Source organism: Passer montanus, unplaced genomic scaffold (genome assembly GCF_014805655.1).
Source record: "Passer montanus isolate IOZ18808 unplaced genomic scaffold, ASM1480565v1 scaffold178, whole genome shotgun sequence".
Taxonomy (NCBI): domain Eukaryota; kingdom Metazoa; phylum Chordata; class Aves; order Passeriformes; family Passeridae; genus Passer; species Passer montanus.
Genome location: NW_024365159.1, coordinates 42 through 60,989, shown reverse-complemented (window position 1 = coordinate 60,989; position 60,948 = coordinate 42). Strand labels below are relative to the sequence as shown.

Here is a 60,948-nt window from a genome sequence, read left to right as displayed (position 1 = left end):
CAAAAAGCAGAGAAAACCTGAAAGCACAGGAGAAATGAAGCACTCTTGCCACCGGGCTAATCCCAGGGAAAGGTGCTGGCCAGGAAGCAATCCCTGCCAGCCTGGGAATGAGGAGACACTGGACAGCTCCTGTCCCACTCCCACCCCTTTCCTTCTAGACCCACTCAGTCCCCTGTTTGTTATCAAAGCTCTCTGCTGAACTTTGGGGTTTGTTTAGGAGAGTGGGATAGAGCTGGGGTGCCATAGTTTTGTCCTGGATGCAAGAAAACACTTTCAGTTTAATGTAAGAAAAGGGACAGGTCCTGTTACGCCCTGGCCATGCAGGATCTGCTGTCCTTCCCAGGGAAAGGAAATTCCTGTTGTTTGTGCATCTATTTGGGCTGGATCTGTTATTTCAGGTACTTTCATAGTTTCTCCTTTTCCTTCTCTGCCTGGGCCCACTGCCTCCTGCTCCTCACTAGCCAAAAAATGCCCAAAAGGGGAAGACAGCTGTGAGGACAAAGCCCACCTTGCACGTCCCCCCAGACCTGAACACGCCCAGCCGGGAGCCCCAGTGACCCAGCCAGCACCTGAGCAGGAGTGACCTGGAAAAAGCAGCCAAACCCATCCATCCCTGCCCACTCCTGGGCACACAACAAAGCCAAGCCTGTGGGAGCCAGCAGGGCATAAAACAAGGCTGACCCGAGCAACCTCTGCCTCGCAAGCCATAAATCTTGGGGGGAATTCCTCTCCCTTTTCTCCTGGGAAGCATTTCCCTACTGTGGCTGCCACCAGCTCATGGATTTGGGTAGGAGGGGGTGGGAGCTAATCCTTTTTTCATCATGTTAAATTAAACTATAAACCATAGCTCTTAATTCCTTTTAATTAAATTTCTCCCTGGAAAACGGAAATGTTATTTTGCCATGTTTTTTCACAAAACAGGGCACAGAAGAGACGAACCCTTGGTGTTGCAGGGAGTTTTCCAGGGAGTTGTGGGGGGTGCCTGGGGCTCTCCAGGAGCTGGAGGGGACTCCATGGCTTGGAGATCTCAAATGCATCCCTTGTGCTAGACTGGCTCCCCTCCATGAAGGTAGATCTGGGAGGAGGGAAGAGCACAAATTCACCTGAGGCAGAGTTCAGTCATTTCAGGTAAGTGAAGTCTTAGTGCCAGCCCATCCCTTTGGATTCTCCTGCTGGAGAAGGACACATCTCCAAAAATTCCTGAAACACTTCTACACAGCCACAGTGCTGCCTTTCTCTGCTACACCATCCCTCTGTGGTGGTTGCTTCCCCAGTGGATGGACCTGAGAGGAATGAGGGATTTGTCTTTACAAACCAGCTGTTGGTCTGCTGGGAGATAGAACCAGCACTGGGAGATCAAAGAAACAATGGGAAGGATTCCACTGATTGATGAATGGAAAAATATTTTTACTTTTACAAATCGACTTTAGGTTTTCTGATAAATGAAATTGGACATTGAAAGATGAAAGAAACAATGGGGGAGAAAAACACCTAAATTCCATAAGAATTAAAAATTAAAAGGGAGGGTTCTATATTAGAGGGAAATCTCTGGTATCAGGCAGAAGGTTTCAGGAAGTCTGTACCTCTCAAGTACCTCAGCCAATGGGGAAAGAGAGAAGGGCAATGAGGCTGGGAAACTGGGATAAAAAGGAGGCTGCATCCTCCAAAAATCAGAGAGACCCCAGGGGAATGCCCCATGGCCTCTCCCTTTATTCGAATAAAGTGAAAGGACTTCTCTGTCTCCTTTTTGGACATAAACCTCTGGTGTTTGTGGATCAATTTTCCTAACGAATCCAAGGTGCTTTGGGGAAAAAAAAGATTAAAAAACGAGTGAGAAACCCAGCCTGGACTCGGGGACATCACAGCTGAGTTTGAGATGGGACGTTCCACACATTGTGCCCACTCCTTTTCAAATGCCCTATATAAGCAAGGACTTGTGAAATAAAAGCTCTCTGTTGGCACATGAACATTGGGGTTCTTGTAGTTTGAATTTTTTGATTCCTTGTTAAGTGGTTTGTTCTGTTGTACCCCCATGTTCTCCCCAAGCTGGTTTACCCCTGGGTTTTACCCTCCCTCAAAGCTGTCCCTCATGCCATTCCCTGCCCTTTGTTCCAGCTCTCTCCCTGCCTGTCAAGGCAACCCAGCCCTTGATTCCCGAACCTTTCCTGCCACTTAAATCCCTGACTGCACTACCCCTTTGGAATTCCCCTCCTCCTGGAAGCCCCACTGGCCCCTGTGACCCATCCTCTCCACCCTCCTACCCCAACTGGCCCCAGACACTCGATGGAATCCCCTCACTCATCCCCTGAGGATTCCCTGTTGGTTCATTGTTTGTGTCCACCCCGTGACTTGTATCTGTACAAAGCCCCTTGGACAATACAGCTGGGGGCTTTTTGGCTGCTCCCTTCACCTGGAATAAACTGTTCCTTGTGGAACCTCAAGATGGAGAGCCTTGTCCTTTCTCCTCTGCCTGGTCCCTGTCGTGGCTTGTGTCTGGCACATGAAAGCAAGTGGCTCTAAAAGTTCTGCCTCTGCTAAATCCCCATCCCCAGGCAGTTCCCCACTCCTGGCGCGGCACCGGAGTTCTAAGCGCCAGCCCGGGTTCCAGCAGCCACTTCAGGGGAGAAAAACCTTTTAAATATCCCACCAGAGCCTGCCCTGACACAGCTCCAGCCGCTCCCTCAGGTCGTGGTGCTCAAGAAATCAGCAGGATGTGGACGCAGCTCAGATCGCCAGGGTGGCTGGGCAGGGGACACCGGGCACTGGCGTGGGTCAGAGGGTCTCTCACAACCCCAGCTGGACCCTCCTGTGCCTGATTTCCATCCAAATCTCCTGCCACACATCTCAGCTCCAGCCTTCCCTTCCCTGAGACCTCTGCCATTCCCGCCCTCGGGAACAGCCTCCCGCACCCAGAGCCCTCACAGACTCAGATCCAGCCGAGACCTCTGAGCTCATCCCACGTCCCTTCCTTCCTTCCAGCCTCTGTCCCTCAGTGCTCCTGGCCTGGGGAGGTCCTGTCACCCCCGTGTCCCTCCCTGCCCCAAACCACACGCTTTGGGATCCTGCACCTTTGCAGCTGAGGAACATTCCCGGAGGCCTCGGGGCTGGCAGCCCCTGCGACCTGCACGGCGCAGGAATGTCAGGCACGTCGTGAAACGCAAATCCCGCTTCCCAGAACTGTCAGGCTCCATTAGCGCCGCCGGGGCTGACAATGAGAAGGGCTTGCGATCCCAAACCACCGCTCCGGCGAAGTTTCCTTTGCTAATGAACCACCCACAGGCTGAAACACAACTCCGGGCCCGGGCTGCGCACACACACATCCCCAGCTCCTCCGCCAGGCACAGCTGCGCCCTCGGCTTTCTCGGGGCTGCCTCCTCAACCTGCCTCAGCTCCGAGGCGTTGTTCCATGCCTGGAACACAGAGCAAATCCAGAGAGCCAGGGCGATGTTAAAATGCTGTTAAACCTTAACACCAAGCAGTGTTTGAAGTGATATTTGGTCAGCAAGCGCAAGAAAATGGGCACGTGAGGATGCAAAGATTCATCCCTGAATTTTCCTCTTCCAGGCCTCTGAGCCCGACCTCCCCACCCCGAGAAGGGACAGGCACTTCTGACACAAGGACAGATGGACACAAGGGGCATGTCACCAGGCAAAGGCCACCCAGAGCCCACCAGGAGGGACACGATGCGGGGAGGCTGAAGGGAACTTCATGGGGCAGCTGAGGGAAAGGAAAAACCATGGTTGAAATCCTGCATAAGCCAGAAATCCCTCCACGTCTCTGGAGAACACCTGCTGCTGCTCCCACTGCTTTCCTGCCTATCCCAGGCTCCAGCTGGATTTTATGGATGCAGAGGCCATAGGAGGGGACCATGGGGTCACAAAGGTTGGGGGATAAGTGACAAATACCCTTTAGGGGTGGCTTAGAGCAGTGGGAAGCTCATGGGACAAGAGCAATCCCAGCAAACCCCGTACTGTACCATCCGAGTGTTTGAAGGGAAAAGTGACACACAGGCTTTCACCAGCGGTTCTGGGGGTGTTCCTGGACATCCTGAACCCCTTTTCCTTCATGCAATGAGACCCAGGATGCAGCTGAGGTATTGGAAAAGAGCCATGCAAACACAAAGAGCTCAGTGTCGCAGGCAGTTGTTGCAAGAGATCAAAAAATTTCTCCTCTTCCTTCCCAAGCCCCCAAATGCTTCTCCACCCCCTCCAAAACCCCACAGAGCAAAGCCTCCCACCCTTCCAAATGTCTGTATTTAACACCCTAAAATTCACATTATAATGATGATCATTTGGTAGGTTTTTAGGTCCAGACACCAGTTAAAGAAACCACGAAGGGAAAAAAAACCCAAACAACCCGAAAAAACATAGATACACCAGTCAAAGAAGGAAAAACAAGGCCACTAACACTTCATCCACGGCCCAAACAACATCATAAAAACCTTGGCAACAGCCTTGCAGGGGACTAAATCCTCTGCACCCAGCACAGAGTCACACAGTTGTGTCTGCACTGATACTCTTTGCAGATTTAGGAATCACTGACGCTGGACTCTCATGGGCAGAACACTCCAGGGGTCATTAGGAAAATCCAGACATCTGCAGTTCACTAAAGAAAAATCAGTGGAATTATTCCCGTAGAAAAAGCTACAAGGACGTGCATTGGGGAGGAAACAGGTACTTAAATTAATCCTTTCCAAATGAACATATGCAATAAAAATGGAATTAACACCTGTGCAGATAAAACACTTCAGCTCCCTTACGTGGTGATGCTTGAATTGCATTTTCACTTGGTCCTAATCAGATTCCTGATAGCTCTGAACAGGATTCAGGAACCTTCTGACCTGCAGGAGTTTGGAACATTTAAGGGGGAAAAAGAATTCTTTAATACCCACTTACCAGGACAGTGTGTTCAGAGGGAATTTCAGGGGAGATAAGGAGAGGAAAGGAGATGTGGCCAGGGAGGCAAAGGGGGCTCTGGAAGTGAGAAACAGCAGCTCACAGTTAAACAAATAAAGTTCTTTTAATAGCTCTGCAACTTTAGCATTCAAGTGAATATCATTTTATCTTGCATAATATCAACATCTAAAAGTCAATGCAAATAACAGAGTTTTTCATAACATTTTCAGGGTTTTGGTCCCTAAACATTCTATATCTGAGCAAGGCATATCTGCTATTTGGGTTTTGGTTTTTTGGTAGCAATGTCAGTCAGTGAGTCCCAAGGCTCTTTAATTTCTTTTCCCTCTTCTTCACCTTCTTGAAGACACGTTTATGCTCAGAATCATCCTCTGGATTTTTTCGTCATTCCTTAAGTTATTTGCTTTTGCAGCACAGATCTTGTCTTGCTGGTCTTTCATCAGCTGCTCCAGTTCAGCCAGCTCAGCCTTCAGTGGTTCCAGAGTGCTGTCTGTGATGCTGGAAGAGACACAGGGAACGTGATGTTGTTGGAAACTTTCAAACTGCTTCAGGTTATTTGATCCTCCAAGAAAATACATTTCAATACCTGAAAGGCTGCAAAGCATTCCATGGAATCACAGAATTTGGGTTGGAAGGGACCTTAAAGCCCACCCAGTCCCAGCCCCTGCCATGGGCAGGGACACCTTCCACTATCCCAGGGTGCTCCGATGGATTCATCGTGTTCTGGTGTGAGACAAGGCCAAAGAAGCTGTTTCACCAGCTGTCCTTCACACCAGAAAAACTGCCATGCTCTGGGTCCAATATTTACATTGTTTGTGAGTTTTAAGGGCCCCTAAAATCTGTCCCCAGAGACAAGCCCAGCTGCCCCTGGCCACGCTCACCTCTGCTCCCTCCGCAAAGCCTCCGCGTGCTCCCTGTTCTCCTGGCGCCACATCAGCAGCTCGTTCCTCATGGCATCCATGTCCTCCTGGATGTAATCCACCATCCTGCCCAGCCTGAAGACGTGCTGGCACACAGTCTGAATGGAGCCCTGGAACTTCTCGATTTCTTTGGCTACCAGGTCTCTCTCCCTCTTCCTGGATGCTTCTGAGACAATTGGCTTCTCCTAAGAGAAGGGACAAACAGGGGAAGCATCAGAATTAGGGAAAAGTGTTGCTGTAAGTGGAATGAAGGATGTTTGGAGACTGAAACAGGGAAGGAGCTGGAGAAGTGTTCATGACAGTTTGAAATGGAAGAGAAGAATCGTGGAATCACAGAATAGTGTGGGTTGGGAGGGATCTTAGAGCTCATCCCATCCCATCCCCTGCTCTTGTCTAAGCTGAGACCCCTTGTGTGAGGACAAGAGGCTTGACTCCATTTTCATCAGAAGGCTGATTTATTATGTTATATATCATATTAAAATACTACATTAAAACTATACTAAAAGAACAGAGAGAGAAGAAGGATCAGAAGGCTACAAAGCCAAGAATAGAATAGGAATAGAATGCATAACAAAATCCTGTGCCTGCTCACAGCCTCAGCAGTACATCCTGCCATGGACAGGGACACCTTTGATTATCCCAGGTTGCTCCAAGCCCTGTTCCAGCCTAGAACACTTTCAGGGATGGGGCAGCCACACCTTTCTGGACAAGCTTTGAAAGCAGCATCAAGTTCTGTGGCTGTGTGGGAGCTGCAGGGCACAGCCTCCTCTGAGTTCTCTGCATCAGCCCCTTCAAAATGCTTCTCTCCCTCCACTGCCCGTATCTGGATCTCCAGCTCCTAGTGCTGCTCCTAACAACAGCACTTCAGAGCTGTAAGAGCCGTGCTTACTCCCTGCCTTGCACTCCTGGTCACTGTAAAACCATACAGGCTGCAGGTGTGGCCTCCATAAACCCCACTACTCCAAAGGAATTTGGGCTTGTGCTACTTCCCTCATGTGCAGCCAGCAGTCTCTGTGGTGCAGCTCCTGAGGCCTCTCAGCTCGCTGCAAGTCAAATTCAGAGTTTGCTCCAATGGCAAAGCCAGCAGGAGCAAAAGGATGCTGTAAAAAGAGCAGAGTGATGCCACGCTGCTAATACACTGGAATAATCTTATTCCAGCAAAGCCATTAAGGCAAAGCCCACTGGGATTTTCTCCCCCATGAAGAAAAAACAACCTCGTTTTTCTTTCCTCGTTCTTTTCCAACACTCCTGCAGGTCAAATTCCCAAACCCAGACACACAGAGCTTGAAGTAGAGTTTATTTGAAGTAATTCTGTTCGTTTATTATATGCCAAAAAACTAGAAAGGCCTTTCCCTGCCACCCCAACCAGAGGGCGAGCTGATTCCTAAGCACAATTCCTGCTGAACACAGAGTGGGACAGGGAACCTGTCCCCTCCTGCCCTCCTCCCAAGTGCCTGGCCTCCTTTGCCAGCTGGGGCTGTTTGCTCAGCTGGCTTTGGAGGCTGCAGGGCATCCTGCCAAGCACACTTCAGCAGCCCTGGGCTGGCTGGAGGGCTGGGGACACAGAGAGACGTGTGTGAGGAAAACGCCCTGCCGAAGGTGCGAAGGCTGAGCCCCGCTGGGGCTGCTGCCCATGCTCTGCCACACACGTGGTGCAGGAAATGCTGCATTTCTGACTGCACTGGGGCTTGCTCTTTGCCTGGTTCCAGCAGGAGCTGCGCTGAGGTGACAAATGCTGCTGAAGCTGAGCCCTGTGCTGCCCAAGTCACCTCAGGAGAGCTGGCTGAGCTGTTTAAACAACACAGCCCTGAGTTCCCTCCTGTTCAGGCCATGCCTTCTTTACAGCAGCAGGTGTTCATTACACCACGCCAGCCACAGGATTCAGGGCTTTTCTGGAGCCATCCATGCCTCTGCTGTCCTTTAGGATAGAAGGGTTGTGATCTCACAGCGTTTCAAGAGCTTCTCTCTCTGTCCTGACTCTTTTTGTACTCCTTTTCCTGCTCTGTGCTCCACCCACAGCACTGCATTTTCCACATGGGGCTGGCAAGTGAACTATGCAGACAAGCACCTCCAGTCCATCAGCAGAGTTGTATTGGGTCCAGCAGCTTCCCAGGAAGATCTCCCATTCCTTTGTTTTTCCTCTGCTAAGTGCTCCAAACCCTCACCACTCTCCTCCCCGCCATCCATTATCTGAAGGCTCCGCCAAGAAATAAGGAATTTATTTCACATCCAGCTCTCTCAGAAGGGAGAAGGCTCAGCCAGTCCATTATCTGAGGTTGGTGTGTGAAAACCTGCTTCATTTCTATTTTCCAAATGCCAAGTTCTGGAATGTTTCCCAAGGCATTCTGCTGGAAAAGCTGGCAGTGCATGGTTTGGCTAAGTGCACTCTTCAAGGGATAAAAACTGGCAGATGGCCTGCCCCCGAGAGGGATGGGGAATGGGGCCATGGGTCACCAGTGGGGCTCCCCAGGGCTCAGTACTGGGCCCAGCTCTGTTTAGTATTTTTGTCTCTATCAAGGATCTGGATGAGGGGATGGAAGTTGCAGACAGAGTTGGTGGATGTGGATCTGCTGGAGGGCAGGAAGGCTCTGCAGAGGGATCCATGGGCTGAGGGTCTGCAAGGCCAAGGGCCAGGTCCAGCCCCGTGGGATGCTGCAGGCTCAGGGAGGAGCAGCTGGAAAAGGCCCTGGCAGTGCTGGTGACAGGGCTGAACACGAGGCCAATGGCCCCCAGGCTGTGCCAGCCGTGGTGTGACACAGCCCAGGGCAGGGACTGTCCCTGCTGAGGCCCCTCCAGGGCCATGTCCAGCCCTGGGCCCTCCGGCCAGAGGGACACGGAAGGGGCTGGAGCCCCAGGAGGAGCTGAGGGAGCTGGGAAGGGGCTCAGCCTGGAGAAAAGGAGGCTCAGGGGGCCCTTGTGGCTCTGCACAACTGCTGAGAGGAGGGGACAGCTGGGGGGTCAGGCTGTGCTCCAGGGAACAGGGACAGGAGGAGAGGGAACGGCCTCAGGCTGGGCCAGGGGAGGCTCAGGGTGGACATCAGCAGAAATTTCTCCATGGAAAGGGTGCTCAGGCCTTGGCAGGGGCTGCCCAGGGCAGTCAGGGGTCCCCATCCCAGGAGGTGTCCAAGGAACACTTGGATGTGGCACTGGGTGCCCTGGGCTGGTGACAAGGTGGGCATCAGGCACAGGTTGGATTCAAAGGTCTTGGAGATCTTTTCCAACCCAAATGATTCTGTGATTCTGTTTCTCATCCTTGTAATGCTGGCATGACTTCTCTGATACCAAGACAGACCAAACAGCCTATACTTCCCTCCACAGGGATCAAAATAAAAAATGAAATAGAAAATAAAATCCCACAATTCAGTAAAGAAGCAAGCCAGAACTGGATGCTTTAGATACAGAATATATCCACAAAGAGATCTACACAGGTCTGTAAACACAGGTCCAACTCACAATTTGAAATACTCCAGGCTAAAATACACAGCTGCTTGAAAAGCTCAAGTGAAACAACAAAAAAATTGGAGTATTTTTCATTAATCAGTCCCTTAAAGTGTATTAGTAAATACTGAAAATTAATTATAGTGTCCCTGTAACTCCAGCATGTTCTTTGTGCAATGGAATACTTCAAAAGTGAGATTAAAAGGAGAAAATATCCAAAGTCTGTCATGGAATTACAGGATTATCATGGTTGGAGAAGACCTTTAGGATCATCAAAGCCAACTGGCACTGCAAGAACTGAAACATAACACCACTAAAAAATCTATTAAATACTATTTGAAATAAAAATCTAGTAAATACTATTCATACAGGTTCATCAATAGGCTTGTTTAAAAAAAAATTTAAATTAGTGTCTGAAACACATATGATACTGAAGTAGTGTAAGAACTCCCAAGTTTCAAGAAAAATTTCCTCCCAAGAAAGGTTTCCCAACCACAAAGCACAGCAGCTCAACCCATGAAAATCACCATCCTTTCTTTGTCTCATTAATACTGTGCTAATGATCCCAGAATCCTGGAGTGATTTGGGTGGGAAGGAACCTCAGAGCCCATCCAGTTCCAAGCCACACCATGGGCAGGGACACCTTCCACTATTATCCCAGGCTGCTCCAGGCCCATCCAAGCTGGCCTGGGCCATCCAGGGACGGGAGAGCCACGATTCCATATCCTGCAGCTCAAGGCTCCGAATTGTCACTGTGACACTCCCAAGCTTTGCCAACTCACACAGACTGTAAATAATTAAGGGAAGAGAAATCCATGAGAGCCTGTTCCCAGCTCCACAGTTGCAGCTATGGGTTAAAATCTCTGGAATGATGGCAGATGGTTTCCCCCAGCCGGCGACGTGGGCGGTACGAGCCCCCAGTGCCACCTTTGCACAAACGCGTAACGGGAGATTTTCAGCTGGGAGGAAAACGCCAGAATCCGAATTGTTCCAGGCTTTTTCATCAGAAAATTCAGACCCTACACCTCAAGCAACTCCCCTTTCCCAACAGCCCCAGAACCAATAAATTATCCCCGTGGAAAAGGCTGGATCACTTCTGTAGGCCCAACACGTTTCCTTTCCTTCGCGTTTTTCATAAGGCACCAAGACAAATGTTTGCTTTGGATTCCTGGAAAAAAGGCTGCTTTTCCCATTACCTCCATGTGAGCAGAACGCAACCTGGACTCGGGTGCAGCCACCTGAGAAATCTGAAAGCAGGAATTTTCTTTTTTAATCAAGAAGGTGGAAATTATCAACAAGGCTCCAGAAGCCACCAGAATTTCAAGAAACAGCATTTGCTTACTTTTATACACCTTCAAAGCCCTTTCTTTTTTTTAATTAACAGGCTTTTAAATATCAATCAAATTAGTACAAGCATCCATCAAGCATTTCAATAGTTTCTACAGCCCCTTTTAACACTATTATTACGTCCCACTAGGAAAACAGACCCAAGTAATCACATTTTATTGAGCTCCACCATTTCCCCCCACTTCTTTCTACAGGACAGGGCAGAAACTTCATTTTGTACAAGTAACTGGGATACATCCATTGCAAAACCAACAAGGTGGGGTGCTTTTTTATTGTATAAAATATATTTTTTGATCATAAAGGGTGTTTTCTTTTCCTGGTTTTACAGAGTCTGTGTTTTAAGTAGATTGTAACTATCCACCAGGGATCCCCATAAGAAACTCTTTCACAGAAGCAAGGGGGAAACAGTAAATGTTAAAGCATTTCACATGAACAGGATGCTTTTTCTGCTGATGCCAGGTATGGGGTTCAGGCACAGGCCAAGGAGCTGGAGACACAATGTTCTTTATCACTGCACTTCCCAGAGTCAGTCTGACCTGCTCCTGAGCTGGAAGGCTCCACAAGAAAGTAAAAGAATGGCTCTTTCAAGAGAGCTTTTTCAATCTCTTTTTTTTTTTTTCTGGAGGGTGGTGGTTTTCCATACTAACTGAAGTTCATACTGGATCCTTCCAAAAAGAGCTGGACTTTTCACCTGTCCACGAACACCCACTCCAGCCCACACACCCACCCTGCTTTCCTGGGGAGAAGTCAGTTTCCAAAATCTCTTGTATTTGGGGCAGTATTCAGCACACAAAGCAAAATTATAGAACCATGGAATGGTCTGACTTGGAAGGGACCTCAAAGCCCATCCCACTCCAACCCCCTGCCATGGCAGGGACACCTTTCACTGTCCCAGGCTGCTCCAAGGCCCAGTGTCCAACCTGGCCTTGGGCACTGCCAGGGATCCAGGGGCAGCCCCAGCTGCTCTGGGCACCCTGTGCCAGGGCCTTCCCACCCTCACAGGGAACAATTCCTTCCCAATATCCCATCCAGCCCTGCTCTCTGGCAGTGGGAGCCATTCCCTGTGTCCTGTCCCTCCATCCCTTGTCCCCAGTCCCTCTCCAGCTCTCCTGGAGCCCCTTTAGGCCCTGGAAGGGGCTCTGAGCTCTCCCTGGAGCCTTCTCCTCTCCGCGTGAGCCCCCCAGCTCTCCCAGCCTGGCTCTAGCCCTGTGAATCCTGAGCCAGAGGAGACAAGCCAGGAGATGATTCCAGCTGAAATTAGTGACAGCAGAGCACATTAGCTCACCCAGGATGCCACACTGGTGCCAGTTCTGCCCAGCCTTCCCTTTCTCCTCACACTCCCTGTCCAGAACCTCCTCCTGCTCAAAGAGCAGCCTTCCCTGGTGAAAAAGCACTTGGAATAAACCTGCTCCTTGTACTAAACAACTTCCCTTCCCCCAGGCCGTGCCCCAGCACCTTGAAAGACGTGACAGGCCCTGTGCTGTGTCCTTTACACACTGCACCTCTCCTGGGGGCAACCACAGCTGCCACACCACTTGCACACACCCTTTGTGTCCACAGATCCATCTGCTGTCTCACTTGGATTTATAGTGCACCCAGGACAGGAACTGGGGCACAAAGGAGCCCTGACACCAGGATTATCCCCAGAGTGGCCAGAGCCCTGTTCCTGTGTTCACAGCTTGCAGCATGACTGCGTGGGGGGCACATTTCTGTTCCCTACAGCTGGGAGCAGTGTAAGGACCCTGGAGCACACATCCCTCCATCTGAGCTCCTGTGCTGCTCAGCTGCTGGGTTAAAAACCCTGTTCTGGAGGAACTGTGTGCTTGCACCAGACACTTCCCACTGAACTAGCATCACATCACCATCAAGAGAGATGTGGAAACCCTTCCATGGGTAACTCCTCCTCCATCCCCCTGTCAGCATTCCTGAGGACACCCCAAGCTGGCAGGACGCTGTGGTGGGAGCGATGAGCCTCCCCCAAACACCAAACTGCTGGCATTTCTGACTGCAGCTGCTGAACACAGCACATTCACTGCACGGGCTGGAGGGCACACCCAGATGTGCAGCTGATGGGTTAATGTAAAAATCAGTGACCTGCAGCTCTTCAAACAAACAGAATCAGCACTGATTACATCTGTCCTGAGCTCTGAAGTGCATAATGTACCACACTGGTAATTCAAGTTAATATTGCCCAGGTGCTGAGCTATTCAACACCACTTGTTCCTCCCAGAAGCCTCCAAGCTGCTGCTTTTCTGAAGCCCTTTTGGTAGTGCAAAGATGGGAATTCTGTTATCCCACTTGCCTCAGCTATTTAATAACCTGCCTACGTTTTTCCACACATCAAATAAATGAAGTGGAATACAAAATGGAACATCTGTTTCTTTCTCTGGTTGACATTAGAGGCTTAGACTCTAAACAAATACATTTAGGAAGTTTTTTTAGGAATTTGTTAGGCTGAACACAGCTAATCAAGGCAGCAAAAATCTTGTGTATTTTCAGAATGACCCCTTTGTTTGACCTCAAAATTGTGTATATTATTTTAAGTTTCTGCACATGCAAAACCTAGATGATGAAAGTCCTAGTTTTCTTTCCTTCTCCCCAGTTCTCCTTTATTAAAACTCCTTAAAAAGCAAATGCATGTTTGGGAAACACAGCACAGAAAGGGTTTTGGAGGAATGTTTTTAACATAAATAAATGTTCCCCAGGCATCAGCAGCTGGAAGGTGTGAAACATCCCTGAGAGGGCACCAGCATTACATTTGGATTAAGCATTAATCCACCAACTTCACCTCATTTCTGGTTGATTAATCCCCAATAAATCAGGTGGATCCATTGATCATTTTTTTGCTGAATACTGGAGGTAATAATGTATTAACCAAAAGTTCCAGCACTCAGACTGCTATTTTTTTCCCTCTTCATTTTCCCAACTGGCAGAAGATCAAGGCTTTGAAGACTAATGAATAGAAGTGGGAAAATACTTCATTTCTTTTGGATGTATTGAATAGTTTAATAAAATGAGGGAAAATTAACATTCTAGTGGCAGATAGAGGGAAGATGGAATTTCCCAAAGCAAGTTTTCTTTCAAGTATTCCCTGGATTTTTGGATATAGCAGTACCCTTAATTTTACTCTGTGATGCACAGCACAGTTTGGAACATAGTTGCATCCTGATGCAGAGGATACTTCTGGAGAGTTTGATGGAAAACAAATTAAATAGACAGAGAGGCATTCCCAGAGGCAAGGCCACGTTGGAAATTTGGGGGTTTTTTTAACTTTCACTGTCACAACAACTCCATTCTCTAGAATGATTTCCCAGGATTCAACTGCATCTCTAGCTCTTGTTTTCTGAACTGTCAAGTGCCTGTCATGCACTCCAAGCATTTTTTATCATCTTTTCCATTCAACTCTGCTGTCAAGGAAAACTACACTTCTCTCTGGATCACAATTTCAGGAAAACCACAGTTATCTGTGGATCACAATTTCAGAAGAACCACACCCCTCTCTGGATCACAATTTCAGGAAAATCCCACTTCCCTCTAGATCACAATTTCAGAACTAGACTGCTCTCTGGATCACAATTTCAGAACTAGACTGGATGGATCCCAGCCCTTTCCACACCACAACCTGAAGAGCAGGAGCAGCACAGGAACCTCCTGCAGCAGCAAGCAGCTGCTTGGCCAGGCCATCCCATGGTATTCCAGGAGCTGGGGCAGGTTTCCATGTGATGGACTAGGAAGTCAGCAGGCTTTTTTCCAGAATTAGTTCTCTATTCTCAGCACTGCTAATGCAGAGCAGGGCTTCAAAAGTGCAACAAAAGCCAAACAAGTGCTGAATGAATGTTTCAGGGGCTGAAAACCAGCAATGGGACTCAATGGTGATTGTAGAGGGTCATAATTGGCCATTTAAAAATATTTAAGGGGTTAAAAAGGGACTGTTTTAGTCTGTTACTCTCAGTCAGGGGAAAAGCCCAACCAGAAAATACAGCGCAGACACCAGAGGAAGCTTCCTGAGCTTGAAATCCATGTGATTGTGTAAATCCTCCCCCATTATCCTGTTCCATGGCCAGTGCTGGACACGACACACCACCAAAGAGGGCAGCCCAGGGTGAGGGAGTGCTGAGAGACAGCACTGATGAATTCCTAACGCTGTTCCCAAACTGAGCTGGGAACTGATGATCCAACAGCACCATCTAGTTATAAACCCGGGAACAGGGACAGCTGCATGGCTCGGGCTCAAGTGCCAGCTCAGGAATGAGCTTTGGAGCTGCTGCAGAAACTCCAGAATCAACCTGGAACCCTTCTTTGTCTCCAAACAGTTCTCTAAAGGCAGAATTTCACCAAGCAGGCCAACGTTCCCATTGGATAATCTCATGCCAAGCAGCCACAGACACCACAAGAAGCACATTTCTAACAAATGGATGCAATTCAGCAAGCTGGGTAAAGCTAAAACCACTCCTAACAGACTGTGGGCAGCAATCTAAAGATGTTTTCCTCTTTTTAGAAGGATTCAATTTCTTCAGCTCTAAAATTATCCCAGATGAATTTGGGCTGGAAGGGACCTTAAAGTCCATTCAGTTCCATCCCCTGCCATGGGCAGGGACACCTCCCACTGTCCCAGGCTGCTCCAAGCCCCATCCAACCTGGCCTTGGACACTGCCAGGGATCTGGGGCAGCCACAGCTGCTCTGGGCACCCTGTGCAAGGGCCTGCCCACCCTCACAGGGAACAATTCCTAATTCCCAATATCCCACCTAACCCTACCTGGGCTCATCAACCACAGCCCTTGCAATACATGAAAGGAATTTTCTTCCAGGCCTGGACTTCAGCCAATCCCAAACTCCAGAAAGGAGGATACTCCCCCAGGAGTCACATTTGCCATCCAAACTTTCTCAATGTGCTGGAAAAAAAAGGAAAGCCAGAATAGGCAGACAGGAGTCTGCTTCAAGAGTCTTCAGGAGTCACCATTGATTTCACAGAGCTCTGTGAACAGCTGGTCTCAAACACTACAGACCATTCCTGAAAAGCATACACGTAGGAAAACCCTACAGTGCTGAATCAGATTAAAATATAAGTCACTGGAAGATGCAGGAGCTCATGGAATGCATTCACCACCCCAAAACACCATGTACTTGTCTAATTTTATGAGACTTTTATCACTGCAGTGCTTCAGTGCTTCTCCCCAGCACACCAAAATGGATTTAGACACTTTCCATGGGATCAGAAGAGCCCACCTCAGTGTTCTGCCTTTGCTGCCTCTCACACCAGGAGCTCTGCAAGGCACACAAAGCCAGAGCTCTCTGTTGCAACAGGAAGACACTCAAATATGGGGGATCAAGCTTTTGCTTCTGGATTGTCACTGCTAGATCCTTCCCACACACTTTCTAAGTGATCCAAACAACAAAAAATCCCTACAAAACTCAGCAAAAACAAAACCTACCTTCCCCTTCTCAACTGTGGAAAAAATCACATAAGCAAGACAAGACATGACAGAGAAAAGCTTGATCACAGATGGAATAAATCACATTTAAAGCAAAGAAAAAGGTCACAATTGCAACATCTCATCTCCCAGTTCTTTGAAGGCCATTGCCACCTCACCCTGTCTGTGGTCTGTGATGATTTCTGTGATGCCTCATAATCCTTCTTTGTTTCTAGGATTCTTTTCACCAGCCCACCTGTTGAAAAACCAGGATTTTTCTAAGCATTGATGGACACTAAACAGTTTTAAACATTCAGACAATAAAATAAAGCCCAACTGCTTTGTTTTTTTAATGCAGACAATTTTTAGAGCAACATAAGCAGCATTTTATTTTGTATTTTAAACACTGACACACAAGGTATTTGTTATCTGACCTTTTTTCTCCCAATCTTTTCTAGAACTTGTCTTTCAATCCAACCTTGTATCTCGGAGCTGACAAGCTGTACCTGACACTTGAAGAAACATTAATTTATGAGCTTTATGCAGAATTTTAAATCCTGCTGACATTGAGGATGCATAGAAAATGTGTCCTTAACACAGTTGTAAATCCAGCTGCACAGGAAAACAAGCCTGGGTAAGTAAGTTGGTTTTCCTGCAAACGTTGCAAACTCCTTCCCTCAGGAGGAATTTTAGTGCTCTGTTCAGCACTTTAAGTGTTCAGCATTTGGTTTAAACCCAGGGGTTGATTCTAGATCTGTACAAATATACATAAAAGCAAACGTACCATGCTTTTGATCCTCAACCAGCTCCACTTCTGGCTCCTACACATGCAGGAAGAGAGCTTTAGTTGCAAAAAGTTGGCATTGCTGTAATATGGAACTATTCAAAAATATTCAGCTGGAGGGTATTTCAACAAGTCAGGGAATCATGGAATGGTTTGGGTGCGAAGGAACCTTAAAGCTCATCCCATTCCACCCTTGCCATCGGGAGGGGCACCTTCCATCATCGCAAGTTCCTGCAAGACCCATCCAACCTGGCCTGGGACACTGCCAGGGATCCAGGGGCAGCCACAGCTGCTCTGGGAATTCCAGTCCAGCCCTTCCCCACCCTTGGAGCCAGGAATTCCTTGCAATATCCCATCCATCCCTGCCCTCTGGCAGTGGGAGCCATTCCCTGTGTCCTGTCCCTCCAGGGCTTTGTCCCCAGTCCCTCTCCAGCTCTCCTGGAGCCCCTTTAGGCCCTGCAAGGGGCTCTGAGCTCTCCCTGGAGCCTTCTCCTCGCCAGGCTGGACATTCCAAACAAAATATGGAAAAAAGGTTCAGTCAGCCGCAACAGGAACAGACCTTTGGCATCTCTGGCAGAGGTGCTGCTGTCTCCACCACGAACTGCTCGTCCTCCTCATCAGACACCTGCAGCTCCCTGAGCACGGCCGGGGCCATTTTAGAGCTGCTGCTCCTGTTAGGGACACAGGGAACAGGGGAATGAATGGAAATGCTGAGATCTAACCAGAATAAACTTCACTCAGCTGAAAGCCATCAAAAGATCACAGAACCCCAGAATCAATGAGGCTGGAAAAGCTCTTCAAGTCCAATGTGTGAGCAATCCCCACCCCGAGCACTGAGTGCCACGTCCAGGCCTTCCTCGGACACTCCAGGGATGGGAACTCCACCATGAGGTGACCATCCCAAACTGCAATGCCAGAGGAGCTGGGAAGAGTGTGCTCCAAGGAACACCCCCTCTGCATCTCGCTCATCCCTCACCTTTCTGGCATTAAGAGCTCAGTGCTCTCCTGATGTTTCACTCGCGGAGGTGCCGGCCTCGCGCTGCCGGGACGGGGAATCCTTCTGCAAGAACAGCGGGAATGGGGAAAAATCACATCCATGAGGGACACAGTGTGGCATTCACACCCTCTGAAAAAATCCCTTCACCCAGGATTCTTCTCCTGAGAAGCCTCAGAGAAAAGGAAAACAATTCTTATCTCATTTGCTTCTCCTGTGTTGTGCTCATGTGGAATGTGTTTGGAGATTGTTTACCCACAGGTGATTGTTTCCTTGGATTCTGCTGTGAGTTGTTTTCACTCTTTGGCCAATCAGGGCCAAGCTGTGTCAGGACTCTGAAGAGCCACAAGTTTTCATTATTATCTTTTTAGCCTTCTGTAAGTATCCTTTCTGTATTCTTTAGTATAGTCTAGTATAGTATAATTTAATATAATAGAGTATGATAAAATAATAAATTAGCCTTCTGAGAACATGGAGTCAGATGCATCATTCCTCTCTGCCACAGGGGTTCCTGCAAATACAATAACACAGCAACACAAGCCTTTGCTGAGCAAAAAAAAAAAAAAAAATCTAAACATTCAAATTAAAAAGCAACTTCACCTCATCCATAATACCATCCTTATGGAATGCACAGAGGAAATGCAATGTACTCCTCAAAATTTTTACTAAAAATTTTACTCAAAAATGTTACTAAAAATTTTACTCCATGAAGCAGTTTATGGATTGAGAAGGGAAGAAGGACGGAAACACACCTTTGGGCAGGCCGAGGTGGGACATCAGGAGGTGCTTCCCCATTTTCAGGCTTGTCAGGAGCTGCATTCTCCACTTCTCTTTCTATTAAACAAAACACCATAAAACTGGGGCTTAGCTGGGCTAGGAAAACCTCAGTTTTTTATGACAGTATTTGGAATCTAGGCACTGCACTGAAAAAAAACACTTAAATTTCTTCCTTTTAATAAGTTTCTTAATATTGTGAAATTCCCCCTCTGTGAAAATGACATCATCTCACTCAATGCTTTTGTCTCCCTTAACCTCTTATATTCCCCTACTGGGATTCTTGCTTGAGGTGGTGGCTACTCCTCAAGTAAAGTCTACTCAAAGCATCTAAACTCAGCCAGTTATGTTTAAAAATTCTATAATACATCACCAAAAGGGCAAAAAGCATAGAGAAGAGCTTGATTTATTAAAAAGCATCTCAAAGCATCTAAACTCAGCCAGTTATGTTTAAAAATTCTATAATACATCACAAAAAGGGCAAAAAGCATTAGAGAAAAGCTTGATTTATTAAAAAACACGTTTTTCTGTTAAAAGTTTTCAACTATGTTTGATGCTGTTCTTTTGTCACTGGAATGTTATTGAGTCTCTGGCAAATTAATCTGTAAATAACAAACAGATTGATTTTTTAGAAAAATTCTATTTATTCTGAAATCTGATCAGGTTAGGCATGAAGCACACAACAGGAATTACATCCAGAACCTGAGAACTACTCCCAGGGCCAGGAAAAGTGGGATAGAGAGTCTTGTTGCTCTGCAACAAAATATAACTGAAACAGACAGAAATAATGCTTTAAAAGATCCTGGAAAATCAGTTTACTTCACCTAATAAACAATGTTTTATAATCCTGGGCTCATGGAATGGCTTGGATTTGGATCTTAAAGGTCCTGAACCTCAAAAATGAGGGGTTTACAGTGCCTTGGTGAATAAAGCTGAAAAACAACATCAGTCAATAAAATAAAGGTTGAGCTCAATGGTAAAGGTTGGACTTGATGATTTTTGAGATCTTTTCCAACTTTCATTATTATTCTGATCCTGAATATTTGGTTCTTAAACCACCCAGGGATCCAATCCAAATCCATAATGAACCTGGGGCTACTCCTCTTGCATCCGTCCAATTATACCATAAATTTATTTTCCACCCCAGATGCATTCCAAAGGACAAGACAGCTCCAAGAGATGAAAGGGAATTCGCGTGGAAGTTCTCCCAGCTGGGGAAGGTCACACAAATGTCTTGGCCATCCATCCATATTTCATTAGGCTGCCACAGCCATGAGGCCCTGGAGGCCAAAGGTGGGCTGGGAACACCTCCCACATCCATGGGATCCATCCTCCCAACCAGCTCAAGCATCTGCAGCTGGAGAGAACAAAAATGCAGCTTTTTGCTGCAATTTCAGCTCCTCCTCCTGCACTTTGCTGCCATGGCTCCATGTGTGTTGTACCTGGTCACACATCCATGTCTTGGGAGCTATATCCAGCTTGGTGGGGGGGGAAATGGAGGAGTGAGAAAGAATGCAGGGATGGAATTTTCCTCTGGAATCCTGTAAAATGCAAACACTGAGACTCCCAAATAGTTGCACAAAAAGGCAACGTGCATAGATTCCCTTCTAACACAGAACAACTCACCAAGGGATTCAGGTGCAGCCATTTGCCTCTTGGAAAACAAAAGAACAGGAAAAAGGAAAATAAAAGGAATTGCTTTATCAGGGGATGATCATTTTTCAAGGCAGAGTATGAATCAGATGTGATTAAAACAGACAGCAGCACTTGGATTAAGTGAAATCACCCTCCTTACATCATTTAGCTGCATGGATTTGACCCAAACACTCCAGCTGGGCTTTCCATGGCAGCCACACTTTAACCTTCCCTACCTTTCTGTTTTTCTGCAAGGCCTGGTTCATTTTTCTCCTGCAGCTCAGCAGCACCATCCTCTGAAATCCCATCTGCCACACTCCTCATGTCCACAGCTCCTGTAACAAACCAGTTTATAGTCAAATGAAACCCAAGAGCCAATAAAAATTCAAAATAAAAAGCCATGCTAAATACCTGCTAGGACTTCTTTAAGGGCTACCCTAGTTTAACAAACCTTCTTCAGTGTCAATAAATCACATTCAAGGTGCACAAAGACTTTTTAAATGAGTGCTGACTGAATTCCTGAAAGCTGAAATATTCAGTGTAAACCTCTATAATTTATCTGCCCAGAGAGAAGAGACATTTCCTCCTGCTGTACATTGATTTATTTCCAATTAATATAAGGTAAAATAGAAAGCTCTGATCATCATCACCACTGTGCAACATGCATCAGGAAGTTTTCTGATCCTCTGGATTATTCACCTATGGCAAGCCCACTGTGTCAAAATAAAAGAGAGGTAACGCCCCAAAATATTCCTGGCTCTGATAAACTACAATTTGAGTGCTGCATCAGGGAGAAAGGAGTGTTTTAAAATACTCACCCTAAAGTCATTCCCTCTATTAAACTTACCAGGAAAACTGGATTCTGGTTTTAAAGGGACAATCCCTAAATATCATGTGTCTGGTCCTTACAGTTTAGTGCCATATAAAACAAATATAAAATTTTGGGAAATAAAAGAAGTTATAGGATCAGCTAAGGATCAGTAAGTAGTAAAATAAGGCTGCAGTTTTAATGGAATCCAGACAGGGGTTTTTCAGCTGCCAAATTACTCAGACTTCACAGCACAGGAGATGTGACATAAAAATTTCAATTTTCTAGCACCAACTTGAATGAGGCTCCTAAATTAACACACATACAGGAGGGGTTTTTCCAACTTATTTAAGGTGCCCAAACAAGGCTATTCATTATCCTGAAATTAGGACTGATATAACTCCAGTATTTTGCCTCATACTCATAGAAATAAAAAAAAAAAAAAGTAGGAACTTGGGAAGACTTCCAGCAACATATGATCTCTTTATATGAATTATTAATAATAAGATTGGAAAGTTAAGTGCATTAAGATTTTCATGCACTGATTTTTAACCAGAACTGCCTGTTATTAACAGGCATCAATTCACAGGTGTCACTGATTCTTCTGAATAGAGACATTAAAGTGATTTATTCTTTTATTCTTCTTCTTTAGGATTAAAATACCAGGGGCACAAAGCACTGAAAGGAAATTAGGATCAATCACAGAAATAAGAGGAGGAGGAAAGGCATTGAAATACAAACAGAAATTTCCATTCCACTACTGCTGTCTGAACTCTGGGTACAAGCCACCTTTATTCCTTATCCAGGAGTTTCTCCAGGCTCTTCCTCTTATTTTCCTACACAAAGGGATGGCATTGCTAAGCTAAGATTCTTTTCCTCCTGACGTGCAATATTTGGGATATTCTGAAGATAATCCACTTTCCAGTCAGTGTGTAAACACAAGATTTAAAGGCTGAATTATAGAAGTTGGTGACACAGTGCCAAAGCCCACAGGAACCCGGGCTAGCTCTGAACATTCCAGTAGCCACGACAGGAGTGGGGAACAGCTGGGGACTGGGGTGTGCCCCAGCTGAACATGAAGAGCTGCAAGCCCTGCAGTACATGCTGCTACAGCCATGGCAGGGAGCAAACAAAGGAGGAAGAAAGAGGCTCTTTGCCTCGAAATTCCACAAGGAAGGTTTATTCCAGGTGAAGGAGATGGATACAGAAAACAACCAATAGGGGCCTTTCAAGGGTGGAGCAAGGGGATTACACCCACACTGTGGGACCAATCAGCATAGGGGCAGGAGAGGGAAAAGACACATGGGCCAATGGGGCGTCGTGGATTAGGGGAGTTCCAAGTGGGTGCTTCAATCAGGGCTTGGCCCCAGGGTGAGTGGCAGGGAACATTCAGGAAAAAGGGGCAGGGTCGCCTTGACAGGCAGGGAAGGGACTAGAACAAAGGGAGGGGAATAGTTTGAGGGACAGCTTTAAGGGAGGGTACAACTTAGGGAAAGAAGATAACAGAATGAACCATTTAACAATAACTCAATGAAATAAACACGAAGCGCAACATCGTAATTGCAAGGAAGCACCTCCAGAGAGAAATAATTTATTTGGAAAGCCTGGACCAACTGTCTACTAAACCAAATTAAAACCATTTCAACCTTCACTTTGCTCTGCTGTAAAAATTTAACAAATGTTACATGTCAGAAATAGTTGCAGACAAGTCCAAAAGCTTGTTTAGAGAGTAATTACACAGAAATTACCAAAAGCAGGCTGAATTTCTGTCTGCAACTGTGCACAGGCAAAGAGAGCAAATTGAACTGAATCTCACTTCCTGTATCCCAAATCCCGGCAGGAAAATTGCCTCTTGGATTCACAAATGCAGGCTGGGAGTACAAACCAAACCCTGGCAAAAATAAACAGGGATATTTAAGTATTTCTGCTATTCCTATTCAATAACCCTGCAGCATATCTGATAGAAATAACAATATCCTCCCTGTGGTTACCTTCTCCTCCGGGCTTGGAGTGATGCCTTGATGCTTTTGCTGAAGGCTGCTTTGATATCCTTGCAGGAGTTTCATTCTGGAAGAAAACAAAACAAAACAAAACAATAAAAGACCAGAAATTTATATAACAGTAGATCTAAATATTATATCATTATATCTAAAATTTACTTCCTTGTGTTGCTTTTCTCAGTATTATACAGAGCAAATATTGACCCAAGAATTGATCCACGCGTTTATGTTGAGTTTATATCCCTCACAGCCTGTGGATATTTTTTCCTGGATAAATGCCACCTATTTTCTTTCACTTATTTGATGGGAAACAACTTCCAAATGGGAACTAAGAGTATCCGACCCTGTAGAATAAAAATGTTATAAAAAGGAGGAAGATTCCTACAATCACCTCTGTGTTTCAGCTGCATCAGATAAACAGCTCCTCTTCAACCTGCTGCAAAATCTTTTAGACTTCATTCCAAAAGAGAAGCAAGGATTTTAAAAACTGTGCTACTAGGCTTGCCCAGTCCATTACTTAAATGGCAACTTCCCTGGATAAAAATCCTGCCTAATAACCCAAATCCTGAAATATGTTTAGCACCTCCCACGATCTCTTTCCTTATGTGCTTTTTTTTTTTTTCAGTTTTCATCCAAGATTTTTGTTAGCCCTGCTGTTCATCATTAAGGTTGGAAAAGACCTCCATGTCCATGTTGATAACCTGAGAATCACAAATTCTGCCATTTTTATGCCATCAAAGAATGGTTTGAGTAGAAGGGACTTTAAAGCTCATCACCTTCCACCCCCTGCCCTGGACAGGGAAACTTTCCACCAGAAGGAAGCGTTTTTCATCTTTACAAATTCTGGCATGTTCTAAGGAAAACCAGACAGAATTCCAATCTTGAAGTGGTTCATCTTAATTTTAATTCTCCATAATAACCTCCACGAGCCCAACACTATGGAAGGAGGGAGAAGAAAGCTCTTATCCCATCAGGAGCACATCTGGCACACTACAGCCCCAGCAGCTCTCTGGGTGAGGTCATTATTAGCACAGGTGGGAAGGGAGCTGCCAATAGGTGCTGAGGCTGCTGCAAGAGGGGATTTGGTCATTTATTTATGTGGCTACAAACAGAATTTTTGTGGAGCCACATGTGCAGCCTGGCAGCAGGTGCAGGGTGAAAGCTGACGTTTACTCACTATGGCAGCACACCAAAACAGAAAGCCCACAATATTTATGATTGAGGGGCTTTCCAAAGGGAGATAAAAGAGGTTATTTCCCTTCAAGACTTTGAAAAGCAGCCACCGGAGCCATTAAAGGGAAATCTTGCACTTCATCTCACACCATGCTGGAAAAACACATTACAGCAGAATCCTTGATGGATGCATGTACGCTTCCCAGTCCTGAGTAATTATGTTTCCACGTGGAGAGGATCCAGAGCCTTCTGCAAACCATCCAGGCTGCTGCTTTGTCCTCATTATTAACCTTTAAAGAGGGCAAATTTCACTTCAAGACAGAAGAAAATGTTTGCTGGTGTTGCAGAGCTCATTATAAAATCAGCCACTGTGATTCCCCCCCTTATTCATCAGCTCTACTGATGGTTCTCTAATAATAAATAAGAATTAACTCTGTGAACAGCAATTTAATCCCACCAACCCTCCACAGTACTTTTCTTCTAATTAAATCCACAGTGCCAGGAGGTGTCTTTCCATCTCTACAACAGAAAGCATGCAGGTGTAATTTTATATAAATAAAACCACATACAAGGAAAGATCTCCACATACTAAGGCAGGTTTGAGTGCTGTGCTGATAAGATTTCTTAGGAAAATATCAATCAATTCTCTTTTCCTCACCTAAAGTCTGGAAAGATGATGTTCTATTGGTATTAGATCCTGCAAATTAAAAGCTCACAAACACAAAGAGATGAGGAAAATCTCATTAGATCCTGCAAATTGGTATTAGATTGGTATCAGTATTAGATCCTGCAAATTAGAACTTCTCAAACACAAAGAGATGAGGAAAATATCTGTTTTCAAAACAGTTTAAAGGATGGATTTCTGATATAACGACACCAAAGAGAGAGGGACATTCCCAGCTCCAGAGCAGAAATGTTTTAGCCACGTCCTGGAGATTTCCATGAAGTGATTCTCTCTGCTGTCCTTTTTTAATTCCACAGTTTCATTACATAACCTAACTAAGTTCCAAGAGGAACAGAAGTTCATTAGGCAAGACTTAGAGGGTGCTTTAAGTGACCATTTCCAGAGCAATAGAGTTTGCAGGGCAAATTCAAACCAATTCTGCAAGTGGCCAGAAATGACAGGATATTACAGAAAGCTTTAGCCAAGAGCTCCAGCTGCCATGGGAAACATGGAAGAGACTTTTCCAAGGTGTTTGGCCTCAGGGGGAAATGATTTACCTGTTCTGTGGCCACTTCCAGCACCAGATGCTCTGTGACCTCCCCCACCTCTTGTCAAGCCTAAGCAATAATGATCTTCATTATTTAGAAGGTCTAAAAGGCCATTTTAAATCTGATTTTTCCCTGAGATGGACTGAGAATGATCAGAACATGACTCAACCCTGATCCCAAACTGCAGGATGCAAGAGCCAGCCTTGAGGCAGCTTCTGATTGCCATGTGGTAGCCAAATGTCACTTAATTCCTACTTATCCCTGCTTTCTTCTAGCTCCAGAAAAAATTATGGATACCCATGTGATGACTACTGCACACTGGGTAACACAAAGAGTTTCTTTAGCAACAGAAAAATACATTTAAATTACCAAAAAGAGTCAGCCTTAAGTAGATTTGGAAGCTGGTGTCAATAATTAGCAGCAAGAAAAACTGAAATTTGCATAGAGAAAATCTCATTAAGCAAAGTCAGGAACTAAACTTTAAGAGACAGCTTTGCTGTACATGTAGAATACTAAAGAACACCAAAACCCTCTAAATTGATCTGTTCTCTAAAGTAGATGCAGTAAAAAGGTAAAGAGATTAATCCTGAGGAGGAAAACACAGTGGCTGACTTGTTGGATACTACCTCAAACTGCTTCACTTCTATTATAGTGGACAGATATATTCTGTAACTATCTGTAGAAAAAAATACATATAAAAAGGTAAAGAGAGATGCTGAAGATTTATTAATCCTGCAGCACAGACCACAAAATCAGATTCATAATATTTCATGTGCACAGAAAGTTGTTTGCCTTCTTTTGAATACATTTGTTTCCCTGACAGGTGATTCAGGTGGAGCCACAGTGGGTAAATTGGGGTAAATCCCTGTAAATAAAGGCTGGAAAACTCCTGGGAGGACCAGAAGATCAACCCCAGTCCATGAGATGCAATTTCCAATGATTTGCTGCTGGAATTTCCTCTAAATCACCTTGTGCAGCTATCTCAGCTCCCAAAATTCACTGGGCACATTTTCATGTCACCTCTCCCTTCCCCAACTTTAAAATGATGACATGGGCCATGCTCTGCTCCCAAGTTTGTTTGCATCACCTCAGAAATGAGCAACCTCTGCTGTTACGCAAGCAGGCAGAGGCAGGAATGTCATCTGGATTTCAGGTAATAATTCCAAAGCCTTGGAATCCCTCCCAAAAGCACTTAGGAGGGGAAATGAAACTTTACTGCCCCGCTGCATTATTGTGGTGCCCAAGAGCACGATGAGAGCTTGGGATGAGGCTCAGAATTTCCATTAGAGACCCAATTTGCAGGAAGTTTGACTTGGCCATGAATATTTGCTGGAGGCTAAAAAAAAAAACCAAAACTCTTTTATAAGCTCTCCCTCTCAGTGCCAATACCTTAAAGAGTTTGGTTGGACTGGAGTCAAGGAAGAGCCATAAATTTGTCATCTCATGGGGAAGACATGATATGACAGTGGGCCCAGAGACTCCTGCTAGAGCTGGGATCCTGCCTGGTTTTTCCTCAGCCCGTGCTGCTTTAGGTTCATTTACTGAAGTCTCCCTCTTTAAACATTTGGCCACGTGGCTCCGTAATTCCCCAAACTGCCTCAGGTCAGCAGGAAGCAGCAGATGGAGGCACAGTGGTGACACAAGCAGCAGCTCCTGTGCAGAGGCACTCAGCTGCTCTTCCAGCTGCAAACCATGGACCCTGAAACAACACTGGACTCCTTTTCTTTCTAAAACAGTAACTTCTGCTAAAATTCAAAAACAAATACAAAGACCCTATCAGCTTTCCAGGAAAGATTCTGAGGAATCAAGAAAACTCTTGACAGGGGGCTGGAAGAGATGAGCTCTAAGGTTCCTCCCAACCCAAACCAGTCTGTGAGCCTAAGAAGTGTCCAAAATAAAAATACACAGAAATAAAATCTGCAGAATTAAATAAATTGGGTAGACTTTTTTTTTTTGGTCCAAGCTCAGAGAAATTTTTAATAAACAAACAACCAAAAAAACCCAGGGAATCATCTATGTAATGTATTTCCCAGCCCTAAAACTTGCCATTTACCCATCTTTCAACCCTACATCATTTTTGAGCAGATTCCCAAATCAAAATGCAACACTTTGGTTATTCCTACCTCCTCCACTACTAACCTCAGTGTCTGGCTGGCACTTGCTATCTTTAGTTGGCCTCTGTGGTTTTCTATGCATGGATTCTTCAGAATCTGAGGGCTGGAAAGAAATGAACTGGTTTAGATTAAAGAGAAACATTTTGGTGCCCATCAATCCTGAATTTCTACCAACAGAATAGAAAGGCAGAATAGAAAATATTCAGAGGAAGAGGAAATAGAAGAGTAACAAAATGAAAGGCAATGATGAGGTGGCTCTCAGGGCAGTTATGGCCTATAATCCTTAGAACATCCAGATAGAAAATATTCAGAGGAAGAGGAAATAGAAGAGTAACAAAATGAAAGGCAATGACGAGGTGGCTCTCAGGGCAGTTTAGGGCCTATAATCCTTAGAACATGCAGGAATCCTAAACTGGTTTGGGCTGGAAGGGACCTTAAAGCCCATTCAGTCCCAACTCTGAGAAGGCCCTCCAGCACCTGAAGGGAGCCAACAAGAAAGATGGAGAGGGACTGGGGACAAGGGATGGAGGGGCAGGACACAGGGAATGGCTCCCACTGCCAGAGGGCAGGGATGGATGGGATATTGGGAAGGAATTGTTCCCTGGGAGGGTGCTGAGGCCCTGGCACAGGGTGCCCAGAGCAGCTGTGGCTGCCCCTGGATCCCTGGCAGTGCCCAAGGCCAGGCTGGACATTGGGGCTTGGAGCAGCCTGGGATAGTGGAAGGTGTCCCTGCAGGGGTTTGAAACCTGCAGGGGTTTGGAACAAGGTCTCTTCCTGCTGGATGAGCAGGAATACAAACATTAAAGGCCACTGGAACACACACACTCCCAACCACAGCGTGGGGAAAGTTCTTCCCCAAAGTAACATTTCAATTACCTTTTTCTCTGCTTTCTCCTTTCCATGTTCCCTGAGATCTTCCCCATCTTTTTCTCTGTCCCGATCTCTTCTTCTCTCTCTGTCTTTCTCTCCTTCTCTGTCCCTGGCCTTGTCTTTGTCTCTTCCTTTCAGCCTGTCCTTTTCTCTTCCTCCTTCATGTCTTTTCTCTCTTTCCTGTCCTTTATCATGCCTGAGATCCTCTCCTTGCTCTGGGTCTCCTTTTCCTTTGTTTTTTTCTGTTTCTCTTCCTTGCTTGTGTGTTCTGCTCTTGCCTCCTTCCCTCTCTTGTTTTTCTCCTTCCTTTGAGGCATCTCTTTCAGGTTCTTTGTGCCTGTCTTCATTATTCTTCTGTTTTTCCCTCTCCTTTTCTCTTTCTCTGCTCTCTTTCAAATCTCCTTTGGGTCTTCTGTCTCTGCTGGGGCTTCTGTCTTTAATTTCGGTGTCTCTCCTGCTCTAAAAGAAAGCAAACACTAAACATTAATTCCAACACATGGCAACTCAATCACACAGTGCCTCTACAAACTCAAAAATGCTAAAAATACCCGAAACAAATAAATAATGGTACCCCAGTACCTCTCAAAAATGCTACCTCTTTATCCTTATGGCTTTTTTGTTCTTCTGCTTTGGCCTCTCTTTCTTTATGTCGAGGTTTAGAGGGTGGAGGTTTCCCTTTAGCATCAGCTTTTTCCCCAGCCAAGACCTTTTTTACAGCAGAATCACTGGACAGCTGCAAGGAACAGAAAACCACCACTGAAATGAGTAAATTGTTTCATTAAATAATTAATGTAGTAATTATTATTTTAAGAATGTAACAATTCAGTGTAAAAAACATAATAATTCCAAGAAAGAATGCAATAACTCTGTGTAAGAACAGCCCCCGCAGTTGTTTTTAATCACCTGTCAAATTTCTCCATTATTGTATTTCCATAATCAAAAAAGCACAGCAGAAAAATTACTTTCATTCCCTAATTAAGAGATTCGACTGAAAGGAGATAAAGCCAAAGGTGAGCAAGTGTAATGCATCTGTATGTCAATATTTTAAAGGTCTGGAGCTTCATTTTATGCTTCAAATCTAATAAATGTTATTAGAAGACAAACAAATGAAGTGAACAACAGTGAATAATAAAATCCTTACTATGCAGAATGCATTTGGGACAATTGCAGAAGGCAGTGTGAGAAGGTGGCTCAAACTGAACATCATGAACTCTCCATCTGCTGTTACTAAGGGCTGACAGAATGTTTCTCCTGTGCAGTTAACGGCAGCAGAGGGGTAATTAAGGCACAGAATCATTTGGGTTGGACGAGACCTCCAAGGCCATCGAGTCCCCGCTGTGCCTGATCCCCACCTTGTCCCCAGCACAGGGCACCCAATGCCACATCCAGGTGTTCCTTGGACACCTCCAGGGATGGGGACTCCTGACCACCCTGGGCAGCCCCTGCCAAGGCCTGAGCACCCTTTCCATGGAGAAATTCCTGCCTGATGTCCAACCTGAGCCTCCCCTGACCCAGCCTGAGGCCGTTCCCTCTCCTCCTGTCCCTGCGTGCATGAAATCTGTGTAATTCTGTCCTACCTTATTCAAGCAACACCTCCCAATTGCCTGAAGGAATTCATTGGTTTTCTCAGGCTCGTGTCCAGCCACGACTCGTGCTGGTTTCACTGACAGTGGCTCCCCTGTCACCATCACAACAGCATCGATGGCCTTCTGAAGGAAGTTGATTTTGGATTCCTTATCCTGGTAAAAGAGCAATTAAGAGAAACTTTTATCCCCACAATTATTATCATGTTTGTTTTAGTTTCACCATGATACTTCACAAACAACCTGCCCCAACCGCCCTTCAATAAAGATGATGTCTTCCAGTGATTACACAAAATCAGAAGTAAACAAATAAAAGACCAAATCAACAAAGTAAAGCCAAGTGAAATTTCACAGAAGTCCTCACAATTACGGAATCTTCATGATTTCAGTCCTCCTTACAGCTCTCTCCTATTGATTACTCAGATAAAAATTATTCTCCTGATCCTCTACAACTCCAAGAGAGATCACAGTAAGGAAGCAGACAAGTCTTGCTCCTGACCAGTTTTGGGAAGAGGAACTCAAGGTTGAGACATTTTCCCCCACACTCCAGGATTTTGATCTCCTCTGCCTGAGCTCTGGAAAACCCCATGGACTCAAGGGCTGTGAAAGAAGTTTGTGAAAGAAATTCTCAGAGAGGTAGCAGCATGAAGATGCAGCAAAGGCCTGCTCAGCAGCTGCTGGGAAATCTGCTTTTTGGGTCACAAAGGACACTACCAAAAAAACCAACAAGGCAGTTACGAATGACTTAATTGTAGTTATCCTGACAGCAGTAGGAGCAGTCACAGAAATAAACACAGGCATTAATCAGTGACTAAAACGTGCAAGAACTGGCTGGAGGGATGAGAAGTCAGAGCTCACACTTCAGTTGCTACGTTAAACAAACACCATGGCATCAGCTGCCTAAGTGGCAACACACAAAGAAACTGCTTTGTTTGCCAGAAATCCGCAACTAAAGCTCCCAAATCAGGCTGGGAGTTGGGGAACCCGGCATCAGCTCAGCCAAAAATCAGGGGAAAAGCAGCAAACAGAGAGTAAAGTCACCCTTGGACTTAAGAAAAGGAGTTTTCAGTAATAGTATTAACCTTCTCTTTCAGTAATCAGCCAGTTTTATACTGCAATAAAGCTACTGTGGAATGCATATCCTAGACAGGTGAGTCCTGGGATATTAAACACAGATATTTAATGTATGTATCTATATATACCATATATATGTGTGTGTGTTTGTATATACACAAATATACAGAGCAGTAAGTTTAGGTCTTGAGAGACCACAAGACTCTTTAAAACCAAAAATTTGCACGCTAATCTATAGGTGTTCACCTCATGGAAAGAATAATATAACCCACCAGCAGGAACTTTTACTTCTTCACAAAAACAACAGCTCCTTGGTGCTGAACACAGAAAAGACCAGAAGAACCTTGTGGCCAGCTGCAGAAAACACTGCAAGCTAAACAAATAAAGAAGTCCCATGCCCACCTTGACATTATCTGACTTCAACTCGAAATCTGTGTAAAGTCCTCTCAGAAAACCTGTCACTCTGATCACCTAAAAAAAAACCAGAAGAAACGGGGTGAGTCAAGAACGTTTAAGCTCGGTAAGCCTTGTGGGGCAGCAGGAAACGTGTTCATCATGGAAAGGGTTTGGAGTGCAGTCCCCATCCCCGGGGTGCCCAGGGATGGCCGGGACGTGGCACTCAGTGCTGGGGACAGGGTGGGCATCGGGCACGGCACTCAGAGACGCCGGGGGCTTCTCCAAGCTCAGTGATCCCGGGATTTTGTGATGTGTCACTGTCCAGCCTGGGATACTTCCAGGGACAGCCACCCTGTGCCAGAGCCCGCCCTCACATCTCCAAGCTCAGTGATCCCGGGATTTTGTGATGTGTCACTGTCCAACCTGGGATACTTCCAGGGACAGCCACAGCTTTCCCAGGCACGCTGTGCCAGAGCCCGCCCTCACAGCAACAACTCCTTCCCAAAACCCCACCTAACCCCGCCTCTGCCAGCCTGACCCCCTTTTCCTACCTCTACAGGTGCCTTTCCACCCCGAAACCCCGGGATTCCCACACCGCTCCGGGCGCGCCCCTCACACCCACCTCACAGATCAGGTCGTGCAGGTAGCGGAAGGGCGGCTTGCTCAGCAGCGCGTCGGTGAGCGGCGGCTTGCGGATCACCTGCCCCAGGGTCTCCCGCGTTTGCCGCGACACCGCCTCGTTCATCGCGGCCGTGCCGGGCCGGGCCGGGCCGGGCCGGACTCGAACCGGGATCGCCGCGGGGCCCGCCCGCCCCCGGCCCGGCGCTCCCGGCGTGCCCCGCGCGGCGCGCGCGCGGCCCCGTTGCTAAGGGGCGCCGCGGCCATAGCAACGGGCCCGGCCCCGCTCCGCCCTCAGGGGAGAGAAACCCCAAAACAGCCCAAAAAACCCCAGAAACGGCCCCAAAAATCCCGGAAACGGCCCTAAAATCGCAATAAACAGCCCCAAAATCGCAGTAAACAGCCTCAGGCATCGGGAAACAGTCCCAAAAACAGCCCTCAAACACCTAGAAACAGCCCCAAAACCGCTGAAAAGAGCACAAAATCTCTGAAAACAGCCCTCAAACACCCAGAAACAGTCCCAAAACCCTCAAAAGAGCCCCAAAACCCAAAAAAAGCCCCCAAAACCGCGGAAACAGCCCTAAAAACACTGTAAACAACTGCGAACCCCCGTAAACAGTCCCAAAAACCAGGGAAAAGTCCCCAAAACCAGGGTAAACTGTCCCAAAAACCCTGGAAACAGCCTTCAGACACCTGGAAACAGCCCCCAAACCCCCGAAAAGAGCCCAAAATCACTGGAAACAGCCCTAAAATACCTGGAAACAGCCCCCAAGCCCCTGGGAAACAGCCCCAAAAGGGAAAAGCCCCCAAAACCAGGGTAAACTGTCCCAAAAACCCTGGACACAGCCTTCAGACACCTGGAAACAGCCCCAAAACCCCCGAAAAGGGCCCAAAATCTCTGGAAACAGCCCCCAAACCCCTGGAAACAGTCCCAAAACCCCCAAAAGAGCCCCAAAACCGAAAAAAGCCCCCAAAACCACGGAAACAGCCCTAAAACACTGTAAACAGCTGTGAACCCCCGTAAACAGTCAAAATAACCAGGGAAAAGCCCCCAAAACCAGGGTAAACAGTCCCAAAAACCCTGGAAACAGCCCTAAACCCCCCGAAAAGAGCTCCAAACCCCTGGAAACAGCCCTAAAAACCCTGGAAACAGCCCTCAAATCTCTGGAAACTGTCCCAAAACCCCCAAAAGGGCCCCAAAACCCGCAGAAACAGCCCCAAAAGAGCCCCAAAAACCACAGAAACAGCCCCAAATCCCTGGAAACAGCCCTAAAAACACTGTAAACAGCTGCAAACCCCCATAAACAGTCCCAAAAACCTGGGAAAAGCCCCCAAAACCAGGGTAAACTGTCCCAAAAACCCTGGAAACAGCTTTCAGACACCTGGAAACAGCCCCAAAACTCCTGAAAAGAGCCCAAAATCACTGGAAACAGCCCTCAAACACCCGGAAACAGACCCCAAACCCCTGGAAACAGTACCAAGAGCCCCAAAACCCCCAGAAACAGCCCCAAAAACCACGGAAACAGCCAAAATCCCTGGAAACAGCCCTAAAAACACTGTAAACAGCTGCAAACCCCCATAAACAGTCCCAAAACCTGGGAAAAGCCCCCAAAACCACGCTAAACAGCCCCTAAAGCCTTGAAAACAGTCCCAAAACCCCTGGAAACAGCCCTCAAACACCTGGAAACAGACCCAAAATCCCCAAAAACCCCAGAAACAGCCCCAAAATCCCCAAAACCCCCAGAAACAGCCCCAAAATCCCTGGAATGAGCCCTATAAAGACAGTAAACAGCCCCAAAAACTATGGAAACAGCCCCAAAACCCCTGCAAACAGCCCCCAAACCCCCAAAAAGAGCCTCAAGAAACCTGCAACAGCCCCAAAAACTATAGATACAGCCCCAAAACCATGGTGAACAGCCCCCAAACCCCTGGAAACAGCTCCCAAACCTCTGGAAACACCCCAAAACCCCTGGGAACAGCCCCAAAACCATGGCCCCCACCCCCTCAGCTCAACAGGCTGTGAATAAAGTGTGTTAGGGAGAGATGCTGTGTGTCAGCGGGATGGGAATCAGACTGGGAAAAGTTGGGGTTTTTGCTTCATCACTAAACAGTGACTCTGTGGGACCCAACACAAGAAAAACAGGGACTGCATGGAGCAAATCCAGGAGAGCAGGGAGATGCTCTAAGGCTGGAGCCAGACTGAGAGCTGGGGGGCTCACCTGGAGTGGAGAAGGCTCCAGGGAGAGCTCAGAGCCCCTTGCAGGGCCTAAAGGGGCTCCAGGAGAGCTGGAGAGGGACTGGGGACAAGGGATGGAGGGACAGGACACAGGGAATGGCTTCCACTGCCAGAGAGCAGGGATGGATGGGATATTGGGAATTAGGAATTGTTCCCTGTGAGGGTGGGCAGGGCTGGCACAGGGTGCCCAGAGCAGCTGTGACTGCCCCTGGATCCCTGGCAGTGCCCAAGGCCAGGTTGGACATTGGGGCTTGGAGCAGCCTGGGACAGATGGAAGGTGTCCCTGCCCATGGCAGGGGTGGCACTGGAGTACCCACCCCATTCCAACCCACTGTAAAGAATTCTGTAAAGAATCAGATTTGAGGATCAAAAGAGGCATTACAAAGCAAATCGATCTAGTCTTAGTGGAGGCAAGGAAATTTTTCCAGCAAAGAGGAAGCAGACACTTCTGTGCCAAGTGGGTAATTTCACCTGGGCTCCTGCCAGCAGAAGTGAATTTTACCTTCCCCTCCAGCCCACTGGGGTTCCCAGACAGACCCTGAGTCCAGGACCTGCTGATCCTGGGAAGAACAGGAGGTGTTGACAGCTTCCACATCCCAGGGCATCAGAAGTCTCAGAGGAAGCAAGAAGACTGGGAAGAAGCTGCTCTGGGGAAGAGGGATGTTTATTTTGGGTTTGTGTGGTTTATCTTGGTTTTTCCCCTGACTCTCTAGGAAGCCTCTGAGATGCCTGGTGAGGAATGTCGTGGGGGAGTTTAAATTTGGCCTCATTAGCTCATTTTCCTGCAGAGGCACCCCGAGGAAGCACAGCTCCATTTAACTGAAGAACCAAAACCCAGGGCCAGGCCTTCACCACCCTCACAGCGAAGGATTTCTTCCCAATAGCCCATTTAACCCTGCTAAACCTCTTGGAAATGCCATGAACTCTGCACCACGCTTGTCAGGAAGGATGCTGAGAAAGGGTAGGAATCTTTCAGCTCAACTCTGGGAGATTTCCTTGTACCTGAAAACCCACAGTCTCCAGGTCCAGAATCCCAGAAAGGTCTGAGCAAGCTGGGATGAGACAGATGACCAAAAAAACCAACCAAACAAAAACAAACAAACAACAAAAAAACCCACCCCCAAAGAAAAAAAAAACAAAAATACCCCAAAAAACAAATCCAAACAAACAAAAAAAAAACCCAAAAACAAACAAACAACAAAACAAACCACCCCCAAAGCAAAAAAAAACCAAAAATACCCCAAAAAACAAATTCAAACAAAAAAAAAACCCAAAAACAAACAAACCAACCCCAAAAAACCACAAACAACAACAACAAAAAAACAAAAACCAACCAAAAAAACCCCAAAAAAAAAATTCAAACAAAAAAAAAACCCAAAAACAAACAAACCAACCCCAAAAAACCACACAAAAAAACAACCAACCAAAAAAACCCCCCAAAAATTATTAAATTCCCAGAAAGTGGCTTAGTAGTCTCTAGAAGCAAACAGAATTTCAGTCAAAACTGGCTGCTCAAAATAACCAATCCAAGCAACGCATTAAAATTGGGATTTAAAAAATTTCCAAGGCTTTTTTGTAAGTCTAGGGCATCAGAACGGCTTTGTGTCCTGATGGAGGAACCTTCCCTGCCATCCTTGGTGCTTTCTCCACAGGGATTGGAAACATGGGACAAAACAAAGCTGCTCCTGCACTCAAGAGCCCTGAGCCAGGAGCCTCAGGAAGAAGACAACAGCCACAAGGAATGGGGGAACTTCCCCCAGAGATGGGAATGTTGGTCCAGGAACACTGGAAAATTAAAGCTAATTAATACTCATGTCAGAAACCCACTTGTGTCATTCCCAACCAGTGAGATATCCACAGACAATCCAAGTAGGCAGATAAAAATGACATTTTATTTTGTGAAGAACACTTGAAAAATAAAGATGAAAGCTCTTCCAGGCTTTGCAAATAACCATCAGAACCCACAGAGTCACCAAGACTCCATTTTCAAAAGGTGTTTCCTCTCCCCAGCCCCGTTTTCCATGAACTCTCTCATTGTGGAATGGCCCACAAGAGTTTCAAGGAAGGAAAAAAAAATTGATTTTGAGCCAACATTAGAAATAACCCAAGATTGGTTCAGTGCAGGTGCTGCTACATTACACTTGAACAAAGGCACAAAATTCCCACTTGGAATTTGCATTTCAATTTCTCCAAACTTGGTGTTCTCAGGGAAAGACCAGAGTTATTCAAGCAGGGAAGGCTGAGCTCAGTCCAGCTCTCCAGCAGGAACCAGAGGAACTGAAGTGACAGCAAATAAATCCAATGGGCTGGAACCATGTGGGAACACAAACCTTTGGAATCAGCACCTCTGATCCCTGCTGTAAACCCAGGCTCCCAAGAACACCTGATGTGGAAAGAAGGCGACACAAATTAAGATGGGAAAACATCCGCTGCCCTCCCCCCGGGCAGAAAATGTATCCATGAAACTGGGATTTCAGGATCCAAGTCAGTGAGGACGACACAAATTAAGATGGGAAAACATCCGCTGCCCTCCCCCCGGGCAGAAAATGTATCCATGAAACTGGGATTTCAGGATCCAAGTCAGTGACATTAAACAGCCCCTTCTGCAGAGCATCAGCCCCAAAAAGCACAGGAGCACCTGCTGAATGCTGAAGAGATGCAGGGAAATAAATAATAATGGTGTGTTTCATGGTGCTTTTCACTTCTCTTGTTTTGCTGCTAGCAGAGTGTCAGTTTTTATCTTTATGCTGTCTGAAATACTAGAAGTAGTGTTAACCTATAAAAGGTACATGAAAAATCTCACATTAGCCAAAATTTGAGGAATCTGCTCAACTGGCAGCTCCTCTTACATACAGCAAATAGGTCAAATATTTACTGCAGCCCCCAAAAGCAAACTTGTGTTTTGACCTGTCATTATCACAGATTTAATTTAGGATAATCAGGCTCAGTTTGGAGTTAATACTTCAGAGCCTTTGACCTGGAGCCCAGCTCAGTGAGCTGCTCAAAGTCAGCTCAGAACACCACGAGAAACAAGCTCTCCAATGTAACAGTATCAGAACAGCTGGAAAGATAAGAAATTAGGGAAATTCCTCTGAAGAGGAGCACTGAAAATAAATCCCAGCCTTTTTCCTGAGTACAGTAAAACCAACTGAAAATCAAACATCAGATCTGTCCATTTTTTCCAACCGTTTTCCCTGTTAATGAAGTTCAGGGACAACAAAAATGCCCTAGAAATTGCAAAATTAAGTTTATGGGCAACAAAACAAGCCCCAGAAACTTCAAAATCTAAGATTACGTCCCTGTTGTTCCATATCACAAGATGTCTCCAGGTTTTACATGCTGACAGATCCTGGACTTGTTCTTTTTGAGCCAATTTCCTACACTCTGCTCAGAGACTTCCACATTGCCTTCATTCTTAGGGCTGACTCCAGATCCTACAGACTTAGGTTTAGAGATAAAGAGAGAAAAGCAAATTCTGGTATCAGCAGCAAGTTCAGTGATCAGAGATGGGAAACAATTCTAAAAAGAGATGATTATGACTGCATTAAATCTCAGTAGTGGTGGTGCAGGAGGTCAGACCTGACCCAACAAAGCATTTTGGATGGTGAAAAAAGAGTCACTGAGGGGTTATACAATATATTAATCCTTTTCCTCCTCCATAAAGTGCATTTACTCAGCCTGAGAGTAAGTACCACACTGAGAAAGGGACCTTGAAGCACTTCCCCAAGAGAGAGCAGAAGAAAATCAGAGTTATCCTGAATCCTACAGCCAGTTTGTGCCTCAGGGATCCCTGAGGACACTTTGGGAAAGCCCCTCTTGCTGCTGGAGCTGAGGCCCTGCAGGCCAGGTTAGCACAGGGTGGTGTGGGCAGAGCAGCCCCTGGTGCTATCTGAAAACCCCCACGTTGATGGAAAGAGCCACTTCTGGTTTGCGGGGCTTCGTGGGGAGCCTCTCCTCGGGGAAAAGGGGATCCTGGACACGCTCCTGGCGGCTGGAAAACACAAACAACCTGGTTAATGTTCAGTGCTGGGCCTCAGCAGGGCGAGCCTGGCCTGAACTCTGAGTTCCAGTGAGCTGTGCACGGCCAGGCCAGCCAAGGGCTCATTTTTGTCTCCACGGTCTGTTCCAGGAGGGAAAACCATGAGGCTCAGTGGAGGAATACTGAGAGCCAGGAGTTTGAATTATCCAGGTGCTCCCTGCAGGATTACCACTGGCCTCAGAATTTATCCAATTAGGCTGAATCATGGAATGGTTTGGATTTCAAGGGACCTTAAGGACCACCCAGTGCCACCCCCTGCCATGGGCAGGGACACCTTCCACTATCTCAGCTGCTCCAAACCCCTTCCAACCTGGCTGTGCACACTTCCAAGGATCGGGCAGCCACAGCTCCTCTGAAAAGCAGCAAACACTTTGCATATTTCTAAAGAAAAATGAAACTAAATGCTCACTACCTTTTCCTCTTTTCCAGAGCCAGCTGCCTTTGTTTCTCTTTCCCAATGTCATCCCTGACAGTGCTGAAGTCCTTGGTGTCATCAAGGAGAAGGTTCTGTTATAAAAAAGGATTGGAGAGATCAAAGTCACAAGGTAAAACTATTTCCCAGCTGACACAATAAACTCCCAGATTGTTTCTTCTGACTAGTTTTGCACTGATTAACTTCAAGTTCATCAGAATTGCAATGGTTTGAGTTGGAAGGGATTTAAGGATGATCCAGTCCTACCCCTGCCATGGGCAGGGACACTACCTCAGGTTGCTCCAAGCCCCATCCCACCTAGCAAGGGACACTTCCAGGGATGGATTTCTTCCAACAGGCTAAAACAGCAGGACAGGACATCACATTTTTCTGCTACTGCTCTAAACCCAGACAGAACATTCTTTCCTTGTAACTAAGCCTGATTTCTAGCTGAGAGCTCAATGCTGGGTAATTCCTTTTCACACCATAAAATAGAACTGTCATCATTCAGAAATCCATAATATGTAAGAGTTTGTGTCTATAATGTGATTTTGAAAGGGCTCTTCCTTGGATTTTACTCAGAATTTGAAAAAAAAAGAGTCAAAAAATGAGGGCAAGAAAAAAGATCCAGGAGAAAAAGGAAAAACAGCAGCAGCAAGAAATTTCGTATCAACACAACACAGTGTTCAAACCCACACCCCAGTACTCCCAGAAATGCAGCAGGATGAGAGAAAACCAGGAAGAAATGAAGACACTGCAAAGGGGACATTGCCTGAACCTGATCTCGTGCAACAATTAAATCCAGGGAAATTTACCTTCACCCCAATGATGTCTCCATCCTTCAGGTGGTAAGGTGCTGACTGCAAACTCGCCTGCTTTTTCCTTCTTTTCCTCTTGGAGATTTGCTGTGTCTGAACAAAATCAAAGCAGAAGAGTTTGGAATTCTCCTTAAATTCAATCCCTAAGGAACTGCAGCCCAGACCAACACGTGCTCCTCTCCAACAATTGTTGGATTCTGTCACTCCAGATCTTACCCAGCTAGATATTGGCAGCCACTCAAATCTCTCGGGGAAGTATTTGGCTATTTCAATTTTATCTACAGGAAGACAATAGTGAGAAGCCACTCTCTGCCTCAGAGCCCAGGTTGTGCATTCCTTGGAGATATCCCACACCAAATCCCAGGAGCTGGAGTAGTCCCTCTCTCCTGGTATTCCCATCTGGACTCGCAGCAGCAGCTCGTGAGGGCTGGCAGCAGGATGAGAGAATGGAAATTCTTGTGAGCCATGCTTTCAGAATTCCCAGCTTTCCCCCCCACACTGCCCTCCCACTTTCTTTGTGGAAAACAATAAACAACTTCCAAGGTTTTCCCACATCCTGAGAGCCCTGAAGGCAAAAGCTGCTCAGTGAAGGCTTCCCTCAAATGCAGAGCTGTAAGAAACAAGAGAAATAAAGATCTTGAGCTCTTACCCCAAATTCTCTTCTTCTTGCAAGGGTTCTATGCAGATTTCCACTCTGGCACCCAGTCTGTAGTCACTGAAAACAGAACAGATATTGTCTACAGGCTCTGGAGATGAGCTGGGAGAGCTGGGGGTGCTCACCTACAAAGAGACCTCAGAGCCCCTTCCAGGGCCTAAAGGGGCTCAGGAGAGCTGGAGAGGGACTGGGGACAAGGGATGGAGGAACAGGACGCAGGGAATGGCTTCCACTGCCAGAGGGCAGGGATGGGTGAGATATTGGGCAGGCCCTGGCACAGGGTGCCCAGAGAAGCTGTGGCTGCTCCTGGATCCCTGGCAGTGCCCAAGTCCAGGCTGGATGGAGCTTGGAGCAACCTAGAACTGTGGAAGGTGTCCCTGCCCATGGGACTACTTGTCTTTAAGATCCTTTCCAACCCAGAGTGAGCTGATGAATCCCCCCCAGTCCATCCCAGAGCCAGCCTGCTGCACATTCCCCAGAGAACCCACCTGAGTCTCCTCCTGTTGTCCCGCAGGAGCTTCCCGGGGCGTTTGTTGTCCATTGTCCAAGCTCTGAGGAACGAGGGCAGGGGCACAACCTGCTCCTGGCAGCAGGGTAAGGTCAGAGCCTGAAAAACAGAAATACTTGGTCAATAATTTTAGCAGCCAGTCTCCCTGGAAAAATAGAAAACCACTGGATTAACTCTCAAAAAAGAGGGCAATGTATTGAGATTTATTCCACACCAACTGTTGCTTGTGGCTGTGAGTAAAATACTCACTTTTCAACCTCAAAGGGAGTTGGATTTCCCTCCCTCTCAACAATTCTCAACTCAACTTCCATTTCCAAAGTACCCAATTTCTTTTTTTTTTAACCAGAATTTGAACAACTGGGAGGGAATGAGGCTGTGGCAGTCGTTGCCTCAGTCTCTGGCCAAGTGCTGAGCTCCTCTAAGCCCTTCCCAAGGGCACAACACTTTCCATGCTCAGCCAGCTCTCCTTCATCAAGCTGCAAACAGTTCTCCATAGCAGTAGCCTGGCAGAGCCCAAAACTGTCACACCCAAAAAATAAGTGTTGGTATGGAGCAGAATCAGGTGAGAGATCCTTCCCCATGTGGTTCAAGTAGAACAATCACTGCTTCAACCACACAGAGCCTGTTGGTAGGACGGGGTTATTCATTTTTTGTGGGTTTGGGGTGGGTTTTGGGTTTAGCTTTTTCTTTTAGGGTGTTTTGCTTGGTTTGGTTTTGAGTGTATTAAAACCATACAAAGGTATTTTAGTTTGTGGCCAAACAAAATGAGCCAGACCTTCCTGGCTGCCAAACCTGTGCACCCCAAAGCATTCTTCATTCATCAGATTCCACATACAGAAATTTAAAAAAAAAAAATGCAGAAAACTAATACAGGAACAATGTGGAAATGGCGAAGTGGCTTTTTAGGAGGTGCTTGTTATGCGTGTGCTTCCCATGGAGAGATTTTACACTGAAATAAAGACAAAAGCTGCCAGGCAGAGCTTCAGCTGATGTGCAACGAGGCTCCCCCTCAGGCCAGGACACATGACAGGGAGGATGGGGACAGCAGGGACACTAAGGAAGTGTCTGAGCTACGTGCTCCAGCTGCCTCTTGGTACTTACCAGTGGCCATGGCATAAACACCATGGCACAACACACTGGAGACAGGGGAAAAGGAAATAGAAAAGAGCTGTTAATAGAGCTCGAGTCATCACAGCGCTGCTGCACAGTCCAACACAGGAGAACATCTAACCTGCATCTTCAGATCTTCCAGAGAGGCCTCTCCTGCTATCTCTATCCTGCCAGCATAACAGAGATCCAGGCCTGGGTGGGTGGGTTCTGGTGCAGCTTTGAAGGGGGCAGAGGGAGGAGGAAGAAAGAAATAACAGAAGAGTCAACGTGATTTGTATAGTCCTGAGAGATAACAGCCACTTCACATCTCACTTAGAGAAGGAGTCTGGAGTCCACTTAGAATATCCAGGAATCCCAGACTGGTTTGAGTTGGAAGAGACCTTAAAGGTGACCTCATTCCAACCCCCTGCCATGGCCATATCCAGCACACAAAATACATCCCAGTAACTTCCAAACAGTTCCCATACAGATCCCATACTGCAAATTTCAGAACTAGGAACAGTTATTGCCATTGATAAATGGTGTTAGTTATTAGGTAAGCCTACTGCAAACAAAGCTGAACTGCTCTTAGCTCCACTACTGGAACCAACAGGGGAGAAAATGAAACTCAGAAAAGGTTTGAGACAGAAGGACAAAAATGCAAAGAAAACTTCTTCAAGAGGATGGGTCCTGCCCTGCAGCAGAACTTAGCACCAGAGGAATATTACTTTTAATACAAAATGAAAAATCAATTTGTTCCCCATTTTCCAATTCTCTTATTTCCACTTAATTTTCTCCTCCCTTCTCAACCCTCACTTAATTTTACTGCCCTGGCTAGTTTTGGATTTGACCTTCAGGAGAGAAAACACAGTTAAAACACTGCATTTAACGTCTTTGATACTATTCAAGCTTTACCCATCCTTCCTTTTACAGCTTACCAAAAAGCAACACAGCCTGAAGGGAATTCATTGTGCCTTCAGGAGTCTGGCATTTGAAACCAATCACATCTGTGCTCATGAAGGAGATGCTTTACACTGCTGCCACTGCCTAACATTCTGATCTACGTTAGAATTTTATGAGACTGAATCTACAATTTTTCGAGACTGACAAATAAAGAGCCCCTGCTACAAAATTTAGTGGTGTTTTGAGCCAGTCCATCTGAGGAACATCCCTATAACAGGATTATCCAGCATTTATGCCCAAAACTGCATCTGTCTCCTGAGTGGTCCTTTCACCATAACCTTGATGCAACTCATGCAGCCCTTCCTAGGTTTCAGAAAGGCTTTAAGGCTTTGGATTAAAATTTGGATTTGACTTAAAGAGCAACTACAGGTGATTGCTTTCAAAGCCTGGCCAAACTCACCTGCTGCAGCAGACACCTGCAAAGCCTCCATCTTCCAGGTGATCCCATTCACCTGGTCTTGTCCATTCTCTCCATGTTTCTTATGGCTTGAAGGCTTCAGCCACCAGATGGGGATTTTCAGGAAACCCTGGAACAGAAAATACCAGGTGACTCAAGTATTGTGTGCAGACAAGGTGAAATTTCACCTTTAGCACAGGAAGAAAGATAAGATTTGTTTAAAAGTAAGCTTCTGGAATGGGCTGCCCAGGGTGGAGTCACCACTCCTGGAAGTGTCCAAAGAATGTTTGTGTGGATGTGGCAGCTGGGGATGTGATTTAGTGGGGAACACACTGGTGGTGCAAAAATGATGCTACAATTTTGAGAGGCAACCTGTTCAGGGCCAGGCTGGACAGGGCTTGGAGCAAGCTGGGATAGTGGGAGGTGTCCCTGCCATGGCAGGGTGGCACTGGATGAGCTTTGAGGTCCCTCCCAGCCCAAACCACTCTGGGATTCCAAGTCTCCAGACACTGCCCACTCTCCTTTTACCTTTTCTGGAAGCTTTCCTTCAGTTATAACCAAAGTGTCTCCTCTGCAAACGTTGAGCTCCTTCAGGGTGGCATTCTGCAGGAAGAGAAAGCACAGGATCCCTGTCAGCCCACAGCTGCCTTTCACCCCAGGGAGCAAGGAACCAATGGATTAAAACAGGCTGCTCTCACTTCCTGACTTAATGCTTCCCCTGCTTCGTAGCACCAGTCAAGCCTTCTCAAATGCCAGTTGTCACCTGCCAAAACCAAAAAAGACACACACAGAAAACTGATCAGTCAATTACACCAGTGTGGGAAAGTATTACAAAACTCTTAACAAGTGTCAAGGTTCCTTTTTCTTTTGTTCTTCATTTTTATTTGCTTTTTAAACACAGGTCTGGCTAAATGAATTGTCACTTTCATCTTCCCCAGACCTTTTGCTGTATGAAAATAATCTTTTATTTGCACAGATCTCCCTTCCTCACCTATCTAATTATTTTCCCTGGTTTCAGAGGAGAGAAGGAATTCCCATGTGTCAAATTATCACCTGAATCTATGTCAAGCTCTTTAAATAAAAACAGTATTATAAAAACTGCATGTTTAGAATTCTTTCCCCTCCTCCCATTACAGTGACCAGATCATTGAAAAAACTTACAAAGTTTAGGGTAGGAAAAGCTGTCTTAAATATTTTTAAAATTCCTCTAAAAATTTGTAAATAACACAACTAACCTGATAATCCAGATTTCTCCAGCATTAAATTGAGACACTGAAAGAAAACATAGGATGAGAGTTGTGTCAATGCTGAGGCTGGGAAATAAATTTTTCAGCAAGCCTTTTCTGACATAAGAATGACTGATTGCTGGTCAATTCTTAAAACAATATAATTAGATAGACAAGATGTATTTGGATTATATATTAAACCCTTCACGGATGAGATGGTTTTCAGGCAAAAAATTCACCACAGCAGCTGAGCCAGCTTTCATAAGCAGGTAAAAAATTAAACTTGTGCTGTCAGTTTGTTCATTCACTTTAACAAATTCTGCCCCAGAGTTTGCAGCTGCACCTTTAAAAAATAAATTTAAGAAAAAATCAAAGCTGCAAATTCAACACTGGACTGGTAACACCAGAACAGCCTTCACTCTGTGCATGGCTCTTCCCAACTCCTCTGCCTCCAGGTCTGTGCAAGGAATGCTGTGCAGGAGCTTGGGTGCAGAGCTGTGGGAGCAGCCAGCCTTACCTCTCTGACAGAGGCAGTCTCCTCCACAACTATCTCCATCTCAGGGCTGCAGCTTTGGTCACTCCCAACCATGAAGTACAGGAAGAGCTGAAAATCCAAAAGCAAACTATCAGAATAAATAAGGAAGCATAAGAACAATTCCTGTGGCAAGAAGGTCATCAAAAAGTACTAAAATGGCACAAAAAAGCAAAGAAGTTGAGTTATGGCCATCAGCAGATCCTCCTTAGCCACCCCTGGTCTCTAGAAATGCACAACTACTCCTTCCCATGCACATCAAAGCCAGGTTGGACAGGACTTGGAGCATCGTGGGATAGATGAAGGGGTCCCTGCCCATGGCAGGGCATGGAATTGGAGGAGTTTTAAGGTCCCTTCCAACCCAAACCATTCTGGGATCCTGGGGTATTTACCACTTGCACATTCTAAGAGCAATATCCTCCCCTTTTTTCCTTTATTCTCTTTAGGAAAGTCGCTGCACCAGGCTCCTCCCATCCCACCCTGCTGTACCTGAGTGGAAGTTGGAGCTTTCCCACGGCACAGCCCGAGCAAGCTTCCCATCTTCAGTTCTGCTTCCTTGACTGTGTAATCCTCAGGCACTTCAGGGAGGACAAATAAAAATATCAATTTTATCATACTCAGAGCAAGCTAAAACCCTTCAGTGCTCTCTGGAGAGCTTGTTCTGCCCTGACAGCAGATCTGTGAGTGTCCTATGGGGAGAACAAAGGCATGGATATCTCCCAGAGTCCATCAGGAGCACAGGTGAATTAGGGATGTAAGTAATAAAACCAAGCTGAACATTTCAGTTTAACCCCTGTCTTTGTATTGGTACTGTTAATTAACTTTAAAACTGGGGGGGAAAAAAACCCACACAACTGGTTCAGTTAAGCCTGGGACTCAGTGGAGTTATGTGAGGGTAACTTCTCCTGGGAAAAAACAAACAGAGGCTGAAAATCTCCCCAGTGAGTTTCTTACAAAACAGTGATTCAATAAATCAATTTACCTGGAGACAGAAGTTTCCCATTGCCACCAACAGGTCTAAGACAGCTCTCGTTTGCTGCAGCAAAAAGGGCAGGAAAGAGAGAAGTATTAAGTAATTCAAATAGGAATAAAATAGGAGTTTGACTCAGAATTTCAGACAAGTAACACCTTTAAGATTAACTACAACAGGTTTATCCTAGAGGTCTCCCTCTGGGACATCAAAGATTTAACTGGAGAGAGATTCCTTGAGACTCCAGCAACATTCTCAGCTTTTGTTTCACTGAAAGGAGAATTCTACCACTAAAGCCTCTGAAAAGCCAGTAAATTATAGCACTGGGAGACTGATAAAGCAGCTGAACTCTTACCCAGCTCCTCGTCCAGCTGCAGCTCCCGGATCGCTTTCATTTTGATATCTGACATCACCTAAAAGAGAGGGATGTTAAAAGGGATATGAACACCTCCAGCCTGGAATGCCACCAACACCCCTGCTTGTTCAAGTGCCAGTGCACAAAGGTAATCCTTCCCCTCTCTTCTAGCTCTGGTGACTGACACCATCTCAAACTTCCATTTACAGGATGGTCCAAAGAGAAAGGTATTTGACACTAAAACTGCACTGGCTTAATCTACCTGCAAATAGCCCAGATTGTAACTCCGAGCTCCACACTAATTTCAGCAGGGAAAAGCTTCATCCTTGAAGCTACATCAAATGAGCTGTGCCAAGTGCAGGGGCCAAGCTGTTCAGGAAAGCAGAGTCCTTACTGTTTCAATAGTGGCAGTGATTTTAACGTGTTTCTCCTCCTCTTCCCCCCCACAGAAGTTTTTCACTTGGAGCCAGCTGATGTCATAGGTGAAGGCAGTCAAATTCCCACTTGCCACGTTGACAAAGCTGTGGGAATCAGCAGTGCAAAGACAGTCAGAGACAGGAAAACTAAACATTAGCAGGGCTACATCACTTGCCAGCACAGCTCCCAAATAAGCAATGGTGCCAAAGCTGCTCATAGTGATGGCATCTCACACAGAAGAAGCCTCAAGGAGCACAGAGTGCCATGAGAGCACAAATTTGCCCCTGGGAGGTTTGGACTCACTGAGCATGAGTTGTTCCCACCAGGTTTTTCCCCCCTTTACAAGTATAAATCAAAGGTTGTGACTGGTGCTGCATTTTGAGGGCCAGAAAAACCTAACAGCTGATGAATAATGGTTTCCAAAACTTAAGAGGAAAATAATTATATCTGTAAGCTCAAAGTGATAATTAGTTACAAGACTATATACTGTTAGTATAATTTGAAGTAAAAGGTTTTGCCAAAATTGCTTTTTTGTTTCATTACAATCATTATCAAAAACATTACCTCTGGTCATGGCTGTCTAAGATCAGCACAGAGCACCCATCCCTGAGCCCAACACTTTGGACTGTTTCCTTCATGTCTTCCTCATGGAAAACCTCCCAGTTCTTGGCTTCTGCTTCTGCTCCTGAGCCGTTTTTGAGGATGATGCCCCCGGCTGGAGCCAAGGCAGCGTGCAGCTGCCCCAGGCTGGTGCTGCAGGAGAACACGTGCTGGGCCTCGCTGAAGTGCTGACCCTTGCCACCCTCGTTGTGCTCGGCCAGGCGAAGCACGTTGAGCACCACGGGCTCGTGCTCAGGACCTGCCAGCACCTTCGTGCCTCCAACCTGAGGAAAAGCAGGAAGGAATGCCAGCTTTGGGGGGGGCTGAGCCAGAAAATACAGGAGAGACTGGGCAGGGAGAAAATTGAGACCAAAGTGGACGCTCTCCCCCTACAAACCAACCCCCTCGGAGCAAATTTGTACTGAACAAACAACCAGAGTAACCCACGGGTGTTGGGAGGAGAAAAAAAAATGTTATCCAGAGAAGCTGTGGCTGCCCCTGGATCCCTGCAAGTGTCCAAGGCCAGGCTGGCCAGGGCTTGAAGCAGCCTGGAACAGTGAAAGGTGTCCCTGTCCATGGCAGGAAGTGGAATGAGATCCTGAAGTCCCTTCCCAAACCATTCCATGGCAAGCAGCTGGAAAACCAGTGGACACTTGGCAAAATCTAGGACACCGGAATTTAGCCCCTTAGGACATTAAGAAATTCATCAAATGTGACTGAACATTGTGACTTTACATTTCAAAAGCTTGATTTTTCTGATATTCAACCTAAATTCAACTCAAGCTCCTTGCTGAAGAAAATTTATGACACAAAAGCTGCAATAGAAAAAACTATACCAAAACCAAGACAAAACTGACTCTGTTTCTAAATGTTTGGATGGTTTTGTTTAGTTTGGGGTCTTTTTTTTTTTTTTGAGAAAGTCAATATCAAATGGATACTTTTACAATAACAATAATTTTAAAGTAGCATTTTATTCCACTGAAAAGACAGAATAAAATGCTGTGCTTCACAACCACTTCCAGGTTAAGCAGAAGCTTTAATATTAAAAGGAAGATGGAAAACTACAAGAGCAGCACAGGATTTCCAGGAGACCTTGCACAGTCTTATCTCTTCAGAGCTGACAAAGAAGGAAATCTTGGTTCCTTTACCTCTTTCCCATTCCAGACGAAGATGTCTGCTCCATCAGCCAGCCCAATGCCATCCAGGGTCAGCTCATCTCCTAAAAAACAGGAGCAAATCATCAAGTTCTTGCTCCCCACAGAACACACAAACAGGGTCAGCAAGTTTTTAAAAGTCACTACACTTAAAGAACTATACAAGCATAGGGAGGGAATACTTAAGAGCAGCTCTGAGTGTCTCTCTATTTTGATGTCAACACTGTGGAGAGTTGGGTTATGTTCTGGTTCAACAGTGATTTTCTGAAGCTGACCACAGAGAACATAACATTTGAAACTTACTGAGTAAGTCGTTAAAGACTGACACTTAGAATTGCCTAACAAAGCAAAGCTGGAGACAAAAAATGACAGTTTGAAAAACTGATGTACCCTTAATAAATTAATTAACTCTTTATATGAGCATTTCCCTCCACAAAATTCCTACTTCAGCTGAAGTCTAACCTACATTTTCCTTTGATGTCACCCTGGCTCCTCTCTTCTATCCTCTCCTCCACCTATTAGGCCAATCCTATGAAAGCAAACATCCACAGGCAAATCAAGGGCAAGACACAGATTGATACATTCTTGTCAGCAAATGTGCTTAGCTTGCTTAAGATCTACATTTCACAACAAAGATTTCACAGCACAGTCTCAAAATCATTCATTCCACTAATAAGAGCGAAATAAGCAATTAAAGATGAGTTTGAGCTGGAAGAGTGTTCAGTAACACACATCTCCAGGAGGGATTATAGATGAAATCTTTGATGGCTGCAGGAATTAACATACAGCAATAGCATGGAGGCCTGGCATGCAGTGCTCTTACCATCAAGCACCTGGTACAGGTGTAATCCTGCTGGCAAAGGCTTGGCCATGCTGAGAACCATGTCCCCTTCCCAAGACTCCAACATCTAGTTGGGAAAAATAACCAGAAAAATTATGTCAAATAACAGTGAGCAGTAACTCACAGCACCCACAATAATTACAATTACAATCTGCTGAAAGCTGCCACAGCCTGGCTCCCAAGCTCACCTAGTGACACTCAATTGGTGACTCCTTGACAAGACAAAGACAACTCTGTTACAAAATGAAATATTAAGAATAAGGCTGGAGTTCTGCAGTGTCAATCCATGGCCATGCACATGCTGCCCAAATATAATAAATTAGCTCATGTGAACTTTGAGGTCTCCATAGTTCAAATTCCAGCAATTTCATGGCTTTCAAGAACAGCCCCCACACCATTCTTTCCTCCCATGTAAACTCATATTAAGTTTTTAGCCTCCTAAGCTCCATTTACTGTTGAAGGTTTCTCCTTGACACAAAGATTGCAGCATAAATCTATTTGTAAATGTTGCAGTGGCTCAAGTAAAAATGAAGTTCATTTGATGGAGCAGGTACCTGGAACACTGCCTGCCGGAGGTCTCCCAGAGTCTTCCTTCTGTCGATGGTCAAATCCACCACACTCTCTTTCCAAGAAAGTGAGGGATGCAAAGCCCCATTGTGGAATTTATAGCAGGAGCTCAGGTGGAGATGTAAATCAATGCCATTGTTTGCTGAGTCACATTCAGCTCTTTGGGAGAACAACACAACAAAGTGGTGAATTTAACACCAACCAGATATTTCTGTGCAGCTCTCCAGGAACTGATTGCCCCAGGCTGAATTCCCTGTCACATCCCCTCCTCCTTTATACCTATAGCAGCAAACCTTTAAAAAAATAAAGGAGTGGAATTCACTCAGAAACTGAATCCCAGGATGGTTTGGGTGGGGAGGGACTTAAAGCTCCTCCAGTCCCACTCCTGCCATGGGCAGGGACACTGCCCCGACCCCAGGCTGCTCCAAGCCCCATCCAAGCGGCCTTGGACACTTCCAGGGATGGGGCAGCCACAGCCTTGTGTGAAATATCCTATAAACTGTAACTCTTGTGTCTGTATCTTGATATCTTAACTGTGATTCAGCTGTATCAAGCACCTGTGTCCCTCAACACACGGAAAAGTTTTGTCCAACCTGAATACCACAAGCTCTTCACTTTTCTGGCAAAGAATATAATTTCTTCACCATAAACCAAATTCACCATAAACCAAGTCCATCCCCCTTCTCCCAGTGAAGAATTCCCTCTATAAACACAGTAATCAGCAGAATATGGATATAGAAATTATATTCTTCAATTAACTTCTGACATTGAACCATTTCAGTTCCCTAAGAATTTCTTTCCTTTTGAGTCCCTTGGGAGTCCTGCAGACAAGAGCTGTTTGAGTGCAGTGATACCAGTATACCTCTTTTTTTGCAGCTCTGTATTAGCAGCATTCATTTCATTCAGCAGGTGCTCAGGAATTTGGTACCTTGGATTTCCACGGGCTGCAACAAAAAAATATAGGCTTAAAATGTGGTTTGGAAAACAAGAGAAGTTACCAAGAGGAGACATTACAGTACAATAATCACTGAAAACTCAACTGCAGGATGATATAAAGAACAAACAAATGCTTTTACTCCTTCCAATCAACCTTTCTTTAAGGGAAATTAACACAAATGCCATTAGCAACAAGCTGCATTTGTTTCAGCTGATGCTCTGCCATTATTTGTGGAGCATGCTAAAAAAATTAGTCAGCTACAGCCAATCAACACATCACCACCTCCTTTTATCTTAATTTTAATCTTTTTCCAAATGATCACTACAAGGAAAACTGGGGAAAATAAAGCTTGGAAAGGACAAAAAAGCATTACAGAAAAAAATGTTAAAGCAGGAAGCCCCCCCAGAATCTCCAGATGAGCTTTGTGTACCTTCAGGGGGCCTCTTCAGCTGAGCTTTTCTGTAGAACAGCATGTAGGCACTCTCTTTACCCTGGAACTGCTTCTCAATATCCTTCTCCTTGATGGGCTGGACTTTGGAATCATTCAGATCAAACCAGTGGCACCCAGCAGAAGCAGCCCTTGGCCTTGGGGGGGTTTTCTCACAGTTCCACTGGACATCATTCTTCTGGGAAGGGCTCTGGAGATTTTGTCCATGAGAATCCAGCCTGAACAGGAGCTTGTGTGTTTCCTTCAGGCTGACCTTATTTCCATCAGGACTCAGCTGGAATATCTGAGGATGATTCTGCAAATACTGAAAGGGAAGCAAGGACAGGATGAAGAAGATGCCAAGTTTTAAATGCCGCAGCCTGCATTAAGCTGTTCCACCTGACTGTCCTCAAAGTAGAACACAAACCCCATTAATTCAACCCTCATTTTATGGTGCTTCCTCATGTATTTTCACAGTTTATCTCCGTAAAAGCCTCACAGCTACACTTCACACCTACATTTAAATATTTATTGTGGAAACTGCAAGTAGCTCCCTTCAAAAAACAAGCAAATATCAGTTTTCCACCTATCTACAACACAAGTGCTGAAGTATTTTCCTTAAGACATCTTAAAATACAGCAACCAATTGGCAAATTGCACTAAAAAAAAAAATACACAAAGTCTCAGGCAGACAATTCCTTGGGAATCTTATGCTTTCCAGCCTGCTAATTCACATTACAAACCTCTCCTTGCACATGCTGATACCAGGGTCCATATTCTCAATTATCCATCCTCCTGACTATTCAATAATATAAATGATTACAAAAGCTATCTAAAACCAAAACTAGCAAACCTGTGATTACCTTTCGTAATGGTCCATATTGCTTTCTGTATTTCTTATTCCAGGACATCCCTTTCTTCTCCAGTAATTTCTGCCCTAATTGATCCACGGGGATTTGTTTAGCTTCTTCCTGCAGAGGAATGAAAAATTAAGGTAACAAAGGCTACAAAAGTCAAGGGGTCAACACAAAGAAGCCAATTTGGAAGTGTTTTAATCATTCCTGGTTTTTAATAAGCTACTGTAGCATCATATAGAGCTGTGTCAGGGGTGTTTAGGTTGGATATCAGAGAAAGGTTCTTCCCCCAGAGGGTGCTGGGCACTGCCCAGGCTCTCCAGGGAATGGGCACATTCCCAAGGCTGCCAGAGCTCCAGGAGCTCCAGGACAATGCTCTCAGAGATGAACAAGCTGGGACTGTTGGGGTGTCTTTGCAGGGCCAGGAACTGGATCAATGCACCTTGTGGATCCCTTGCAGGATATTCTGTGGATCCCTCTGGATATTCTGATTTCTTTTGCAACAGAGCTTTGGTGAGCAGCTTTAGAAACACTCCAAAAGGAGCTCTGTCTGTACCAAGAGTCACTGTTAATATTAAAGCCAAGTTTTAAATGCTTCATGCCAAGCTCAGAAGAGCTATGGACACTTAAGCCTGCCCAGTCCCACAAACACCAACTCCCTGCTGGTTCACTAGCTCCAAAACCAAAGCTCCAAAACCAAAGCAATGAACTCCTTACATACCATACCTCTGATAAAATCCCTTTTAAGACTGCCAGTGGATTTTCTGTTTCTTTGGCATTCTCAGTGTCTCTTAAAGCCTTCTCTTCAATCAGCCCATCCTCTTCTTCCTGGGTGAGAAAGACACTCACATATATTGTGGTTTCACACACAAATAGAGGACTGGGGTATTCTGTGCTGACATCATCATGCACAGTCTAGGAGTGTGAGGGACATTCTGTTAAAGTGCCCTTCTCAATGAGGCAAGAGACACAAAGCCTCATTAAAATATTAGTTAAGTTTGGACGCCACATTCATCCACTAGCTCTTAATACTTTTCTGAAAAGTACAACCTCTAAAGCAAGGAAGAAAAGCATTTAGGACTTACTTGGAGTTGCCAGTTTCCTAATTCATCCACATCTCTGATATAAACATGATAGTGTCCTCCATAGCAGCCACCTTTGTGTATAATAACAGAGAAGAGCTCATACATGTACTCTGAATCATCCATTTCAGTCTTTAAAAAGAAAAACAATAATTGTAACAACAACTGAGGTCAGTCTCCCACACAAGGACAGCTTTATACCTTTAGCATCACTTCAGAGATTTCTCAGTGTGTGTTTGCACATGCAGAGACTGAAATGGCTTTTGAGGGCTGGGGGCACAAGGAAGGACTGGCACAAGCCACAGAGCAATGCACAGGCTGATAAATCATAAAATCCCAGAATGGTTTGGGTTAGAGGGACCTTAAAATTCATCTGGGCTCCTTCCAGGGGAAAGGACAACTTCCACCAGCCCAAGGGTGGCTCTAAGTCCAGTCCAAGCTGGCCTTGGACACTTCCAGGGATGGGGCAGCCACAGCTTCCATGGGCAATCTGTGTTATTAAACAAGCAGGATTATGAACCACACTGGAAACTCAAAAGATTTTCCATTTCAGTGTTTGTTCACAACCAAGCTTATTTTATTTAAAAGAGGAGAGAGAAAAGAAGCAAGACTTAAGAAACCCTAAAACTAGGGAGGGGGAAAAAGGCTTCCTCAAAGTCTAACACTGAGAAATTTCCAAGCTTGCACTGCAACACTTCAAGAAGAAAAATGTCTGTTCCATAAGAGTGCCTCTGTTGTGTTGTTTAAGAATCAAAATTTGTCATCAAGCCATGGCATAGCTCAGTTTATAACCAGAAGCACATTTATGAATGCAAACAGAGATTCCTGAGAAAAATGGAATAACTACAGGCACCTAAAGCACATACAGCTCAATTTATGCATGATGCTATCAGAGAATAACCACACAAAAATAAATTTCAATTTCCATTTCCAGATAGTTATCTTCCTGTCGAGGAAAGGTTAGATAATTTTGTTGCGTAATTATTTTGCCCTTCCCCCTTGTAGCTACAAGGTTGCTGAGTTCAAAAGTGGAGGAGGACACCACAAAGTCACTCAAATACCTGACAATGCAAAATAAAAGATAACCTTGAGCTGTGGGTTCTCTGCTGAGCATACAGAAAACTAACAAATGCTGACAGTGCTCACCTGCTCACAGAAAGGCTTCAGGTTGATCTGGATGGGGAATGTGTAGCAGCTTGTTTCCTTGTACCTCTCACACTTCTCAAAGTCAAAGTTGAACCTCAGGAGGGAGATGGTGAGGAAGGGAGGCAGCTTGCGTAGTTTAGCAGACTGGGAAGGGATTTAAGAAACACTTTAAGCACAGACCCAGAACAAAACCATGCTTCCACCTTGCTGTCATGGTCAAATCCTTTCCCACCAAAGCTTTGTTACCACCAGAGACAAGATCAGTGCCCTCATTTTGAAATGTCTTCACCAATTCTCAATTTCCCTTCCAACTACACAACCTAAAAAGTGATCCAGTTCTTCTCCCCCTGTTGAGCCCCACATCCTCCTTGACTGGTGATCACCGGTCTCACATCTGATCCTGCCACACCAAATAAAGGACATTGGTGAAATTCTAGTCAGTAATGACATTTCCATAGCCCATGGGCTCTATACTGGCAGTCACAGAACAAGCAGGAGATAAAGTCTCCCTCATTTCTACAGGGGAGCACCCTCCAGGCAGGAAAGCCAGGATAATCCATTCTAATGATTCCAGATTGATCCAGATCTGACCACTTGATGGGTGAGCCCATCAAGAACCCTCACAAGAAGTAAAACCAACTATCTTGTACCACCTGTGGCAGCAGGTGTGGGCTCCATGGCCACATTCCTGAGCCTTTCCAATGTCTCCACCCTCCTCTCCACTTCCAGAGCCATAACAGGAACACACACAGGGTTTAGGAAATCCCCTGTATTCGGAATTCCATTTGCATCCACAGCCTGGCAACCCCCAGCTCTGTGATTTCCTACCAAGATTCAGAGTTCCCACTCTCCTCCTGCATGGATGAGCACTTGTGAGAGGCAGACAACTTACCCTGCACTGCCTTGAACCCAGCCCAGTTAAACCCCAGCCAGCCCTTGCAACAAGACATGTGAGGCACTGCTGAGAGTTCCTGAACTCCCAAATCACTGATTAACCTGGCCTGACCTCAGCTTCCCTTTGAACTACCCCTTCCACATCCAGAGGGCTGCAGGTTTGGATTTCACCCATCCTGAAGGAGCTCTGCTGCTGTGGCAAGGGCAGAGCACAAAACCAGCCGAAGAGTGCTTCCCTCCACAAAAACACAGCAACAGATCCCATTCCCTGCACAGAGCAATAGCTGCCCATTGTTCTTCTTTCTCATTTGGCTTCTCCAGAAGCAAGTTTCCATGATTTCTCTCATTGCACATTTTTATTTTATGGTCTAACTTTCAGCCAATCCTCTAGAATGCCCAGAGCAAGGTGCAGCAGAGGTGTTGAATGAGTCAATACTTTCCAAATCATACCACACTCCGTGTTAGGGACAAAAAACTGCAACAACATTAGGGAAATGAGCCACAGGAACTTTTCTTGACATCCCTGCTGAGGTTTCATAGAATCCCAGAATGGTTTGGGTTGGAAGGGACCTTAAAGCCCATCCAGTGCCACACCCTGCCCTGGGCAGGGACACCTTCCACTATCCCAGGCTGCTCCAAGCCCGGCCTTGGACACTTCCAGGGACAGCCACAGCTGCTCTGGGCACCCTGTGCCAGGGCCTGCCCATCCTCACAGAGAAGAATTTTTTCCTAACATTCCAACTAACCCTACATCATCCCACCCCCAGGTGTTACCTTTGAGGCTTCAACCAGCTTATCACAAGCTCCACATCGATACAAGTTGTCATTCTCAAAGTATTCTTCCTCCACATACATGTTCCACAGGGCCTCCTCCAAGCCAGCCACACCTTTCACTGCCACTGTGAGGTCTAAGAAATCCTCCTGTGCAAAAAGGACAACAAGAAATGAAGTTCTGAGGGGTGTAAGTTTGTGGTGTTTAGAAAGATACTCCCTGTTCATCACAGTGAAGGGCAAAAAAAACTCACACAGTCACAGAAATTAGTTTTTAAAAACTGACTTTTTTTAATTACAAAGAGCATAAAAGACTGTCAAGGTATGTTTTGCTGTTACCTCACTGCACTCTGTGCTAACTACATCTATTAAAGGCAGGGCTTGTGAACTCAAAAGATGCAAAACATTTGGGTTTTTTACCTCTCATTTAGAAAATGCAGCCAAAGACCTGAAGTTCAACACTCACTACCTGGATTCAATAAGGCACTCAACAAGGATGACATTGTTTTTGGACTTTAAAAACAAGAACATTTAAAGCAAACAGCCTGAAGAGAAGCCCCCAGTGGAAGACCCCTAGCTTTACCTGTCTCTCACTGACGTTCTTGCACTCCTTACAGACTATCTGGTTGACAACAATGCCATGGTACAGGCGGTTGATGAGGTCATGGCCCGATGTCCCCACCAGGGAAGTCTCCAAAGCACTGAAGAGGATCCTGTTCAACTCCTGCACATCGTGCTGCCTCATCTCCTGCAGGACAGAAACCCAAACAGGAAGGAAAGGAAGGAATGAAACACTGCTCTGCTTGGCCTGTGGCTCAAAAATAACACATCAAGTGTCCCAGAGTCTCAACGACTACTCATATATTTACTCATTGAGTAGTAAAGTAATACATCTATTATTGTTAATTTGGTTATGCTACAACCCAGCTAAGACACTTCCACTTCGGTAGAATCATAGAATTCTAGAGTGGTTTGGATGGGAAGGACCTTAAAGATCATTTTGTTTCACCCTCTGCCACAGGCAGGGACACCTTCCAACAGCACAGGGTATTCCAAGCCTGTGTCCAACCTGGCCTTGGGCACTTCCAGGGATCCAGGGGCAGCCACAGCTGCTCTGGGCACCCTGTGCCAGGGCCTGCCCACCCTCCCTCCAGGGAACAATTCCTCCCCAGTACTCCATTTACACCCGTTTTCTATCAAAGGGGCAGCCACAGCTGCTCTGGGCACCCTGTGCCAGGGCCTGCCCACCCTCCCTCCCAAGGAACAATTCCTTCCCAGTATTCCATTTACACCCGTTCTCTATCAGTTTGAAGCCATTCCCTAGATTTAGATTAATCTCTGACTGACACAGTTCAACTTGGGTAAGAATCTAAGTATCTGAACCTGTTGGAAAAACAAAGGAAAAGCAAGTGGAATTGTATCTAAGAGCACAACCATCTTCTGTTCCTCCCTGCAAACAGCTGCCATGGACTCCATGTGGAGATCCAAGGGGATACACCAAGAGCTGACCCAATCCAATGTCATCTCCACAGGCTGAATCATTTTAAGCCTGTTCCTCCCTGCAAACAGCTGCCATGGACTCCATGTGGAGATCCAAGAGGATACACCAAGAGCTGACCCAATCAGCTGAATCATTTTAAAGTACTTCCTAAATGCCAGCGTTCCAGAACCCATCTGTGTGCAGGGAGAAGCGAGTGGGGATGGAGAAGGGCACCTCGTGGCTGCTCCAGCCGAAGCTCTCGGTGAGGTCAGAGGTGGAAGCAGCCTGCTGGTCCAGGAGCAGGAGCTGAGCAAACAGGCGCTGCAGCTGCAGTGGGATGATCCGGACCTGGCACAGCAGCAAGGACAGAGCCAGCACGTCAGACACAGCCCCCACAGCAAGAACAACTTCCCACACAGCTGCTGGTCAGCTGCCCTGGCTGATAAACCACCCCTGGCTGATAAACCACCCCTGGCTCCTTCACAACACACGCTACTCAGTTCACACCAAGCAGTCAGACTCAGTTCCCAAAAATCTACAGTGCCTCACCTTACACAGACAAGTGGAATGGATTAGGGTGGGAGGGACCTCAAAGCCCATCCCATTCCACCCCTGCCATGGGCAGGGACACCTCCCACTACCCCAGGCTGCTCCAAACCCCAGTGTCCAATCCCTTGGGCACTGCCAGGGATCCAGGGGCAGCCACAGCTGCTCTGGGAATTCCATCCCAGCTGCTCCCCATCCTCACAGGGACAAATTCCTTCCCAAGATCCCATCCAGCCCCACCCTCTGGCAGTGGAAGCCATTGCCTGTGTCCTGTCCCTCCATCCCTTGTCCCCAGTCCCTCTCCTGAAGGGCTTGGTGGTGGGATGGAATGAGGTGGGAGGGAGAACACCTCAGCAGAAACAGACTCCGTGTCTGATTTCCGACGTGAAACCTGATGGCAATGAAAGCTGAGAATGCTGTGAAAAATCCAGTACCAGCCAGACCAAACTGCCTCCCAGTGTCAAATTTAGGTTTTCACTCATTTTCACAGGTTTCACATGAACTGCAGCCATATTCCCCCAAATCAACATCAGACAGTGATGAACAGGAAAATTCCCAACACCTTTGCATCTGGTTTCCTGCTGTCATCCAGAGTGCCAAGTTCTTCAGGTCCCAGGGAGAACAAAGCCTCTGCAATAGGTAAAAAATCATTATTTAAAATGACAACATCCCCTCTTTAAAAATTTAATGTCTTTTAATGTCAAACACTATGATTTTGTTCTGCAATAATTTATTTAAAGTGAACTGTGCTCCAAAATCACCTGAGTTCACTGTGTTTCTTAAATAAATAACCAGAAGTGCAAGCCTCACTAAAATATAAATCCCTACATTATTTTAAGAAGGTTTTGAGCACCTCACCTCTAAACTCAGGTGTGAAAAGCAGAGTCTGCAGAAGGGAATTGAGGTAGCAGGTCCCACCCTGATTTTTGATTCCACTGAGGTTGGTGAAATCCCTGGGAGCTGGAGGCTCAGACTCTCTGGGCTTTGATGTCTTCCCTTTCCCATAATGATTGTTGGAAATAAAGGAGAAATCCTCTTCAAATAAGTCCCCAAACATTGTGAAGGCAGAAGAGTCCTTTAAAAAGATACAATAAGTATTTACTATAAAAAATGCAGTTGAACCCAACCCTTCAAATCCTCCAAGATAAACCTGGAAGCCCTGACTGAAGAATTTGTTTTTATTTTTTTCCACCTTATTCTGGTCATTCTAAAAATAAACCCATGCAAAAGTGTAAATTAATGTAACAAGAAAAGGGTGAATTAAAAGCATTTCTGTTACCACAGGTCTAAGCAGCCCTTTCACCAGGCTCCAACCCACCACAATTACATTTTGCATGAAGCTGTTATTTATTCCTGCAAGTGAACTGTCCCCTACCTTGGATTATCCTTTTCTACCTCCTCCAAGCCCCTGGCATTTCTTCATCTGAGACATTAAAGCTGAAAGATTTTGAAGTTTCACTTTCCTAATGAACATAAATAGGAACTAAACCACTTTGCTTCCCCTCCTCTGAATGCAGCTCCTGACTGCCTCAGAATCTCTGTAAATTCCCCTCCTCCCAAGCTGCTGCCTGGAATTCCTGGCCTTGGCACTCCACCCAAGCTGTCTCCCAGCCTCCATTCCCGTTTCCAGTCAGGCCTGCTGCACTTTAGATTCTTCCCCTCCCTGCATCTCCTCCCAGCAGCTCCTGAGTGGATGGTTTGTCCCAAAAAAGGGCCATATCCAGGAGACACCACCCACCCACCCACCACTCCGGAGAGGCACTCGAGTGCCAAATCCTCCCTCACGCCTTATTTCTGGATCCTCCTTCCCTTAAAAACCACCAGGAACAGCAGCTGGAAGGGATTCTGGATGGCCCAGGCACAGCTCAGAGCACAGGACCCCAGGCTGCAATGGATCCATGGCAGGAGGAACCAAAATCCTGGAATAAATCCAGGGCAAGGGATCCCAAAACCTCTCTAATAAATGCGTGACAGGAGACCCCAAAATTCTCTAATACTTGCATGACAGGAGGTCCACAAACTCTGCAATAAACCCATGAGATTCCCAAACCCCTCTAATAAACCCATTGAAGGAAATGTCAAACCCCTCAAATAAATCTGTGACAGGAGACCCCAAAACCTTTCAATAAAGCCATGGCAAGAGATCCCAAACCCCTCTAAAAAGCCTGAGAGGAGATCCCAAACCGCCCTTATAAACCCACGGCAGGAGTTCCCAAACCCTTTCAATAAACCCATGCCAGGAGTTCCCAAAACACTCTAATAAACCCAAGGCAGGAGATCCCAAACCTCTCTAACAAACCCATGGCACAGGATGCCAAACCCTTTAATAAATCCGTGAACAGGAGACCCCAAATCCCTCTTATAAACCCACGGCAGGGGATGCCAAACCCTCTAATGAATCCGTGACAGGAGCTCCCAAAACCCCCTAAAAAACGCATGCCAGGAGACTCCAAGCCCCTCTAACACACGCATGCCAGGAGCCCCGCGAGGCCAGCAGCCTCCCCCGGGCGGGCGAGCCCCAGCCCCTCAGGGCCCCGCACTCACCCAGCCCGGCCCGACCCTACGGCCACGGGCCCGCGGCCGCCGCCATATTTGTTGTGTGGCGCAGCGCAACGCACGCCGGGACCGGCGGCCGGCGGGCGGGGGGGGCGCGGGGCATGCCGGGAGATGTAGTTCCACCGGCGTGAGGGCAGGGGGAGTGGTGGCCATCCCTGGGACTTCCATCCCTGGAAGGGTTCTGGGACACGCTCGATCAGGGCTTGGAGCAAGCTGGGACAGTGGGAGGTGTCCCTGCCCATGGCACAGGGTGGAACAGGATGAGCTTCAAGATCCCTTCCAACACAAACCATCCTGGCATTCTACAAACACCAGCTCCCTCTTTCAAACTCTTGTTTTCCCTCATGGATTTATTACAGGGGTTTGCAATACCTTGCCATGGTTTTATTGGAAAGGTTATGGGATCTCCTT

The 60,948-nt window shown here is 46.1% G+C and overlaps 2 protein-coding genes across 4 annotated transcripts; both read right to left on the bottom strand.

Moving 5' to 3' along the window:
- Positions 1-5,000: 5,000 nt before the first annotated feature.
- TRAF3IP1 (TRAF3 interacting protein 1) lies at positions 5,001-32,281 on the bottom strand. The gene is made up of 15 exons (XM_039704615.1): positions 32,070-32,281; positions 31,454-31,522; positions 29,972-30,133; positions 28,990-29,127; positions 28,401-28,853; positions 27,550-27,627; positions 23,017-23,092; positions 20,454-20,552; positions 18,561-18,642; positions 17,791-17,874; positions 17,374-17,485; positions 16,815-16,851; positions 16,210-16,286; positions 5,795-6,018; positions 5,001-5,411 (listed from the first exon to the last, which is right to left on the bottom strand). Exons 1-15 carry the CDS (start codon positions 32,190-32,192, stop codon positions 5,246-5,248), a joined length of 1,980 nt encoding a protein of 659 aa, XP_039560549.1. The 5' UTR covers positions 32,193-32,281; the 3' UTR covers positions 5,001-5,245.
- Positions 32,282-37,011: 4,730 nt separating this feature from the next.
- On the bottom strand, positions 37,012-60,588 carry USP40 (ubiquitin specific peptidase 40). Of its 3 annotated transcripts, none has more exons than XM_039704611.1 (32): positions 60,526-60,588; positions 58,840-59,056; positions 58,544-58,611; positions 57,670-57,783; positions 56,539-56,703; positions 55,959-56,105; positions 54,291-54,434; positions 53,148-53,276; positions 52,789-52,890; positions 52,072-52,179; positions 51,212-51,533; positions 50,707-50,788; positions 49,832-50,003; positions 49,260-49,344; positions 48,431-48,501; positions 47,247-47,566; positions 46,660-46,786; positions 46,266-46,323; positions 45,923-45,976; positions 45,430-45,518; positions 44,926-45,012; positions 44,418-44,454; positions 43,881-43,945; positions 43,711-43,785; positions 43,186-43,312; positions 41,965-42,059; positions 40,714-40,832; positions 40,220-40,285; positions 39,787-39,997; positions 39,568-39,663; positions 38,753-38,847; positions 37,012-38,292 (listed from the first exon to the last, which is right to left on the bottom strand). In XM_039704611.1, the coding sequence occupies exons 2-32, from the start codon at positions 59,036-59,038 to the stop codon at positions 38,187-38,189; spliced, it is 3,735 nt and encodes a 1,244-aa protein (XP_039560545.1). In that variant the 5' UTR covers positions 59,039-59,056; positions 60,526-60,588; the 3' UTR covers positions 37,012-38,186. The 3 variants fall into 3 exon arrangements, 2 of the variants coding, with proteins under 2 accessions (XP_039560545.1, XP_039560546.1); XM_039704612.1 differs by lacking the exon at positions 60,526-60,588 and adding an exon at positions 59,357-59,461; XR_005627036.1 differs by lacking the exons at positions 37,012-38,292; positions 38,753-38,847; positions 39,568-39,663; positions 39,787-39,997; positions 60,526-60,588 and adding an exon at positions 41,835-41,869 and having other exon boundaries at positions 40,257-40,285; positions 58,840-59,038.
- Positions 60,589-60,948: the final 360 nt, after the last annotated feature.

Excerpts from the sequence above, each read along its gene's own strand:
- TRAF3IP1 (XM_039704615.1), bottom strand. The coding sequence starts at position 32,192 with ATGAACGAGGCGGTGTCGCGGCAAACGCGGGAGACCCTGGGGCAGGTG. Across the intron at positions 23,093-27,549 it reads AGTGCCAGCCAGACACTGAG|AATGAAACTCCTGCAAGGAT; the intron begins GTTAGTAGTGGA and ends GTTTTCTTCCAG. Across the intron at positions 16,287-16,814 it reads GGTTGAGGATCAAAAGCATG|GTGGGCTGGTGAAAAGAATC; the intron begins GTACGTTTGCTT and ends GTTTTTCAACAG.
- USP40 (XM_039704611.1), bottom strand. The coding sequence starts at position 59,038 with ATGTTTGGGGACTTATTTGAAGAGGATTTCTCCTTTATTTCCAACAAT. Across the intron at positions 51,534-52,071 it reads AATATGGACCATTACGAAAG|TATTTGCAGAATCATCCTCA; the intron begins GTAATCACAGGT and ends CTTCCCTTTCAG. Across the intron at positions 38,848-39,567 it reads GAGACATCATTGGGGTGAAG|AACCTTCTCCTTGATGACAC; the intron begins GTAAATTTCCCT and ends TTTTTATAACAG.